We start from the raw sequence: 70,540 nt of genomic DNA on the forward strand, positions 1-70,540 counted from the left end.
ACAACCCCTCGCAGTGAGGGGCCCAGAGCCGGACACAGCACTCGAGGCAGAGGCCCTGGCGGCACAAATCCACTCCGTCACCGCATCGCCCCCTGGGCCCGGCTCTCTGTGCCTCGCTGCGGGTCCCGGGAGGGCTGTCCCGGGCTAGGAAGGCCGAGGCAGCGGCGGCAGCCCCGCCGTTCCCGGGGCCGATGGAGCAGCGCCGCCGCCTCTGCCCCGCCGCCCTCAGCGCTGCCGCGCTCAGCGCCGCCCCCGGCCGCGTCACCGCCGCCTTCCTCGCGCGATCCTTCCGCGCCTCCTCCTCCCCTTCTCCTCACCCGGCGCCTTCCCCGCCATCCCCCCCCGCCACCCGCCCCGCTGCCTTTCGTGTATATTCCCCGCGGCCACACGCCTTCGCCGCCGTTCCCTCGGCGCGCCCAAAGCGCCCGGTACTGCGGGAACTATTTTACGCCGCCCCCCCGCAGGCGCTCCCGGCGGAGGTGGCGACGGCGGCTCCGTGGCGGGTGGTGCGGCGGAGATGGCGGCGGCGCCGCCGAGGCTGCGCTGAGGGGGGAGAGGGAGGGAGGGAGCGCTGAGGGGAGCGGGGGGGCGGCCGTGAGGGGAGGGAGGGAGGAGGGGAGGCGCTGACAGCGCCGTGCCGAGCCGGGCCTGCCGCCCTCAGCCCGCCATGGCCGAGCCTGCGGCCTCTTCCAGCTCCGGCGCGTCGCTGCCGCTCATTGAATCAGGTAACACCGCGGGCCGGGGTGCGGAGGTGCCGCCGGGGCCGCCATCTTCCTGCCCCCCCCACCCCGCTCCTCGGGATGGGTCGCGGCCGCCCCCCGGCTCATCCCCCGTGTCTCTTACAGAGCTTTACTTCCTCATCGCCCGGTTCCTGAGCACCGGGCCCTGCAGGAGAGCGCTGAAGGTGAGTGCGGGGCTCAGCGGGGCGCGGGCACCCCGCGCTGCCCGCGGAGGGTCGGGGGGAGGTGGGAGCAGCCGCGCCCCCCGCTCTGGAGGAGCCGAATCCTGCCTTGTCCCTGACTCCTGTGTTTTTCCCCTTCCCTCTGCAGGTGCTGGTGCAGGAGCTGGAGCAGCACCAGGTCTGTGTGGGCTCTGATGAAATCTTGCTCTAGTCAAAAGTTTCCTTTGCAAGTCATTCAAGTTTCTGCCGCTGGCTCAACTTTTCCCCCTCCCCTCAACACACATTGTTTTGGATGTGGTCTGTAGTCCCTCTTTTCCCCTTTAACCGCTCACGGTTTTTCTGTTTGTTTTTCCTTTATTCAGTTGCTTCCCAAAAGGTTGGACTGGCAAGGAAATGAGCATTATAGAAGTTATGAAGAATTGGTGAGACTTTTCTCTTTAAAAAACCCCCTTTTATTTGCGGTGATGACATTGATGTTAGACCCTCTACCTTTAAGAGTAGGCCCAAATCTTCACCTTCCTGTACCATCCTGGCTCTGAACACTGGAGTTACTTTAGAAAGGGCCTTTAATTTCTTTACATCAGACTAACAAAAACACAAGTGGTGGTTTAAATTGAGGATATTGTTTACATAGCAGAGGTGGAGCTTGGCGTTGTGCAGTGGTACATGCCGCTGCCTACATGCAGGCAGGAGCCAATCTGCAGCGAGGTTTCATTTCGGAGTTCCAGGGACCAGGTTGTGAGGCACGTTGTGATTTGTCGGTATTTATTTTCTGGTTGGTTTCTTTCAGCCCCCTCCAACAGATTAGGAAATGAAGTCGCTGTTCAGAAACCGAGGGTTGGCACTTGTGGTGACTGTGAATGTGCTCATGTCGCCGGCTCCTCGCTGGTCATGGCTTTGTTTCTAAAGTGCTGCAAAGAGGGAGGTGATCTCTCCACAAAATGTGCTTTCTGCCCTTCCACGGCTGGTGTGGTGTGTTCTGATTTGTTTTTACAGTAGGCAGAGCTGTGTTTTGGGGCTTAATTTTGCTGTTTCTTAAGTGGCAAAGAGTTTGAATGCCAGTGGGTGATGGCATGGTGGTGCCTGCCCTTCCCAGTGTGATTTTTATCCTGCTTTATTGTATTTGATAGTGTTTCCTTTAGAGAGTTGTTTATTCTTGCTTTTTCACACCTAAGGTTCAGGCATTCAGGGTTAATTGACTGATGGTTGCAGTGAACTCCCTCTTGTGAAGCACTTAAAGATCTCAGGATGATATTTGCATAGAGAAGGAATGAAATGTTGTTTAAAACACTTTCTTAATTATTTAAGTATTGCTTGAAATGATAAGTGTGATTCCATTTCCTCTCTTTGTTCTTGTGGCCAGTTGAGCAAGGAAGGTTTTAGATCAGTTTTTGTAAGTCACTAAGAAGCCTGGCCTTGCTAAACAGGAATATTTTCAAGCTCTGACTTGAATTTAGGCAAGATGAAAGTAGCATTAAGCTTAGAAAGAATTATTGGGAGGGTTTCTTTTTGTTGCTTCATTGTTGGTTTCTTACCCCATTTCTTCTGGCAAAAAGAAGGGTGTTGGGAGATCCCATGTGTGTGTTTTTCTGATTTCAGGGCTGCTTTTTAACTGTGATTAATCTGCATATACAATTGTCAAACTAATTCTTTAACATGTGCTGCTTCTATCTCTTTTTTCCCCGCACAATTTAAAGGCAATCTCTGCACAGAGCAGTAGTGTTTCAGAAGATCTAAATTATTCTCAGGGTTTTAGTTTCTGTTTTTTGAGGGGCTCTGGGAACCTCTTGTCCCACTGGTCTCACTCTGAATTTGCAGAGACCACAGACAAATCAGTCATGTGCTGTAATTGTTTCTATTCCACTTTGCTCAGCATGGAATTGCAAATCTTTAAAATAACTGTTCCTTCCAAAATCTCAGCAAAACTACTTCAAAAAGAAAGGAATTGCAAGGTTTTGTATGCAAGGGTTGCATTTAGAAAATATATTAGAATATATACATATTGCTGATTGCATGCAAACAAAAAGGGTTTTAGTGTTTGGCAGAAAGCAGACTGGCCTTTCTGCCCTGAATTTGTGGCTGGTACTGCTCTATACCAATTCAAGAGTCAAAATTGATAAAGGAATTATGTCAAACTGCATTTTGTAGTCTTTGGGCTACCAGATATGTTTCTCATAATCAACCTTAAGCATCTGATGGGCTGATTTGCTTGGACAGATTTGCCTGTGGGGTAATGGGAGTTATTTTACTGATGTTATCACCTCCCACCCTGCCAGGAATACAACCTATTCCCCACAAGCTTTATACCTGGATTTTATTATAAAAAACAAGTGCAAGGCTGTGACTTAAATTGTACCTTTTGAATGCTCAGTGTGTATTTGGGAAACTTTCTGGCAGCGTGTGGTATTTTTATTTTTATTCCCACTGTTGTGATGAGCAGATCAGCCCTGTTGGGACACTTTGCTCATCCGAGCTCAGCTGTTCAAGGGAACAGCATCAGCAGCACGAGCTTGTTCTGCCTGTGTTCTCAGCCACCTGGGCAGGAGGCCACATACCTGAGCTGGTGTGGCCCTGAGCCTCTCCTGAATGGATTGGCTGGGAATTCTCTGGCTGCTGCAGGAGCAGTGTGGCTGCTGGGCCTGACTCGGTTGGTCATGGCCAGGTCACACTGGAGGAAGTGTGGGGCTGTCAATCCCACCTGCTTCAGACCTCCCCAACAGCTTCAACTTTTGAGTCTGATGGCTTGCTCTACTCAAGGCTGCTTAAACTCCTACTTTGTGTCTTTACCTTCTGCATTATTGTGGTTGCTTTGATAAGAATAAGGAATTTTTTCGATTGAACTCCCAGAAAGAGAAGGGGGAAAAATAATCAAAATCCGCATACATCTGTTCTTGTCTGAGACATCTGACTGTGTGTGGGGGTGTATTTCTTTTTTTTAGGTTGCTTGATGCAGATAGTGTGGGATCATTCCTGAGTGTAGGGATGAATGGTTTGATCCTGGTTTAAGGAAGTAGGGCAGACTTAGGTTATGTGGTACTGGTTCTTCAAGGAAACTGTTTCCAGAGAGATTGTACTCAAACCTGCTGGTTTGCAGTTCAGTGAGCAAGTACAGGTAATAGCTGCTTAAATTCTTGTGCTTGATTGCAACCCCATTCTCCATGATCTTGAGTTCTGAGGGTTTGTATTTTATTTCTTATTTTTAGTACAAATCATAGGGTGAATTGGGCAAAGACACTCAGTGTAGGGTGTCTGACAAGTGGGTGCCTCAGGGGTGATTCCTGCAAACTTCCAGTAATAAAATACTGATCTGCAGGAGTAACTTTACTCCAGTTATTTTTACTACAGTTCTCCCTAGCTTGCAGAGTACCCACTGAAGTTACTAGATCAGAGCTTAACAGAATTCATTATTCTCTGTAAGTTGAACTTAAAAAAATCAAATATATCTGTGCATATTGATACTTTTAGATCCAACTGTTCTGAGTGTACCAATCTAATTTTTAAACCTTGAATTTCTGTCAGGTGCTGGCCAACAAACATGTGGCTCCAGATCATTTATTACAAATTTGCAAACGCATTGGCCCTATCCTGGATAAGGAGATCCCACCCAGCATTTCCAGAGTGAATTCCTTACTTGGGGCAGGGAGACAGTCCTTGCTACGGACAGCAAAAGGTAGGATCTGTTCTTTGTTTGAAATGGGGATGATTCATTGTTGTGTTCACAGAGTTAGGATTTGGGGAATAGTGTGAGAGAGGCAGAACTAACACTTTGGAAGTGACCTCTTGGAATCCCAGAATGGTTTGGGTTGGAAGGGACCTCAAAGCCCATCCAGTGCCACCCCTGCCATGGCAGGGACACCTCCCACTGTCCCAGGCTGCTCCAGCCCCAGTGTCCAACCTGGCCCTGGGCACTGCCAGGGATCCAGGGGCAGCCACAGCTGCTCTGGGAATTCCATCCCAGCCCCTGCCCACCCTCACAGGGAAAAATATTTTCCTAGCATCCCATCTAAACCTGTCATCCTTCAGCTTGAGGCAATTCCCCCTTGTCCTTTCACTCCCAGACTTGGTTAAAAATTCCTCTCTAGCTTTCTTGTAAATCCCCTGTAGTTACTGAAGGTTCTTGAGATCATCTCGTGACATAACTTTGTATTATTAACTACTCATTACATTCTTGTATAAATATTCAGGAAAATGGTAAAGATCAGTTGGAGTTTTAGTTTCGTGTCATGTGAACTGCAGGGGTACCATCAGTCAGGAGAAATTTCAAAGTTTGCTGTTTGGTTTTTCTCCTTCTGTTACTATTAAATAATTTTTTCTCTTTAAATCTTCATTGTTTGTGAGAAGTTTTGGGGCAGTTGATGCCTGTTTTTTGGTGGGTTCAGTCCTGTGTTTGAGACAAGACTAGATGGGTCTTTGCCGTGTTTTGGAGCTGCAGCTCTCTTGACATTTTTAGAAAGTATTTATGATGAACTTCAACTGTTTCTGCAGATTGCAGGAACACTGTTTGGAAGGGCTCTGCATTTGCTGCTCTGCATCGAGGCAGACCACCAGAAATGCCTGTGAACTATGGCACCCCACCAAATCTTGGTAAGCTCCTCTCACCTCTCCTCACTGCTGCTGAGCCCTTTTAAAATACTGGCTTTACACACAATAAAAATTGCAGGTACCACAAAACCTGACTTTATGAAATCTGAAAGTAACTTCTGGTAGCTTTTTAATATTAATGGCAATTGAATAAACCCAGGTTTTAGAACAGACATATTTGAAACATGATGTGATTCCTCTGTGTTCTAGTGGAGGTGCATCGAGCAAAGCAATTAACTGGATATGCCAAGTTCAGCACTTCATTCCCAGGAAGTATGTACCAGCATGTCAAGATGCACAGGAGGATCCTTGGCCATCTCTCTTCTGTGTATTGTGTTGCATTTGACAGGACTGGACACAGAATATTTACTGTAAGTTGATGAAAATACATCCAACTCTGAATATACTTTTAGATGATGCTTGGAAACGGGTGTTGTGCTAAAACTTCTGGAGATAAATATCAATGCTGGTAAAATGTAGCTCCCTTGCTGTGCTTAAGTGGAACAATTTGCTGTAATTAAAGGTCAGAAGCATGTCAGAAGTTGTCCTTAATGAATATTTCTCTTCAGGGCTCAGATGACTGTCTGGTGAAGATCTGGTCCACTCACAATGGCAGATTGTTTGCCACCTTACGAGGACATTCAGCAGAGATCTCTGACATGGCTGTGAACTATGAGAACACCATGATTGCAGCTGGGAGCTGTGACAAGATGATCCGAGTGTGGTGCCTGAGGACTTGTGCACCAGTTGCTGTCCTCCATGGGCACACAGGGTCCATTACCTCATTGCAGGTATGGGGCTTTTGAAGTGTTTCTGCATATTAAAAACTGAAATTATTTATCTATGCCTGCCTATGGGAGTAGTGAAATCTGAATGTGTAAATATTTATGGCAAAAGTAAGTCAAATCACAGGATAAACCTGCTTAAAAACAAGTCAATTCCTCGTCTCTCTGGGAGTTAAGTATTTAACTGAAGATAATGCCAGGAATTCTTTTTCTCTTAAAGATCACTGCATATAATACTTGAGTTGTTGGAACAAAAGGGAGTTTCTGGGAATACCCTGTCCTGTTGTCTCTTACTGGATTCATAATTTGCTATTCGGTGTGAATGTGTTCTGATCCAGTATATTATTCCTACAACTTTTGGGATGTGGGTATTTGTTTTAATCTCAAAAATAGGAGTAATTTCAGAAGGACAAAGGTGTAACGTGAATATTTAAATTTAGAGGTGATTTGATACATGATGTGCTCTTGGTGGTCCTTTGAATTCAGTCTGGTTTTGGCCTTTAATACCTTAATTAACACAGAAATTAGTAGCTCATTATCCAGGTTTCGGGTGTCTTCCAGTGAGACCAGCAGCTTGTCTTGAGGGGTGAAAAATGGCTTGTGGAGCTTAGTACAAACAAATAATTTTGATTTTTTCTCAAAAATGCTGCCTCAGAGAGTAGTCTTCATACCTGTGACATTCACTACATTTTTTAGTTTGGTTGGTTTTTAGTGTCTAAATACTTCTGGTGCTTCTTGTATTGCATTGTGCAAATTCTTTAATTTAGGTTTTCTTAATAATACCATAATTGCACTATGTACAATTTATATGACTTTCCAACGTTAGTAATTGATGAACAGTTTAAACAATCTGTGTCTGTAAAGTTTTCTGAAGGGTAGCTCTGTGCATAGCAATAAATCCTTGTCTTAAAGAACTATTTCTAAGGAATTCCCATACAATTTCTATAAAATTACATATGATAATTTGCATAAATTACACATTCAAACTATCTCATATCTTGTGCTCTGCTTAATTATTTTTGGACTGCACCTGTCTATTCAAACTTCCCTTTTTTCAGTCTGCTGTGCTCATTGTTTTATTCATTGACAGGCTTTTCAATGAATGATTGTGGTCAGTGGAAACATCAAACCCAAACCACTGACGGAATTGGGTTTTTTTAATACAGTAATTGAAACACAGACCACAAACTTACCTTAAAGTAGGGGAGGTATTACCTTGTAAACACTAAAAATGAGTTTCCAACAACTGCTCCAGCAGTTTGAGGTGAAAAATCCAAAATAAATCAAGCTTTTACATTAACCTTTTGAAGTTAACATCCTGAACAATTCTTAAATCTCTATTCCTGTGTGTGATTTTGCTTTCCTCCCTGCAGTTCAGTCCCATGGTGAAAGGCTCCCTGCGATACATGGTCTCCACTGGGGCAGATGGAACTGTTTGCTTTTGGCAGTGGGACACAGATTCCATGAAATTCAAGTATGTGAATGGTTTGCTGGTTAACCTTTATGCCATTCTGGGCTTGAGTAAAAAAAAATCAGGTGGTTTTCACTCCACTGGGTTTTTGTGGTTATAAAAATACTGTGCAAATCATGTATTCAGTAGTTATTTTAAAGCACCATCACCAACTATATCCTTTACAAATTAATGTTCTTCCATTGACTTGGGAGATTAGTTGGGATGTATATTAATTTATTCACTAAAAATTCAAATGTAGGACAGCAGGACTGACTGGAAATGTAAATATTTTGGAAAAGAGAATAAAACTTGGTGGTGGTGTTGGTTTTCCAACAGTTCTGTAGTTTTAGGATGTTTCTTACAGAACTTGCATGCAGGATATATATTTTCAGGATAGTTTGAAATGTTCAATATGTGATTACTCCTTGTTTGTACCCAAAAAATTAATTACTACCAAAAAGAGCTCTAGAATGATCAGTGTATGTCTGATGGTATGCCACATCATGCATAGTAGTTCCCTGTTTAAAGAAACATCCCTTTATGCTTTGAAATGTTGCTAAAAGCCAAGTTTAGGGTGGTGTGGCCTATTTCTAACATCTTTTCTTTTTAAGCACCAAGCCAGTGAAGTTCACAGAGAAGCCCAGGCCAGGGGTTCAGATGCTTTGTTCTTCCTTCAGTGTGGGTAAGTCAGGTGGAGTTCAGCCTTGTGATTTCTTCTTTCCTCTCTTGTAACACTTGATTGTGACAGCTTTAAAATGCACAAAACCTGCAGTTGTGAGTAAATAATTGCACAGATGTGCACTGTTAGCTGTGACATAATGAATTGCTGGGGCTTCCCTTAGCTAACAGTTAAAGACTGTTAACAGTTAAAGACATTGTGATTTCACAGAGGTAAAAGCCACCTAATGTCCGTTTGCTTCTATCCATCTTTAGTGGAGGTTTTATTTTTGTTTAATCCCCTTGTACAATGTCAAGGGTGGGCAAAATGGCTTCTCTGACATCCCACAGTCACCAGCAGTGGAAGTGGGTCCTGCCAGCAGGAGCTCCTGACCCAGCGCCAGGGGTGCTCATAAAGATTTTCCTCTTAAGGATCCAGAAATGGATCTTTAACGTGCTTCACTCCTGCCTTGTTTTCTTTCACTCAGTTCATGTGAATTTCAGAACTAAAAAGCAAATAAAAATCAAAGTGTAGCTTGTTAACATTGTCAGGATAGAACCCTGGCTTGTGTTGAGAGGGTGTTTTTGACATTTTGTTTTGTTTTGGTTTTTCTTGACAGCACTTAGAGGCAGCTCTTGGAATTTCTGCCACCTCAGCTAAATACTGATGTGCTTACACTGGGGTACTTCACTTGACTGGTTTACTCACATTTCAGCCTAATTTTGATGCAGTTCACTGGCACAAATGAGGCACAGACTACAGCGAGAGTCATCTACATAATTCTGATTATCCAGAGCCATATTCCCTACCAGCGAAGGCTTCTCTGTGCAATTTAATGTTAAAAGTTCCACTACTGCCCTAAAGATATATTTTAAAATCTTTCTAACACCAATTTATTTTTACTATGGCTGAGAACACTTTCTGGGGCAAGAAAGGGATTTCCTTCCACATGTGTGTCAGTGGAAGAGCATAAAAAATGTGCCATTCTCCAAATAGGTGTGGAGTTTTTTTATTTAAACCAGGCCTCTGATAAATGGTGGTGACCTGTTTTAATTTCTTCCACAGCAGGTTAATTATTGCTTGATTTTTACAGGTGGGATGTTTTTAGCAACTGGCAGCACTGACCACGTCATCAGGATGTATTTTTTTGGCTCTGAAACACCTGAGAAAATAGCTGAATTGGAAAGTCATGCTGTAAGTAATTAGTTAATTAGTTCATTTGAAGCAGCACTGAAGTCACAAGATGATTTTATGAGTGGATTTTTAGCAAGGCTCTTAATTAATTTTCTTTGCATTAATGTTTCCTCTACTACAAAATCTGACTATTTTTGTTGCATTGATAAGGCTTGATCAGTACTTAGTTTTTTTATGTAGAGAAGACTTTTCTGCTGTAAGACAAAGTGTTGTATTTAGTTTTCCTGCAGTTTTTATTGTGATAAAAATGAATCATTTATTTTTTTAAGGAAAGAGTAAGTAGGAGTAGGAACAAAAGATTCCTCACTATTGTAGTTGACTTACGGTATTGGAAATATATTTAAATATTATTCAGTTGTCAGCCAGGTTATTTAATTTGTTAATCCTTTGTGTTGTTAAATTCAAGCTGTTTTTAAAAGATACATTTTAGATACATTAATGGTTAGTGAGCTCTGGAAGTGTTTGGACTTGGTTTGCCATGTAGTTGAAACTCTTAGAATTACACAGCATTTTATTTTTTCATTATTTCAGCTTTTACTAAACTCAGAATTTTCAAATAATGTATTTCCTGTTTAAAAAAGAAAACTTGAACAAACTCTACTTTTTTCTTACAGGATAAAGTTGACAGCATTCAGTTTTCTAATGGTGGGGACAGGTATGTTGAAAAATGCTGAAATATGGCCAAAAAATACAGAATTTTTGAATTAAGAATCATCCATTCCTGGATGTTCCCAGTAAATAAAAATCTGTGTATTTAGACCTCAGAAGGGAAATTTTTGACTGATGCAGGAGCACAATTAAGCTTCAGCTGTTCCAGCTTTCTGTTGATCTGTGTTAGGTGATATTTTTTGCCTGGCTGAGGTTTTATTTACCTGGAGGAATTTTAACCACTTTTTAATGTACCCAGTGTGTTTGTAGCTTCATGAATCTCCTTTTCCTCCTCCTTTCCTTTCAGTTTCACCGAGTATTTTATAGGAAATAGGAGAAATGCAGTGAAAGCGGTCAAAAATAAATTAGAACCTTTTCATCTGATTTGTTCTTGCCTCTTCTTCAGTATCTGAAACTTAGCAATTACTTAAAATATATTGAAATCCTGTACTGAGGAGGAGATGAGGATGAATTTGTGAATTGAATTAAACTTTGGAACTTGCTTCTCTTTTCTTCGTATTTTGACAACTTTACTCAGTTTTCCAGTTCAGAAAAACTCTTTTCTGCTTTTCTGGAAAGAAAGTTATTGGAAAGAATTTTCTTGAACACAAATTGAAGATTTCATTTCTGTCAGTCTTCCACTGCAAAATCTATGTTGTGGTGGTGTCTAACTCTAAAGATACTTTAAAGCAAATGTTTGGGAAGATAAATAAATGAATTTTTACTACTTGTTCAGGTTCATAAGTGGCAGCAGAGATGGAACAGCTCGGATCTGGCGTTTCGAGCAAGCAGAGTGGAGGAACATTTTGTTGGATATGTCTGATCGACTGCTGGGGTAGGTGGAGTGCTCATTTCATGGTTTGTGTAAATTCAGAAAGATTGAAAAACTCAATTACTCAAATTTGAGTGAGAGCAGCATTCTGGTCAAGTTCTGTGGTCTTGGGAGGGGGTGAATTGAGTGTTCTGGTGATGCAATAATTGCTGAGTTTGAGTCTGTGCTTTCATAAATTCCTAAGTGTTGAGAAAGCTCTCAAATGTGCTCTGTACCAAGTTAATTTTACTGCCTCTTTTCAGGAAAAAAAGTGAACAGAAAGAATCTACCTTCTTTATCTGGGTTTTAGTCTGACACCTGGTGTGTCACGGGAGAAATATTTTTAGATTAGTAAAAATAAAGTAGGTGGTGACCTATTTGCAGGAGAGGTTATGACATGGAATAGGTGGCTTTCCTCAAGGACTGATCTTGCTGACTGTTCCCATTTTCTGCTTTTAAAAAAAGTGAATTAATGAAATGCTGGTGGCAGCCAGTCTGAATAATGTTATTAGAGATAAAAATCAGGGTATTACGTGGTGTTGGGTAAACGTGAAGGGGGAGTGACGTACAGAAGCTCAGTAAGCTTCCACAGACACTGAACTGAAACTCATTTGTAGGTGATTAAATGAGAGTTTGATTAAATAATTTGTAGGTGATTAAATAAAAAAACAAACCTTGGGTACACTATTTGATTGGAGGGTGATTTCAGGCTTTTCCTGTGATGAAAAAGACCGTGAAAGAAATCTGATTTTAGAGAGGAGGAGTTAATAATATTTGAGATTTGACTGTGGCTGTGTAGTTGAGCTTCTTTAGGCCTCTACTTGAAGTGGAATGAAGATAATCCCATGTGAAGGTGTTTCAAGGAAAACTTACTCCTTGCCTTGTCTGGAAAATGACTGAGAGGCAGTGTTACTGTACCTATAAATTTATTTTGGGGAGAGAATAGGGAAATAGATTGAGGTTAAAACAGAATGTTATCTTTACTGTATTTCTGTTGGGGCTCATTAAAAAATGCTTAGCTAATGTAGAGATTGGCTTGGGAATCAGTTGGAAAAGCTGACTGTAAAAAGTCCAAAATTTTGCAGGATTTATCTTAGAACTCTAATTGTAGAGGAGCCAAGATTCCATGAAAAAGGGAAGCCTTTTTGCTTTGCATGTCAAATGAGAAAGAGATTATGAAGTCCTTTTAAAATGTAAAAATCCAGATTTGCTTTAAATGAAGAATTTTGTGAACAAAAGTTTCAACCCAGATTTAATTCTTCACTTCCTTTCTGTTGTCTGATTATTAACACAGGAAAAGAGATTACTGTGTTTTGATATAGAACTATTAATTAAAATATCAAAAGTTAACTAAAATATCAAATACATCTCTGACCTGTTTGACTTTTTTCAAATAGTGACACTTGTGCAGAAGAAGACAAATTCATGAAGCCTAAAGTAACCATGATAGCTTGGAACCAAAATGACAACTATGTTGTTACAGCTGTGAATAATCACCTGCTCAAAGTTTGGAATTCCAGTACAGGGCAGTTGCTCCATGACTTGGTGGTATGGAATTTTCCTTGCTTTTCAAAGATTTTACTGAAATTGCAGTGGCATATGTATGCTGAATTTATAATTAGAGCTGATTAGTCTTGAAAGCTCTGTGTGGATGGTACAGCAAGGTTGGTGTTCCTTGGAATTCTTCTAACCAAAATTTGCTGGTTCCTCCAGCTGTGGACTTTCCCTGTAAATAGAAGAACAAATCAATGTGGAATAAATAAAATTCTTGTGCAGTAATATATCCATTGAATATTTCACCATCCTTTGGCAAAAGCGTCATATTTCTACAGCTCTTGCTTGAATCTAGAAAAATTTTTACCTTTGGAATGTTCAAGTCTTTGGGGTTTAATTTTCCAGAGAGGACAGCGCAGGCTTTGGGCTCTGTTGTGACTATCCTGCTGCTGTGGATTTCCCTGGTTTCCCTGTGATGTGCAATTTTCAATTGCAGGGCCATGCAGATGAAGTGTTTGTCTTGGAGACCCATCCCTTTGATTGCAGGATAATGCTGTCTGCAGGCCACGATGGCAACATCTTCATCTGGGACATCACCAAAGGCACCAAAACAAAGCATTATTTTAACATGGTGAGAGCTTCTTTAAACACCATTTGTTCTCAGCACACAGCAGCGTGTTCACTACCAGCCTAAGGAATGCCATCAACACTCACACCCTTGCATCTTAGGGGAAAAAAACCCCAACCCAACAGGAAAATCTTAACCAGCAAAATTTGTTAATTAATTTTATTTCCTTAGAGCTTTTTACTGTAGAATTTGCTGATTATTGTGGATTTTGCACTCTTTTTTACTGAAGATCATTGTGCACTTCATTCATATTGTTTTCCTCAGCTGAGGGGAGATGCCATCTAAAAGGCTCTGTTTTGTGTCATTGTTTGAAGATAATAATGGACAGATACTTGTATTTTCCACAGGCTTACAAATTATTTTCTTAATATTGATTGCCACAGTGCTTGAGGGCTCCATTTGACAGCTCATTATTAATACTTTAAATTAGGTTATTTTCTGTGAGACTTAGGTTTTGATCTAATGTACATATAAATTTTTAATCCTTTTTCCCTGGTCAGTCAACAGCAAAGAGCTTTTTTTATTTTTAAGTTCTTAAATTCTTTGGGTTTGTCTAGAAAGTTGTTTAACAAAAGCAATCTGTATTAGCTTCTGTTTATTTCAAGCAGTATGCTGACAGCTGTAAAAGCTCAGAAAAGCATGTTTATTTGTTTATTTTGGGCACTGAACAGTAACTTTTTATACCTTTTAGTGCAGCTTTTAGAATTGGCTCAGGACTTTAATTCAAGTGTAAAAGAAATATATGAAGTAACTAAATTATGTGTGCTTTAATGGAGGTATTTAGGGAAATGATGGCTTTTGATAGAGTAATTTTGGATGCTTATGGTTTGCTCTGAAAAAATGGTGAAGTCTTGAAATTTTTTTCCTTCAATCCAGATTGAAGGCCAGGGACACGGAGCTGTTTTTGACTGTAAATTTTCACCAGATGGGCAGCATTTTGCATGCACAGATTCCCATGGACATCTGCTGATATTTGGCTTTGGCTGTAGCAGACCTTATGAAAAGGTAAGTTCAGCTTTTTATCATATCTCTGTATGAAGTTTCTAACTGAAATTGCATTATTACATTAATTAATTTAAAAGTTCATATGTAAAAAATAATTTGTGTGGTTAGAAGATCTAAATATAATGGATTCCTTGATGTCTGTAAATTGTCTTGCTTATATGATCCTGGCACAGCAGGAAAAAAACAATGTCTTAACATTCCCATGGGAGTAGCTCCCAAGAATGTTCCTGGAATACATTTTCACCTTGCAGACAGCTAATTCACCTCAATTGTTCAACCTCAAAAATGCTTCTGTTTGTAATTTCTGCTGCTTTATCTTGCAGTTCTTTAGGCCTTTTCTCACTCAAGCCTAAATTCACTGTAGTTGATTAAATTAAGCAAAAATAAATTACTGATCCAACAATTTATCCTATCCTAAATTTTTGAATTTATCAATCTGCTTCCTTTTTTTTTTTTTTTTTTTGATAAACACATTTCTTTTTCACTTCCCCTCATTTTTTTTTTCAGGTTGCATTGCTAGTTCCATGTATGTCATTTTAAAGAATTACTTCTCCTTGCTCTACATTCTCAGCTGAAATTGAAACTTGTTTCCTTCATCTTTGCTATCACTGCTGGAAGCAAACATTCTGACTGTGGTCTAATAGTTATGTAACCATTTCCCTTCAGCCTCGTGGACTTTCAGTTGTAGAAAAAAAAACCACTTCAAGTGGATACAGATTAAGAAAGAAATCATGATTAAGAAAACTTTAGTTGAGCTGATGTTGAGCTTTAGCCAAAGATTTCCTTGCAAGGAAACTTCGGGGCCACTCACTCACAAGTTGGACTTGGTGACCCTTTTGGGTCCCTTCCAACTCTGAATATTCTGTGATTCTGATAATTGTAGGGGGAAAATGCAGAATGAGAGGCAAATATTTTTGAGTGTAAACCAGTACTTTTGCATGAAGTTACTTCAGCTTTTTGTTTTCTCAAAGAACTCTGTTGCTGCAAAAGCACTATTGGAAGTTGCAGTACTGCAAAACCCATCCAGGTTAACTGAAGTTACACATAAATCTTTCCGGTTGGGAACTTGCCCTTTCTTTTACCTTTAAGTAGATTTTAGGGACTTTAGTGCTTGTTCTTTGTTCTTCAGCGTATTCTTTCTTCCAAATTGCTGACATAAAATTTAAATTTCCTTTTAGATTCCTGATCAGATGTTCTTCCACACTGACTATCGGCCGCTGATCCGAGACTCCAATAACTATGTGTTGGATGAGCAGACTCAGCAGGCCCCTCACCTCATGCCCCCTCCCTTCTTAGTGGATGTGGATGGAAACCCTCATCCAACAAAATATCAAAGATTGGTGCCAGGAAGAGAGAACTGTGCAGATGAGCATTTGATTCCTCAGCTTGGATATGTGGCAACAAGTAAGAATATCATTAAAACTCGACATTTGGAAGTAGGTTACTCATTAGATTTTAAGGGGATCAGCAATTTGAAAATACCTTTTTTTCTCTTGATATTTTGTACTTATGTTCAATAAAAATGCTGGAAGGTCCTACAGTGAATACAATTTAAGCAAGCAAAAAACAGTTTTTCAAATGGATGTTGCAGTTCTTTTCTGTCAGCAGAATCCATTTGATTGTACATTCCATAAATGTCTTACTTGGAAAAAATAATTGGAATAACTTCTTTCATTTGATCTGTTTGACACTTGCAAGGTGATGGAGAAGTTGTTGAGCAGGTGATTGGCCAGCAGACGGTTGATCAGGATGAGCCAGGCTTGGAGCCCAGCATTCTGGATGGGATGATCAGACAGCTACAGCTGGAACAGGATCAGAGAACTGGAGCTGATCAAGAATCTGCTCCAAGTGGCCCCCAAAATGGGGAGGGAACACCCAGGAGAGGTTAGGACTGCTGATAAATTCTTCAGTAATTGTTCTGTCTCTGTCTTTCATGTGCTGTGTGAAATACTGAAACAGGTTTTGATTTCAGTGTAATTCTGGGGACTGAGATTGCTTTAGCATTGTGATACTTGGTTACTTTTATTCATTAAAACACTGCTGCTCCTGTGATTAAATTACAAAGCCTTTCACTTTAAAAGGAGAAGGTCATTAATAATATGCAAAATATATACAATAGAATTTTTTGCAAATGTTTCCCAATATAAGTTATTTTTGCATTCCTTACTTTTTGGAAAGTAGATATTGTGCCATAATTCAAACTGGTTTCCCCTGTCCCTTCTTTACAGATTTAAACAAGACATTTTCCTAAGCTGTGTCTTTGTAGTTTTAATTATGTAGTTATATAATATAGATGAAAAAATATTTATTTTCTTATATAATTATATATTTAATTACATGCACTCAGCTATATGAAAAGTGCTTTTTAGAGCCTTAGTGGCCTCACAGCTGTCTGAAATAGTTCAGAATTGCCCTTCTGTCACATCACAATTCCTTCCACTGGGAAGTGTTTAGGAAACCACTGGAATGTGGCACACAGTGCTCTGGTCTGGTTGACAAGGTCACTGGTCAAATGCTTGGAGGTCTTTTGATCTTGGAGGTCTTTTTCAGCCTAAATGACTCTGTGATTCTGATTCTATGAAAACAGCAGCAGAAATAACCATTTTAAAAGTCCTTCGTATAATCTCTCTGTGTTTTCTGCAAGACACATAATCCTCCAAAACTGATGCCTTGTGAAGGCATCTAGAGCAGAGCTGGACAGAGCTAAAGGATAAAGCAGGGATTTATTCAAGGATCTCCTCATGGATCCACCTTGGGCAGCACCAGAGCCCAGCCAGGGCTGCACCCAAATGACCCAAAATGGTCCCAAAATGCACGAGCGCTCCCGGGGCTCTCCCTGGGATCAGTTCTGCTCCATTGGCACCTTGGAGTTCATTGTCCCATTCCAGCTCCAGCCCATCAGTCCCACCCTGCTTGTTTTTCTCTCTCCAGCCCACGCTGTTTGTGGTCCTGGGCTGAAATATTTGGATTGTTTGTTCTTGGTGCCCAGCTGGAGCAGGAATTGTTTTGTCTCTGCTCTGTGCACAGAGCTCAGCATCCCCTCATATGAAGCTCAGAAGTACACATTAAAGCAGCACAGAATCTGAAAAATAGAAAATCTAAAACCTAAGGCATCACTGAAGGCTCCAAGTCACATTCTTAGAGATAAAAATCCAGCCTTTTTTTGTTTGTTTGTTTTATTTAATCTTTCAGCAAGAATCTTCCAGTTCCCTGCAGCACTGCAAAACCGTTTTGATTTGTGTGTTTCAGCTTTCAGAAGGCCGAGCTTGGACATCCAGTCCCCGCCCAACATCGGGCTGCGGCGCAGCGGGCAGGTGGAGGGCGTGCGGCAGATGCACCAGAACGCCCCGCGCAGCCAGATGGCCACCGAGAGGGACCTGCAGGCCTGGAGGCGCAGGGTGGTGGTGCCAGAGATCCCCCCCAGCTTGCTCAGGTCTGTCTGCAGCTGCAGGTGATGGCTGGGGAGGCTGCCTGGAGCAGAGGCTAGGCAGAGTGCAAGAGCCTGGCAGAGTCTATGTCCATCCACTGTGGATGACGGTCATGAGTTTTTTGGGCAGATAAATGTTTGGTCTGTGTGCGTATCAGAGGTTAATTGTCCAATTACAGCTTCTGGTAATGAAGTCATGCCCCCTGGTTTGCTTCTCCCCACAATTCACTCTTGTTTATACTTTTGTTCCACCCCCAACTGCTCTTGGGCAGTGCAAGAGCCTGGCAGAGGCTATGTCCACTATGGACAATGATCACAAGTTTTTTGGGCAGATAAAAGTTTTTTTACATATCAGAGGTTAATTGTTCAATTACAGCTTCAGGTAACGAAGCCGTATCCCCCTGGTTTGCTTTTTCCCCCAGTTCACTTTTATTATACTTTTCAGGGCCTGAGGCAGGTGGTGTGACCTTGGTTTCCAGGCGCAGAAGGATTGTTTAGTCTGACCAAAATGTGAAGAGGAATAACTAGCATTCTGTATAGAGTTCAGCACTAATGCAGTACACAATCTGAAAAATATAAAAGCTACAACTTAACAGTACTAGGGACACCGCAGCAGCTTGCTTTGTCTAAATTAAGGGCTCTTTACACCAAATGTAGAATGAATGCTGTTGGAATAGTTCAGCGTTGTGGGCAGATGTGCTAAAAACTTGTTTGTAAGGTCCATTCAATGAGAAGAAAGGGGAGTTGTCCAGTTGAATGATTCTCCCCTATTTCAATATTTTAAGTCATTTCCAGGCTAGCTAGGTCCCTTAGATTCTTGCTTTCTCCAAAATACAAGATACAGATTGAATTAATTTCCATGGAGGTGCTGGGTGAGATTGTGCTCTCTGTGAGACTTCTGGAGGTGATGAGTTATAACCTCTTGAAATGCTAAACCAGTTGCTTTCAAAAGTGCTACCAGTATTGGTCTGTGAAAAGGAGAATTAGTAGCTAAACATCTGTGTTTAAAGCCACACCCATGGGTGCTACCACGTCTCTGAGGGTTTTGAGAAGCATTCCCAGTGTTGGGAGGTAGAGTGATTGCAAATGGAAAAATGTGAATTAAAAATGAGGTTGAAAACATAGATGGTATTTTGATGTTTAGAAGGAAGACTTTCTTAGCATCCATATTTTTTACTCTTACCTGGAAATGATAGGATGGTTTAGAATTAATTGAGCAACAAAAACATCTGAAATTAAAAATGGAATGGAATTGGGTGTGAGAGAGATCCCTTAAAGAGAACAGCATTGTCAAAACAGGTGTGGAATTAGATTTTCATGGCTTTCTTGTAGGAAGCAGGAAGAATATCGGATTGCAAAAGGGGAAGAAGAGAGAGATCTTTATGCAACAGAGAATAAAAAGTCACTTGAGTCACTGGAAAAGGTACGTGGTAGCTTCTGGAAAAGTGAGCATTCTGTGCCCAAAGACAAGTGGTGGTGTAAAAAATGAAAGCAGAGGTTTCTAGTATGATCTTCCAAGGACTCTGCTGATTCAGCTCCCAATTACTGCAGAACAAAGCTTGATTTATTTTTATGGATACCTGGAATTCTTTTTGCTTCAGTCTTGCCTCCCTCTATGTGAGGTATTTGGGAGTAATTTTTCAAAGCAGGATGGCTTTCAGGCCATTCTGGTTTGACTGCAGTTACACAGCTATTGCAAGTCCTGCTATAGCACTGAGAGCATTCAAGGTCCTGTACTTGAGGAATCACAGGTTATGTTGCTGTTCCTTGTCAATTCACTTCAGACGAAAATGTTTTGTGTGTGGGTGAACTTCTTCAGACTTCTCTCAGGTGCTTTTCTCATCACCTGTTTGGTGGGAGAGATTGGCAAGAAGGAAACATTGGTTATTGTGCTGTTTTTACAAGCTTGTTGCCTGATTTGCTTTGTCTTATAGTACAAAATAATTTGACACAAGAATTTTACTGCATGATCCCCTTTACTGAAGGGAGCTGGGGGTTGAAACAAGGTGGTCTTTAAGGTCCCTTCCAACCCAAAGCATTCTCTGATTCTGTGATGGAACACTTTAGGCAGTTAATGTCTTGATTCTGTAAATACATTTATCAGGTGATGTGAATAGAGCTGTCACAGCAGTTTATAAAGAACAATTTCTTAGAACCACTAATAAATCTTAAATTTGGAACAGTTTATACTTTGGGCTTACATGAAAATTATTTCTTGTGAAAGGGAGTTTTAACTTAATCGTGCTGTTTCAGTTTTTGCATTCAGCAGTGCTTTTAGCCACCCTTTCCCCCTCATAAAAATTTGCCAGATAAATATTTTTATTTAACTCCTCGTTTTTCCCTTTATAAATTAGAGTGATTCTGAGTCTTCATTAATTCAATCAAAGCGTCGACTGCACAGACGGAAATATTCCAACTACAGAACACGGAATAACATTGAGCAGCTGGAGTCTTCTGAGGAGGAGAGGGACAATTGCTTTGTGATAGAGCAGGTGAGTTCTCCTCTGAGTTTAGATTTTCAACTTGAAATTTCATGTAGATGTGCCTTTTCTGTTGAGCAAGCAAACAGAAAAACCCCACCCCTCCTTTTTCCAGGGAAAGTATTCCCGTAAGCATCATCATTGTTGGCACTTGTCAAACCCGTTGTGTTGCTTTAATAAGGACAGTATTTCCTGTCAGTTTAGAAATGGCTCAACTGGTTTTGCTGAGAATCTTCTAAAGCAAATCCACATCCCATGTCGAAAATATGATGGACAATTGGTTGGCTTCACGTGACATATGGAGTTTAGATGTGTTTTAATGTTTTTTTATGGAAATTTTGAAGGTTCTTGCTAATATGAGTCATCCACAGACTCTGTCCCTCTGGCCTGGGGTGACACAGGACTTTGTGTGTAGCAGGAGCTTTTTGTTTGTGTCTGATGTATTATCAGACTGTAAATAGGTGATAGGGCTGCCCTTGTCTTGCCTTGCCACAGGGAAATAGTTTTAAAGTGGGAAAAGGAGAAGTGGAAGGAGCAGAGAAACTCAGACTTGTTGGAGCAGTCACTTTGTTAAGAAAGAACGGTGAACAAAAGGGAACATGCTCAGGAGATTAGGAAATCTTGGAAGTAAGTTGAGGACTGGGATTCGTTGGAAATGGACTCTCCTTACCTCTTAATAAATCATTTCAGTGTGGCTAAAAACAATAAATCACTTAAATTGAATGTAAAATTCAGTGGGTGTTGAACTTTGATGTTTTATTGTATCATCTACACAGTGTATGAGCAGGTTTTAGTGAGAAGACTCTCACCTTTGTTACTCTGAAAATTACAATTGGGCTAATTCAAGCATTTGAAGCTACAATTGAAATTTCATGGGATTTTCTCCTATTTTTAATGTTTTTGCTTGACAAAATACAGCTTCACGTGTGAGCTATGCATTGTACTGACTCAGTTATGAAAAAGACATTTAAAACATTTTAATCAGTGCAAATAGTTGATGAGCGACAATCGGGAAATTAGCAAAGTCATAATGTATTTTGGTGTATCTCTACTGTTTAGTGTTGCATTTAAATACATGCATGAGTAGTCTAGTACTCAGTCAATCATTTGCTATTAAAAGAGAGGGGCAAAAAAACCCCCTCAACTTGCATAACTAAGGAAAAAAAAAATCACAGCAGTGAGAGAACATCCCCTTGTTGTGTTGAGAGAAAAGATGTGATTGTTTTTCTTGATCTGTTCCTTTTGTAATGTAAATTATTCCCAGACAGATTTTATTATATACTTTACATGGTCTAATTGCTTTTATTTTCATTTTAACAACTTTTTACCAAACTTTTTAAAATGTGATAATATGAACAATATGTTTTTAAGTTTCAGATTCTTAAAACATGGGTTTGGCTTGAGTTTGTATTTTTAAATTTAGGAAGCTGAAGAAAGTGAGGGCTCTGGTTCGTCTGATGAAGAGGAAGAGTGGAGAAGTGACAAGAAAAGCAACAGCAATAGTTCTAGGTAAAGTGAAGAAAAACATCCCATAATGAGTTTTACTTGAATTTTGACAAATTAAGAGTTGTATGAAAGCTCTGTTGTGCTTCAGATGTGTTCATATGACAATAATAATGTAAATAATCATATAAGGTATAATCCGTATACTCCACTGACACATTGTATTGTTATTTACTGTTCCACTTCACCAAAACATTTCTATATTTTAATTTAACTCCAAGTCTCTTTGTCAGATGGCCAAGAGATAAAAGTCTGTAATATTTCTATAGTATGTTTTGGTCTGGTTTTGGAGGGATGAAAGATTTAGTTTGGGAATTTTTTTTCCCAGTTTCGTTTGGGGAATTTTTTTTTTCTTTGCTCTTAAGAAAAAATTCAGATTTTTCAATCTGAATTTTTAAAAGTTTCTGGTTTTACATAAATAAGTTTTTAATCACTTCTTCGTGGCTATTTTAGATACTCTTTTAGAATTCTTTAGTACTAGAGATAAAAAATATTCAGAGAATGATGGTACTCAGAGATCCACTCAGAGTGAATGTGTAGCTGAGATTTGGACAAGTGTAACAAATTTAAGCAGCATTTGATTTGTGTATTCCTTAGGGAGGGCTCCTAATAAGTCCAGAATTCCATTGCACACATTTCTTGAATAAAATTACTGATTTTAGAATTCACCAGACTATTTGTTTAAAGAGATGTGCTTTGAAATCCTGGATTCTCACAGAAATTCATGTTAAGCTGTGAGTGAATAATAGTTACAACAAGAGGACAGAGCTGTTTTCAGCAGCACTTGCAGTGTGGTGTTTTTCTGGGGGAGTTGAGTGTTCTGAAGCAGTGAGAGCTGTGTTTGTGTTTCCTGGCCGGTGTGGGCAGTGACTCCTCGAGCAGATATTCCGACTGGATCGCCGACACCGGGATCAACCTGCAGCCGCCGCTGCGCACCTCGCGCAGGAAAGCGCTGCGCTACTGCAGCACCTCCGAGGACGAGGTGTCGGCTGAGAAATCCTCTCCTCCCAAGAGGAGAAGGAGGAAAAGGAGGAAAAAACCCAAACCAAAAAAGCAGGAGGAGGTACAATTTTCATTTTTTTTCTACACAATCTTCATTTCTCTCTTATGGCCTTCATTAGAAACTACTAAAATAACTGTTACTGCCATCAGGCAAGGATCTTTTTGTCAGCACACACAGGGAACATGGGATTGATTTGGGATCATTCCCAGTGTGAGGGATCTGCTGATTGGTAGGGAAGAATCTGCATTCCAAGTGAAGGGGCTTTCATTTTCCAAATGAAAAGGGTTCTCGAGGTTGATGGTTTTAAAGGGGAAATGTGTTCAATAAATATCAGTACAGAATATCAGTCCTTTCCCAAGGGATAGAACAAGGGGGAAGGCTTTAAACTGAAGGAGAGCAGGGTTAGATTAGATTAGGGAGGAATTCTTGACTCCGAGGGTGGTGAGGCATTGGGGCATGTTGTCCACAGAAACTGTGGCTGCCCTGTCCCTGGAAATGTCCAAAGGCAGCTTAGTCAGGGCTTGGAGGAGCCTGGATAGTGAAAGGTGTCCATTTTTTTTTGTGAGTTACAATAATTCCTCTGTTTTAAGCTACTGATTTTTTAAGTTAATTTAAATAATTACCTTAAGTTACAATAACTACTATTAGTTGTTTTCTCACATAAAGGAGCAAACAAATTCTCTTTTTTGAGCCTGGGATAATTTTGATTTGTTTGGTCCGTTTTTCTCGGTATCCTTTCATTTCCTTCTAAGTAGAATCAGTTGAATAATTTTTAATTGGGTACTGGGACTGTCATCTAAATTATAAAACCTTCTGCTAAGGCCTACATGATAATGATCTGCTCACTGAAATCCCCAGACAGGAAAGGAATGTTTAGTATTAGAATCACAAAAACAGTTAAACTCAAGCAAAGTCTTGGAGGAATTCTGCTGATACTGTTTGGAAATGCTGTGGATTAGTCCTTTATAAGATAAGGTGTTGTCTGCCAAACCAAAATGGAATGATCTGTTTAGAATTCATGTCCATTATGTCTGTTTTTTGTGAAGACTGATGCTGCAGCACAACCACTGAACGTGGAGCTGTCCTATGACTGGCACCCTCCAGTGTGGATCACAGACACGGCTCTCCGAAGGTCCCCGTTTGTCCCTCAGATGGGGGATGAGGTAGGAACAAGGATTAAAACCTTCCAATGCTTGTGATTATTGTAATTGCTAAATACAGGAAAACATTCACTGTTTGGGCTTGTTGGGGTGTTTTTTAGGTGATATATTTCCGACAAGGGCACGAAGCTTACATTGAAGCAGTGAGAAGAAATAACATTTATGAATTGAATCCACACAAGGAGCCTTGGAGAAAAGTGGTGCTTAGGGTAGGTCTGCACTGAAGGTTCTGTGGGTTTCTAACAGAGCCTATGACTGAAGAGTTTTATTATTCTGTTCGCAAAACATGGATTTGTGAGGTTACTAATGTTTCTCTATGGGGAAAGCATGTGCAGTTATCAGATTGTCTTCAGAATTTTCTGTAGGAAGCCAAATGACAGACCTGTGTTAAAATCCTAAGGCTGACAGACTGCCTTCCATTGAAATCTCAAATCTCATTTCAGTGTTTTGCATGTGGGTACAGTTGGTTAATTCATGTTAAACCAACAGTTCTGTGCATGGTCCCTAAGACAAAACTTGCTGAAGCTGTTTGTTGTTACCTGTAGGATCAGGAATTGGTAAAAATTGTTGGAATTAGATACGAAGTTGGTCCTCCCACGTTGTGTTGCCTCAAACTTGCCTTTATAGATCACGCCACTGGGAAACATACAGACAAATCATTTTCCATCAGGTATGTGCAGTTTTAGTTTCCTGAAAAGTGTTTAAGAATATGTTTCTCTTCTTCCTAAAGCCCTGAGGCACATGTGAGTGATGATTTTTTTTATCCAGATACCATGACATGCCAGATGTTATCGACTTCCTTATCTTACGTCAGTTCTATGACGAAGCCCGGCAGAGGAACTGGCAGGCCTGTAAGTGTTTGCTGAGTGTTGGACTGAACAGTTTTGAAATCACAAATGTGTCCTTGGCTAATTGCTGCATGTGCTGTTTGTAGAGGGTTCTCTGGTAGGCAAGAGTCAGAAAATTGAACCTTAGAGGGACTGCAGTAGATGTAAATACAGTCACCAAAACACATATCCAGACTCTACTGTTCCCTTTTTTATTTTAAAGCTTAATAACAGACTTACATGCCAGTGAGTCTAGAACTTGAATTATGGGGAGAAAGCAGAACAGTTACCAAAAGTTTTTCTGATTGCCTGTGGCAGCCACAGAGTGAAATCCTTCTCTCAGCAGAATGTCTGTGTTTGCTGCAGCTGACAGGTTCCGCTCCATTATTGACGATGCCTGGTGGTTTGGGACAGTGCTGGGTCAGGAACCTTATCAGCCTCAGTATCCAGACAGTCACTTCCAGTGTTACAGTGTCAAGTGAGTACACAAAGATTTGATTCCAATGCTATTAGAGTGCCCTTGCTCTCACACAACTGCCTCATTGCTATGAGAATGTATAAATTGTTCACTTAAATTATTTTACTTCTGGTATTGTCACTTTTTAATGGTTTTAAATTGTTGCTGTAGCGCAGTGTGGATATGTAATAACTTGTGGCAACTTGTTAAAGAGTAGTAATATGGTAAAAACAGTATTTAACCTCTTCACATTTCCTTTACTGTGTAATTCTGGGTCCCTTCCACAAAGCAAGCAATGCAGTTTTCTGTGAACATTAATTATTGGTCTGCACTGATAGTTGGTTTGGGGATGCTGAATCTCCTCTGATTGCTGACATCAAGGCCCTTATACCTCAAGTCCTCACACTTTGTCTTTCACATTGTGCACCCTTTTTCATACCAACAAAAAGGCCTTCACACAAAGGAGGGGAATGGTAAACAAAGATATCTCTAGACTTCAGTGTTCAGACTCAGGATATTGACCTTATTATGCCCTGACCAAACTGTCTGGAATAGAATCACAGCACGGTTTGGGTTGGAAGGGACCTTAAAGATTGTCTTGTTCCACCCCCTTGCCATGAGCAGGGACACCTTCTGCTATCCCACATTACTCAGAGCCCCAGACAGCCTGGCCTTGGACACTTCAGGGATGAGGTAGCCACAACTTCTTTGGGCAACTTGTGTCAGGGCCTCACCACCCTCAGAGTCAAGAATTCCTTATTAGTATCTAATCTAACGCCTCCTACAGCTTAAGGCCATTCCCCCTTGTCCTTCATTCCATGCCCTGTGAAGGTCCCTCTCCAGCCTTCTTGTCACCTCCATTAAGCATTGAAGGGATAATTCTGGGAGTTTGCTTGGTTTGGTTTCCCCCAGCAAGGGAGGACTGTAAGGAGAATAAACAGTGAATGTTGAATATTCCTATTTCCATCAAGCCCAGAGATACTTCCCATGTCTTGTACAGTGCATTTAATAGTCACAGTTTCACTGTTGGAGGACTTAATTGCTTTTTCACTCAATGGCTTTTTAACCTGTTGTTTACCACAAAGAAGGGAAATTTAATGGCTAATAGACAATCCAGTGACACTGCCAAGGCTGTGTTACATGTTTTGGTTCCTTGTCTCATCTACTTGTCTTCTCTTCTTGATTTTCCTTGGAGGGAAGGTGAAAGTAACTCCCAGACTGAAATTTTTGCCTCTTAACTTCCCTTCCATATTCCATCCATTCCATGTGTTTTGTTGTGTGCCACAGATGTCCCTTAGGAGCAAGTTCAGATGGACTTTGGATTTTTCTTGGCCAGTTCCAAATCAGGTTTCCAAAAGCCTGGAGCCAATTTCCTGGACTCCTTTCTTCTGTGAGACCTAAAGGCTATTTCAATATTTTAATGCATCAGCCTTTAACAGAAAAGTCTAGAGCTGCTTTGAAGGAAGGAATGCTGTGTTCCTTAAGATCCTTTTCCAAAAGGACTTTATTCTTCCTGGCCTCACAAACAGCTTTTCTAGAGCTGGATCCTAAGATAGGTGTGTGAAAATATCTGGAGTGTTTGGTAGCTCTGTTTAGATCTTGTGACTTGGATGGGTTGGTTGCTCTTTTTGTCACATTTACTTCAGTTTATCACTGTTCTATTTTATGGAAAATAAATTAAGATAATTTTCAATTATTTTGTAATTTTATTGGCAATACAATAATAGGTGTTTGTGTAGAAGCAGCTTTATTCCTGATAAAGTCTTACATGCAAAATTATGAATTAATATATCCATTTGTGAATATAATTGTACAATAACTGGGGAGGAGAGCTGAACAGATCAACTTTTAGGACTCTTAATTCATAAAAATCAAACAGACTGAGTGATCCAAGTTTTCCAAGGCATTGGGAAATCGAAAACAGTGGAGAGCTGCTCTTGCCAGAGCAGGGGTTCAGTTATAAAATACTCTGAGCATGATCACTGCAGTTTCCAGTTGGTTTGAAATAAATACACAGGAGGCATTAGACCAAATATCTGAATTTATTAAGGCATCAGAAGTAGACCTAGGAATTTGGAGAACTCTGGCAGGAAACTGCTGGCAAAGCTCTGGGGGGAAATGGGTGAACGGCAGTTTGATCTATTTGTTTCTGGTATGTTCTTGTAGGAAAAAATAAAAATGGGAGCATAAGGATTAACCCAGCTGTAGAAAAGATCCAGCACTCCATCTGTTCAGGGTGCTCCTGCCTGTCTGCATCAGTGAGGTGTGAAGCTGATCCAGTCAGACATTTCTTACCATGGAAATAGCAAAATTCTTTGGTATTTTATGTATTTTTAAAAACATGTAAAGATCTACCCAAATGTGTGGGATTTGGAGAGATCTCAGAATGATGTCCACACCTCATAGTTCAGTATCAGAGTGAATATCCAGAGCTATCAAGAGCACTTGTGTTGCTTTTCCTTTGTCTTGGACCTTAATTAACTTCCGTTTCTTCATGTTATATTTATTCTTTTCTTTGTCTTAATGCCCTCTGCCTCATAAATTGAAGTGCTAATGCATGAAATGTCTTACTTCCTGTTCTTCCTTATCCATGGACTTGCACAACTCCTGTTGTGATCAGCAAAAAAAAATCTCCTGTGTTTTTTCTCAGATCTTCCCCTTGATCTTATCTCACTTTTCCATATGTTCAGCTTATTTTTCTTCATCTTCTTGATACAGGCTTTTTAAAATTGATTTATGTATTGGGTAAGTTGCATGCAGCCAAAATCAGGAGCACAATTTTAATCTGAAATTGATCAGGAGGAATGTTTCCTTTTTGCTGACTGCAGACCAAAGCCTTTGTTTCTGTACATGTTTGTACAGTGTATTTTGTCAATACCTACAAATAGCTGTCATTTAAATGTGCTTATAGCTGAAATTTAAATGTGCTTGGAGGGAACACTTCTTAGTCAAGGTGACTTTAAATTATTAATTATTTTTTTTTTTTTTTTTACTTGGTGAATCAGATGGGACAATGGTGAAATTGAAAAGCTGAGCCCGTGGGACATGGAACCAGTCCCTGATAATGGTAGGTAGAAACCCTATAATAAAACAGCTTAATGTGCTTCTCCCTTTGTCCAGTTCCTTTGTGTCATGCAGGAAATGTGTGGACCTGAGGTGATTCCTGTCTTAAAGACAGTCTTTGTCTTTATCTGATTCAGATTTAGTGAAGTAATTTGAATATACCCTTTTTTTTTCCTTTTTCATCTTCCAGAGCAATTTTGAAAAGAAAATACTTTAAATGTGTAGCTCTGACTTAAGGAATAAAACCTGCTACTTCCAAATGGCAGGTTTCAAAAAACAGCTCAGGTTTCAAACTATGAATTTGTTGTAGTATACTATAATACAAGGGGGTGTAAGAAGAATATAAATAAAATATTTCTGATCAGCAAACATTTGCTGCACATAATTTAAACCCAACAATTTATAAAGTCTGCTGAACAAATCCAGATTATCTGTAAATAAAAGAGTGGAATTTGTGGTTTGTCTTAATATTTCACTTTTCCAGTACTTGTCAGTACCAGCTGGGAGGGGGGAGGAACATTTGGAAGAAACTGAGGAAGTAGTTACTGAATAAGCTGTCAAAAAGGTAATAAACTTAACTCAAAACTGCAGAAAAACAGAATTTTAAACGTTTTGCTGTTAGTATTCATTTTGTATAATTTTTTTCCCCACAGCCTTAGCATTAAACTTTACTGCAAGGCAAGAATTTTTTTGTCAGTCACAAGCATACAATTATTTCATAACTGTGAGTGCTCAACAATTTATCTTGTTCTCACTCCTTCTGCAATTTGCTCTTTTTAGTTGATCAGCCTGAAGAATTAGGAGCAAGTGTGTCTGTGACTCTGGAAGAGGTGGAGAAGCTCCTGTACAAACCCCAGGAGGGGGAGTGGGGGATGAAGTCCCGTGATGAGGCCTGTGAACGGATCATCCGTGGGATTGATCAGCTCATGACTCTTGGTGAGTGTGAGCTGAGCTTCAGCTGCTTTTCTCCTGGTGGTGCATTTAGAAACACCCTGGAATATCCATGGCATCCTTTTAAAATTCCATGTGATAAATTCCTTCAATGAGCAAATGTTCTTCTGTGCAGTTCTTCGTATTGAGATCTCAATGTATACACCATAGGTTTTATAATACCCGATTCAGTTGTTATGGACCTGCAGGCTTTGAAATAGTTCCTGCCAACTCAAACCATTCTGGCATTCTATCCCAGGCTGCTCCACACTCCTAGCCTTGGGCACTGCCAGGCACCCAGGGGCACCCACAGCTGCTCTGGGCACCCTGTGCCAGGGTCTGCCCACCCTGCCAGGGAACAATTCCTAATTCCCAATCTCCCATCTAGCCCAGCCCTCTGGCAGTTTGAAGCCATTCCCTGTGTCCTGTCCCTCCAGCCCTTGGAAATTGTCCTTCTCTGTCTTTCCTTTCACCTCCTTCAGGCACTGGAAGGCCAAAATGAGGTGAAACTATTAAATTTTGCTATTATTGCTGTTTTTTAACCAGACATCTCAGCAGCTTTTGCTGGCCCAGTGGACCTGTGCACGTACCCCAAGTACTGCACGGTGATCGCCTACCCCACGGACCTCAACACCATCCGCACCCGCCTGGCCAACAGGTTCTACAGGTCAGTGCTGCAGGGGAGCTCACCTGGGGACTCTTCAGAGCTAAAATAATCCCTGACATCCTTTCCTTGAGAAATCCACTACTGGAAACAACCAAGTATTAGAAAACTCGCCAAAGTTACCTCAGTGCTGATGACAATTCAGATTTTGAAGTGCTGTCCTTGAGTTACTTTGACCTTCAAGAAAGTTAAGCTCTTGCTATTTTCAGAAATGAGCTTAAACACAAGAGTTGAAATGGTAAACATTAACAGCAGCATTTTAAATGATAAAAACTTATAGAAGAGATAGAAGGAAAAGTGTAATGATGACAGAGCTCTAGTTTGATGGATGTGCTGGTCAGCCATAGCTTGAAAATAAATTCAGGTGTATTCTTCATCTGAAGCTGTATTCACTGTGTCTGTAAATTCAATGAAGAGACATTAACAGTGATTTTCCTCCTGTACAAGATGGAAAAAATATTTTGGGAAATACTTGGAAATTCTGTAGGTGAAGAACTGCAGACTTGGAGTATCTGCTTCACGGGTATAAGGTATTGGGAAAATGAGTTGTAAAAATGAAATTACAGGTTTGTGGCAGCTCATTTCTATCAAGTTAGAATTTCAATTTGTAGCAGTTGCTTAAATCTGTCATTTTACAGGGGGCACAGTTTTCAGTGGACGGTTGACCACAAAGCAAGGTCTTTAAGGGAAAACAGGATATCATAGCTGGCATTCTTCAAAAATGTAATTGAACAAAGCTCTTGTCACTCCTTTTTAACTACTTGTGCTTTGTATTTATTAATTAAAAGTTCTTCAGATATGACTCCAATTGTGTTGCATTTTTCAGGGCTTTGTAACAAGCAGCTTCTGATATTTCCAGAAGAAATGTGATAATTTAGAGTAGTGATTAAATTATACTCTTTCCCCTCCTTTTGAATAAGTCAGATGTAAGCTTTTTAAAAATGCTTTTGTTTTTAAAGATTGCAGGAAATCCACAGTCCTTGGAATGATTTCAGTGATATTTTATGATATATGGATAACAAATGCTAGTGCTTACTTGGCCAGCTGAATTAACTGAGTTTATATCACAAACTGTCTAAGGATGAACTGGCAATAATGAGTTGGGAAATGAGTGGTGAAAGATGTGCAATGCTGGTTTTGCTTCCTTGGGTTTTAAATGTGAAGGAAAAGTTTGAGACTGCCCTAAGGGGGGCATAAAACAGAGGACATTTAAATCTAATATGGAGAGAATATTACAGAGATACAATTTTTGCTGGTTTTAAGCTTTTCTTTAGTATTTAAGATGCAATATTTTCTAATTTGAAGGAGAATTTCAGCATTGGTTTGGGAAGTCAGATACATTGAAAGCAATGCCAGAACCTTCAATGAGCCTGGGAGTGCTATTGCCAGAGCTGCAAAAAAAATCACCACCCAGCTCCTAAAGTTCATCAAGTAAGTGGCATTTTAATCTAAATAAGGCTTGAATCCTGGTGCTTTGGGACAGTGGAATGTAAAAACAGCTCAGTATTCCTTTGTGGTGAGCCCTGCTTTGACTCTTTCAGTTCACTCTGGAAGGCCAGGTGTCTTAATTCTGAGTGTTACCTTAAATACTGAAATGTTTAGCTTAGAAGCATTTTACCTTTTTTCCTGGTGTCACAGTCTCAGAATGTCACTTGAGATTGAGTATGTTAAGTAGCTCAGCCTGTAAAATGTGCCTTCTTTGCTGTCCTGCGTAGAAGTTCCTCTTGCAGCTTGTCTGACTTAATTGAAAGGTTAAAATAAACTGAGAGGTTTATTTTGAAATGAGTGTGGGCAGCATTCCTGCAGCTGAGCAGGCCTCTTTCAAATCCCTTATCCTGATTTTTGTATTCCATTTAATACTCAGTTACTGTCTTCCCTTTTATATGGAGCACTTGGTTGTGGCTGAGTTTAATTTAGGAAACAACAGCTCTGTTTTTGCTATTCCAGTAACAGATTTAATTGCATTGCAGTGACCAGGACTGTACAAATATTTTTGAATTATGTAGTACAACAGATGATGAACAAGATTGTCATGATGCTGATCTGGTAAGTTGGGTTTTTTTGTGGAAAATTCCAGTAATTTATGGTGAGAAGAAAATGCCAGCAGCCACCAAGTATTGTTGGTAAAATTGCTGAGTTATTTACATAGCTAATACAAACATGGACTATACTAAGAATTTTTATTAATGTTTTATGTCATTTATTGTCAGTGAATTGCATTACTGGTAATATTTAGTCACTGAAGTTCAAAGCTGTGAGTAACTTCTAATTGCAATTTCTGATGGTGGTTTTTCCTTTTCTCAAACCACTGAAGATTCCAGACTCCAGCTCTTGTCCTTATCTAGGATATTGATTTCCAAGTCTCCCAGATGCTGTGCTGTTTTTTATGCTCATCCTTTGTTTTACTGAAAGAATTAAGAAGAAAATTTAATTTTACCACAGTCTCAAATCTAATGACACTTTTAGCCTCCATCACCTATTTTTTTCCTACATCACTTTTAAGATAATTCATTTTATTTTGTGCAGGATGATGAAAAATGTGTTCCTAGAACATCATACAGAAGAAGAAAAGTGAGTTGGCCAATCTTTACCTTATAACCCAAATCAGGTTGAATTTTTTCTTGCTGTATTCCAGAATGCTTTTCCTAACTTTTTTTTTTCCCTCAAGGGACGAGGCTTAAAAAAAGGGAAAAACCTGAAAAGTGGCTATGATGAAAACTGTTGGAAGAAGCAGTGCATGGAACTGGTGAATTTAATTTTCCAGTGTGAGGATTCTGAACCTTTCAGGCAGCCAGTTGATTTGGATCAATATCCTGTAAGTTGTACTTGATAACCTTGATAATTACTTGATAATTTAATTGATTGTTTTTTTCTTGCTGCCTTGTACTGTGTAAGGGAATTATTGTAAAAAAAATCTGTATTTTCTTAATTAAAACGAGTTTCTTGAAAGTCTAAAATGTGTTTACTGAGCCTGAGCTATGAATTTGATTTTTCCCCTCTCTTTTAGTTGTTCATGGTAATCTTACTACCATCTTAGTCTCTTTTTTTCTCTAAAAACCCAATGAACTTAATCTAAAGGAAAAATTCTTCTTTACAGCAAATAACAACTTCTGGTGACTCCACATTTTGAGTTTGAGTCTCAGTCCAGGGTTTAAAAACACCTTGAGGTTCTCTAAAAAACCAAGAACAGGAGAGAAAGAAATATGGAGACGTTTTGATGGGGTTTGATTTGGGGTTTTTTTTGTTGTGTTATGGGGCTTTTTTTGGCTGTTTTTTTATACCAGATTTGTTGTTTCTCACAGTAAAATTCGTAGGATAATCAAAAAGATTTAAAATCAAACTGTCACAGCAAAAGTGTTGCTTTCTGCTGTGGTGCTTCTCTTTCCACTGCTGCTGAAGATAATTTGTGTTATTTTAGCTACTCCTAAATGGGAGAAATAAAATGGAAAATGTTGGGTTTTTTTCCTTTATACTTTTCACATAAATCTTTTTTTCATATGTTTTTTATAGGATTACAGACATATTATAGACACTCCAATGGATTTTGGTACAGTGAAGGAAACTCTGGAAGCTGGGAATTATGACACTCCAATGGAGCTGTGCAAAGATATCAGACTGATATTCAGTAATGCAAAATCTTATACTCCAAATAAAAAATCAAAGGTAGCTGTTATTTTCTGGGGGTTTGTGAACATCTTAATGAAATAAATCTTATTTTGCAGTTTGTTTATCAGTACTTTTGCTAAAGCTGCTGGGTTGGGTAGCTAGTGGGGAGAAATAAGCCAAAAATACTTAAAATGTTAATTTCCTGTTTATTTGGTGTTACACAGGACTGCCTGTGCTTTTCCTATTGCTTTTCTGTGCAGTTTTTGATATTACAAATACTAGTTTTGGAACAAAGGCTCTGTTTTTAATAGAAACCACTCCCTTACCTAGATTTACAGTATGACCTTGAGATTATCAGCACTGTTTGAAGAGAAAATCCGAAGAATTGTTTCAGATTTCAAAAATGGGCAGAAACAGAATGAAAAGCTACGGAGAAACCAGAGGTACACAAGAAGATTTAATAATCAAAGCTCAGTGCAGCAGCCCACCAAAATGCTCAGGTAATCAAATTATAAAAGGTATAAAGATCTGTCTCACCTGACTGTTACTCATATTCTCTCTCACGTTTAGTCTGTGAAGAGGGAAACAACTGGGATTTTAAATGATTTGTAACCCCAGTGAGATTTTTAGTCATTTTCACGCAGTAGCAAAAATATGTTGAAAAAATAGGGGCTTTTTTTTATAGTATAAAACTGAGAAATACAAGGAGACAAAAGAGTAGAAAAGGTTGGGTTTTTCTTTAATATTTGAATCAGAAAAATCAATATTTAACTAAAACAATGAGGAATGAAACAAAGATTTACTTGCTGGCTATGTTACAAACATGAAAATTGACATAAATTATGTATTTTCTTACATACAGAATACAGTCAGTCCTGTGGAATTTCTAGAAATTGTCACTTGCTGTAGCATTCAGTTGGGAGCCAGATTTGCCTTCTCTTTTTTGAGGGCAGGGAGGCTTTTAATACAATTGCTGTTTGACATGATTAACTCCTGTTCTTAATTAGTATATGGGACAAAATGTGGTAAATCGCTGAAACTGAGCTTTTCCCTTCTGCTGCTGTCCAGTCTTCATTCTCTGGCAGGGAAAGGGTAGGAGTAAGAATTTTAATTTAAAAAAAAATAATTTAAGGGGATTACTTTTATACTTTAAAATAACCACCCACCAGGATAGGCAGAAATTGTCTTTTGAATCTCATTTGTGCTCATATCTGGAGAATTGTGTGTGACTGTTCAGTGGGGCACAGCAGAAGTGAGGTTTGGGATAGCAGAAATTACACATCTTGTGCACCTGGATGAATGTCTGAAAACCTGCACTGTAAGGAAAAAACTGACAAAACAGTTTTGTAGGTGAAAATAAAGGACTGAGCAAGATGGCATGTAGCACTCAGGCGTGTGAAAGTAAGGAAGGATCAAATTAGTGATGTTTTCTTTATTTTAAACTGTGAACTGTAAGGTTCACACCTTCTGTGTGTGTTGGGAACTCAGTTTATTGTGGAATAATGTTTGCCAGGATAGCATTTAATTGGAGGCTCATGTGCATCTAACCAGAGGCTGGGAATCCAACAGAAATTGAGGCTGCAGTGAAAATACGAGAACATGAAATGTCTGGAGGACATCATCATTAAATTCTGTTTCTCAGGGCTGAGAAAGATTCTCTCCTCTTGTATGACTGCCCTAGGACTACAGACTGTTATTTAATGAAAGTAAATATTTTTAATGTTTAGTAAATGTTTATGTTTATCCTTGCCAGAGTTAAAATTGTCTCACACCACATTAGCTCATAAAACCCTCCCAGAAATACAAAATCATATTAAATGTTGTTAAAATACATCATTGCCTTCTCTCTCTTAGTTTTACAAACTCTGTTGCTTTTACTACTTTGACTCTCACTAGAAATCTGAAGCAGAAACCACTAAAGTCTCAGGCCAAACTTGAATCTGAGCAGGAAGATGCTTTTCCTCAGCCTACCTCAAGCAGAGCCGCCTGTGTCACAAGCCATAAACCCAACACTGGCTCCTACAACCAGAGTTCCTCGGGAGAATCCTCAGATTCTGCCTGCCTGGCATCCTTTGAGAGGAATGGGAAGGCCAGATCCACACCACTGACCAATTGTTCTGCTTTATCATCAGGTCAGAATTTAGAATTGCTGCAGTTTGCATTCTGAGTTGTTAAACGAGCTTTGTGTTTTTAACACTTTTTTTTTTTTTTTTTTTTTACACATAATGTTTAGGGTTTTTGTGTGATACACAGGTTTGTGTTTTACTGGATTTTGGACACATTATTTATAGTGAATGTTATAAAAAGATTTGTGTACTGTATATAATTTTTTGGCTTTGAAATACAGTAAGTTTGCTTTCATAAATATGAAGAAATCTGTCAACAGGAAAGCATAGAGTATTTGATAATTGATACTATATAAAATACAGGTTGTATGCCCTTATATATATATGTTATATAAAACTTCTTATCTGCAATTAGCAAATGACAGAAGTTCCTTAAGACTTTAGACTTTAGAGCTTTCCTGTCTTTTCCTCTACACCTCACCTTAACAAAAATTCAGTTTACTTCAAGGAATAAGAATGCAAGTTCTGGTAAAATCTGTTTGAAAATATTCTATGTTTTGGGGTTTTTTTTTAAACATGCTTTTCACTTAAATCTGGTGTTTGAAAAGAGCTGTTTTAATTGAAACTTAAATACAAGTTAAAGAAGCTTCCTGTCACTGAACACTGTATGAATATGGATTTTGTTGAGGTATCAGTTTGATTCCTGTAAGACATTCAGGCATGAGAATGCATTTTATTTTAAGATCATGTGAGAAAATTCTGAAGATTCCAGGGTCAGCAAAATGTAACTCTTAACTGGAAGCTGTTTAGAATTGTCAGTTGCCAATTGCTTTTTTTTCTTTTTTTAACAGAGAGTGAAATAGAAGGTTCTGGGGTTTCTTCATCTACTTCCTCTTCATCTTCATCCTCCTCAAGCAGCTCAGAAGACAGCAAAGGCTGTTCTGGGGCTCCTGTGTCCTCCTCTCCCCTGCACAACGGGGTGTGCAGGAGGAAAAGCAGTCGTAGGCTGACTCGGAACCGAGCTGCTCAGAGGAAACAGACAGGTGGGGTGCCACGAGTCTCTTGTGAGCAGCAAGAAAAGTCCAAATTTTTATATTTATAAGAAATAACTGTGTGGAGTTAGTATTTTTTTAAATGGTTGTATGTGTAAGATACTAATATTTTTATTGGTGCTAATTTTGAAGCCCTCAAATACTACATTCAACTTTTTAAAAGTTTTTTTCACGACTAGGGGAAGAGGGCAGCAGCCAAGAGCCTGGTGAGAGGGAATGACTTGCAACATATCTGAAGAAAAACAGCAGTAGTCCATATAAAGAAGTTCTAATTGTCACAAAACCAGAATGAATCTGAACTTTATGACAGCAAAAGCACCTGACTCTCACTAGGAATCTATTTTGTGCATGTCTGTGGGTTGAACCTGTTCCAGTTTGGACTTCACAGCTGCTATTTAACTTTTAAGATGCTAATCCCTGCTTTCCTTTACAGGAACTCTTCTTCAGGAGAACGGCAATACAAGGAAAACGGTCAGGAAGAAGTTATATGGAAGCGACTCTGAAAATACTTCAGCAGTGACATCCGAGTCCCTCAGCAACAGCAAGGGCAGGCACAGGAAAACCCCACGCAGGAGTGCTGCTGTGGCTGCCAACAAGCTGAGGCTGATGAGCGACGTGGAGGAAGAGGTGTCGAGCTCGGAGAGCATCGGGATCTGCAGGAACAGGAAGCTGCCGCACCGCAACGCCTCGGCCGCCGCCAGGAGAATGCTGCTGGAGGGGTCCGAGGATGAGGCTGGCCTGAAGTCTGAGAGTGACAAGGAAATAGAAGAGCAGCTCACCAAGAGGAAAACTCTTTCTCAAACTGGCTGCTCTGCTCCACGAAGGAAGTTTGTCAGCGAATCTGAGAATGGAAGCTCGGATTCTGAGCCCGACACGCAGGGCAAGCAGAAGAGCTGGCAGAGCAACGGGCACAAACAGTTCCGGGGCCCTGCCTGCTCTGTGTCTCCCAAAGGGAAAAGTCCCACCTTAGACTTATCAGAAGAGGACTCCAAAAGCCATAATTCTGAGGATGGGAGCAGCCAAAAGGTTTCTGACCAGTCAACACCTGCACATCACAAGCCTGCAGTGAGCAACTCTGAGGATGAGGCGGACTCTGGGTCAGACAGGTGGAATGGCAGGAAAGCCTCTGGGCTGCAGCTGTCTCCTCCTTTAAAAAAAGCAAAAGTCTTGAGTGATTTAGAGGACACAGCAGAATCTGAAGCAGAAGCCACAGAGGAGAAGAAGAATTTTGTATGGGAGAGCTTGGTGCCCACTAGGATTGTGAGGAGTCCCAAATCTGGAGCTGCCTCCAGCTTCCATCGCTCTTCTGATTCGGACTCGGAGAGCGATTCCAATAACAGCAATTACTGTGAAACTTCTGCAAAAGCAAAGATGAGGAAGAGGAAAGGAAAAACAAAAATAGTTAGAAAAGGTAACATTTTTTAAGTTAATTTCTCTATTTCTCAATACTGAGTAGATGACAGAGGAAATCTCCAAGAGACATCTCCAGTCTCTCTCTTTGTCCAGCTCCTTGTTTGGGGATTTATGTAACCCAAACCCAAACCTCAGTTCTTTTACCTTGCCTTAATTTCCTCATGAGATTTTCTGTGCTACAGCAGATTTACAACTGTTACTTTCAGTTTGAAGTAACTTTATGATAGTTTCCCAAAATTATTTGATGGAAAGGTCTTTAAATTATTCTCGCATCCATGGTGTTCACCAGAACCTGAAACTTGATTTCACTTTGAGATTTTATTTTGTCAATGATGTGTAGAGTCCTTAACACAGACAGGCACTTGTCAGAACTAAAATTTATATTCCACTTGTTTCAGAAAGTGAACTTCTCTCATTTTTAGGTTTTATTCTGTAATTTTATCATCACTCAGATCTTCGTGTAGTGGCTGATCATGATTTAGAGAATTGGTTTGGTTTGTTTTTTTTTTTTTTAAGCTTATGAGAATGATGCTGATGTTTATTAAACCAGGTCATGTACATTGTGCCTTCATAAAATCAGGGAATTGGTCCTGATTTGGAATTTGAAAGACTATTCAGAGGTTGGTGTTTGGTGCAATCTGTCCAATCCTGTCAATATACTTTAAGAATCATAAGAAAATTACTGTTTTTTAATTAATTGCTGTGTCTGTTAAGATGACTCTGTCTTGACAGTTTTCCACAAGGAATATTTATTTGTTTTGTCCCAAGATCTTCTATTTAATACATATATAGGGGCATACTTGTAGAGTTCCTATTTTTTCAAATAAATATGTATTTTTATATATATATATATATACACACACACACTCAACCAGCTAAACAATTTATGTGGAAGCTTTGCTTTGCTTCTTTTTAATGTATATATAATATAAATATCACATAATCTATTTTGATATGTAAAACAGTCCGTATATAGTTCTGTAATGTAGATTATGTTATATATAATATATATTATAGGTGTGTAGTGTTTAGCATGGGATTTTATATATCAGAAAACATTTAAAGAAACAGAATTTATTTCAGATAAATTGTGCCAATACCTTGTGGGCTGCAGTGCCCCCTGCAGCTGAGCTGGTTGGAGCTCAGGCTGGATTTTCCAGTCCAGTATTCCAGGTTTGGAGTTTGGCCTGAACTCCAGGACACCTGATGAACTAAAATTTCACATCTTTGAGGCTTTTAAAAGCTCTTCCAGTTTCTGGGGGTGCTTGGTTTAATGCTCCCTCTTTCTGCCTCTGCCACCTGGTTGTAGCTCTGCAGCTTTTATCTGTGGATGTTCAGTGGGGAATTTCAATACATTTTATTATAGATTTGTTCCAAATTTAAAATTTTGTATATAATTTTAATCTTTTGGCAGTGTTGCAGGCTGGATTTCTTTATTCTTTACTCTTGTATTCCAACTACTTAATAATATTGGAGGACAATAATATTTGTATGCAACAATAATTCTATAATATCTTATACAATAATATTGTATAAGATCTAACTCTTCATTTTAGCCTGTGGATTAATTCACATTTCATACAGCATTTTGCAGTGTGCAGCAGAAATATGCTGTGCTTTGGCCATAAAAATCAGACAATACAACTGCTACAAGTAGTAATATTCATGTATCATGTCTGGAAGCTCATAACAAAGAAAAGAAATTAATTTTCCTTCGAAAACTTAAAAATAGGGATATACTGAAGTAGTACATAGAAGGATCTACATTTAAATAAGGACCAGATTTTTTATGTGAAGAGATTGTTAATATTGGTACTCAAGCTGGACATTTGAATTTATGCCTGAGAACTTTTCCCTCTGCTTGCATTTTTAAATTTACTTCAAGAACTTTTGATTTTTTTTTATTCATATGTATGAATTGTCTTACTTAGAAGGGAAACATTGATCTTCATAGTATATGATTTACACATGGAATATTTGTTTTAAAACACAACAAAAGCAAGTTCTATATTAATTTTTAAAACAGTGACTGGAAGATTCACTGTTAGCAGCAATCTGAGTGTTAAAGTCACTAAGGAGCTGAAGGGTTTCAGTGTTCTCCACCTGAAACCATGCAAAATTGAAATTTGAAATCCACATGAAATTGGCATCCACATGAAATATTATAGTTACTTTTTTAGGATAAAAGGGCTAAAATATGTAATTAACACTGCAAGTTTTATTCTAGTAAGGAAAATACAACTTTTAATGATACAAGTATTACTAATATGACAGCATTTGCTTGGTGAGGGAATTTGTAATTTTTCAGCTAATTAACAGAGTAATGCTAAAGAAAGCCTTTCTGAGACTGTGAAAAGGTTTGAAAGTGACAATCTCAAGAGTTAAAAGTATTCCTGGGATACTGCTTGTATTTTTAGTAAAGACTTGAGATAAATTGCACTTAACAGTTGAATTCAAAATAAAATTCAATATTTGTGTATTTCATTAAAGGTGATAGGGTCTGGGCATAATAAACTAATAATTTCAGGAATGTAAGACATGAAAAAGAACTTTTTCATCTTTCTTTTGTAGAGCAAACATCAGAGGAGCCCAGCCAAAGTGGCAAAGTGCTGCGGAGCAGGACGTGCATCATCAACTACAAGAAACACATCAGGGTGTCCAGCGTGGGGGAGAAGAAGAACCCCCGCAGGTGTGCCACGCTGGCAGCCAGCAAAATCAAGATCATGAGCAAAGCCAAGGAGGAATTATCCAGCTCAGAAAGTGTTTACCCAGTCAGGAAAAACCGCAAGCAGCTCCAGGGCAGCGTGTCCTCAGCCTGCAGGAAGAAGCTGTTTAACAGCTCGGAGGTGGAGGCTTGTTCCAAGTCTGAAAATGAGAGTGAGCAGGTCTCTGGCAGGAAAAAACCTTCCTGCCCTGAGCCTTCTGTTTCTAAAAGGAAATATATTATTGAGTCTGAGAATGAGAGGACTGACTCGGAGACAGAAACTCGGAAGCAGAGTGATGACCACACGCAGCCACACAAACCCCTCTGTGCTGCAGCTCTGAATAATTTTGACTATAACTCCTCAGAGGAGAATTCCACAAACCACAGGGTAGAAAATGGGGGAAACTGGGGAATTTCTAGGCAGGCAGCTTCAGCCCACAACCATTGTACGAGTAACTCTGAAGAGGAGGTTGATTCTGACTTAGCTAAACTTGAAACTAAAAATACCAGAGTAGCAGCAAATAAAAAACCCAGAGCTTCTTTCAAGAGATTAAAACGGGTGGATGACTTAAAGGAAACAACAGAATCTGAAAAGGGGGGGAAACAAGAGGAGAAAAGCTCTGTCTCCGAGGATGTGGAGGCACCTGGGACTGCAGGAAGATCCAAAGCCAACTTCACCTGTTTCTCCTCGGACTCTGGAACCGACACCACCGTCTGCAGCGACGCCACAGAAAGCAGGAAGCGCAAGAGGAAATCCAAACCCGGCAGGAAAGAAAGCCTCAGCCAGGACTCCCTGAGGCCTTGCAGGAGGCCGCAGCGCAGGAAACGGCGGAAAGGCAGCCAGGAGCAGGACTCGGAGGAGGTGGAGTTCGGCGCGTGCCGGCGGGCGCCGCGGCGCTCCAAGATCCGCACGCGCAACGGCGGCCGGCGCACCGTGCGCTACAACGACGGCGACGACGACGACAGAGCCCTCGAGGATGCGGCCTGCGAAACGTAACCTTAACAAAAGGATAGCCAGCCCATCTCTGGTTTTTTATTTTGCTTTTTTTTTTTTTTCCTTTTTTTTTTTTAATGGTAATAGCACTAGAACTCCTGATGGGCGCTGGCTGTTCTTTGTCCTACATTTCAGGGAATATATTTATATTTTTCTATGAAAAAGTTATGAATGTGATTAGATGATGACTTTCTCCTTTTTCATATTTTGACTTGCACTTGCCTGCCCATGTAGCAGCATTTAGCACAGATGCCAAAATGTGCCTCATTATAGGGGCAATTTTTTGTCTTTACTGGTATTTTATTACATATAAACAAGAGTTAAAAAAATGTTAAAACACTGCAAACAGGTTAATAGCAGTATGTCGAGTATTATTGTTATGGGTGCTGCAATGAAATACTACCTAGGTCATGCAACATTCAAGAACAGATTTCAAACATCTCTAATGCTGTATGAAATCATCTACAATAGTAACAGGCTTCTAAATCATAGTACACACTCTAAAAACCTGGTGGATGCAAGCATTGCTTCCAAAGAGGAATGAAAAGGCTGATAAGTTCACAGCTTGATTCAGTGCAGGTGTTCAGTGTTCTGTGCTTGCATTGCTGAGAAGCAGTTACCAGTGAAGGAGTTGATTTGCCAGTTCCAGAGGCTTTGGTGAACAGAGGGTTCTGCTGACAGGTAGTACATCATTAATGTGACTTCTATACTGTAAACTTTTAAGATTATGAAATGCAGGTGAACTCTTGGGCCTAAAGGGTTTTTGTGTGTTTTCTTTATAAAATAGAAAAACAAACAAAACACTTGTTCTGTTTTCTTTATGCGTGGAAAGCTTGAGGTGCAGGATTCCGACATTCCAGACCTTTTTTTGCTACGTTTCTGTTGTTCCTCCATATTTAAAGTGTTTGAATGTTGGATTTCCCATTGATTAAACCTTACCAGTTTCTGACCATTGTAGTTTATCTCCTGTTTCCACAATGTTTGAGTTGGCTCTTGTTGACAAGAAAGAAAATTTTGCCAGGAAAATATGTGCAAGTCTCTGATTGAAGACATATCAACAACAAAAACACACAGCAGCTCTGAATTCTTAGTTTTCCCTGGAACTGTGCTGGTGGGAGCCCCACGATGGCTCCCCCAGCCCAACACCAGGGAATCTCTGCTCCTTCCCCACTCCAGGGTTCCTCCTCTGTGCTGCAGTTTCCCTTCCTGATTTTGTCATTCAATAGAAGATGTGACAGAGTATCAGATTGATCCAAACCTAGCTCATGTGAACTGAAATAGCAGGTTCGGGAATTGGGTTGGTCTGATTGGTAGTGGGATCCAGAAGGATTTGGGGGGGTGAAAAAATTACTGCAGCTGCACAATCCTGGTGAATAATGACAGAAATCCTTGTACAAATGGAAAGGCATCATGGAAAAAGGAGCTGCCATCAGTGAGAACAATTTCAACACCCTCACTGATAACTCTGATTTTACCATCACTTTTGCTATGTCAGATGTTAGCACAGAGAAATACTCCTTTTTTTCTTCTTCTTCCTTAAAATTTCCATGTGAAGTCCAAAAATAATTTAAATGGTTCTTGCCCCAGGAAGTTTTATTTAGAGCATAGTCTTTAATAGGATGCAGCAGAATTTTGTAAATTCAAGATAAATGTTTATCTGGATTCTATATTTGGTTTCTGAAATACAAACACATTTGTGTTTAGTGATAAAACTTGAAGGTGGCTTTGTGTTTTCTTTGAGGAGCAAAATTTGTTATAAGGTAATAAGTCCACTATTTTTTTTCTATTAGCAGCTGCATATTCTCAATGTTCTCTGGAGTACAACTACTCAAATTTGGGAATAACCAAACTGAACATCAGAGTTTTTATTAATTTTCACTTCAAACAGCTAAAATTGGGCCGGTAGGTTTGAATTTCTAATCTAGGTTTAGATTTACAAAGCTGGTTTTCTTTCAGGTGCTGTATTCTGTCACTGCACACAGAGGTTCATGATCCCTGAAAGCTGGAGATGGTGCTGGTTTTTGGAGCTGCAGATCCAAGAGGGATCCTTAGGGACCCTGACACTTTTATTTTCTAGGCAAAGCATGTGATGGTCTGTATTTCCTAATTTTATACAGTTACTGGGAAGAGAAATTATTAAACTGGAAAGGTATTTTGAGTCTTCCACTCTTTAAGAGTATTTATTTTTAATTTATTAAAGGAGCATGGTGGCTCTTGTAGAATTGGCAGTCCTTTCACCTTCCTTTACGTGAGCATTTTTGGTTTGGTCTAGCTGTACTCAGGGACACGAAGTAGTAGACCTTTTAAAAGTAGGATCTTTATTTAATGTGACTTTTGGGGGGTGTTTTGGTTTGTTTTAGAGCAGGACCTGAGTCTGTGATGGTGATCAGGCAGCATGAACAGAGGCAAATGTTCAAGTGCAGGACAGAATCATAAAGGAATCAGATTCTTTCATGTTACAGGCTTTGATGATGTACATATGTTAGTGGACCAAAGTAAAGCTGTACACACACGTGGATGTCACTGTGCTCTTCTTTGGTTCAACCAGGCCAAGGGACAACAACCCCGGTGGGGCTGGAGAGCTGGAAAAGGCCCTGGGGGTGCTGTGCCAGGGGCTGGACACGAGCCCAGGGGTGCCCAGGGGGGCAAGAGGCCGCTGGCAGCTGGGCTGGATGAGGAATTGTGTGTCCAGCAGGAGCAGGGCAGGGATTGTCCCTCTGGGCTGGCTCGGAGAGGCCCCTCCAGGGCTGTGCCCAGTTCTGGTCCTGCAGGAGAGACCTGGAGGGGCTGGAGCGTGTCCAGGGCAGGGAACGGAGCTGGGAAGGGGCTGGAGGATTCCTGAGGGAGCTGGGAAGGGGCTGGAGAGTTCCTGAGGGAGCTGGGAAGGGGCTGGAGAGTTCCTGAGGGAGCTGGGAAGGGGCTGGAAAACTCCTGAGGGAGCTGGGAAGGGGCTGGAGAGTTCCTGAGGAGCTGGGAAGGGGCTGGAGAGTCCCTGAGGGAGCTGGGAAGGGGCTGGAGAGTTCCTGAGGGAGCTGGGAAGGGGCTGGAGAGTTCCTGAGGGAGCTGGGAAGGGAATGGAGAGTTCCTGAGGGAGCTGGGAAGGGAATGGAGAGTTCCTGAGGGAGCTGGGAAGGGAATGGAGAGTTCCTGAGGGAGCTGGGAAGGGGCTGGAGAGTTCCTGAGGGAGCTGGGAAGAGGCTGAGCTGGAGCAAAGGAGGCTCAGGGGGACCTTGTGGCTCTGCACAGCTCCTGCCAGGAGGGGACAGCCGGGGGGTCGGGCTCTGCTCCAGGAACAGGGACAGGACAAAACAGCATCGAGGTCAGGCAGGGGAGGTTTAAATGGGCCATCTGGATGATTTTCTTCACTGAAAGGATGGTTAATCCTCGGAAGAAGCTGCCCAGGGACGGGGTGCGGAGCCCCGTCTCTGCGAGCGGCGTGAGGGGCCGCGCCGGCGCCTCCCGCGCCTGCTCCGGGCTGAGGGCGGCGCGGCGCAGGCGCGGGCGGCCATGGCGACCTTCTTCGGGGAGGTGGTGGTGGCTCCGTCCCGGGCCGGCCTGGACGAGGAGGAGGAGGCGCGGGAGGAGACGCCCGAGGACCGGGAGATCCGCAGGGAGATCGAGAAGAAAAGGTACCGGCGGCGCAGCTGGAGATCAGGGAAAGGCTCTTCCCCAGAGGTGCTGGCACTGCCCAGGGAATGGGCACGGCCCCGAGGCTGCCAGAGCTGCAGGAGCCTTTGGGCAGCGCTGCCAGGGATGCCCAGGGTGGGATTTTGGGGTCTGGGCAGGGACAGGAGTGGGACTCAATTCCTTGTGGGTCCCTGCCAGCTCGGGCTGTTCTGTGGTTCTTTCCCCAGGGAGATCCAGCTCCTGTGGAGCTGTGCCGAGCAGCCCTTGGTGTGCTCCAGGTTCATCGTGGCCATCGGCAGGAACGCTGCGGGTGCGTGAGAACCAGAACTGCTGGGGTGTGCGGAATAAATTGAGGAGGAGGGAGGTGTAAATGTGCCAGGACATTCCCTGCTCCAAGCCCCAGTGTCCAGCCTGGCCTTGGGCACTGCCAGGGATCCAGGCTCTGGGCACCCTGTGCCACCCTCACATGGAACAATCCCTCCCAAAATCCCATTTAACCCTCCCCTCTTTACGTTGAGCTCATTCCCTTTGACCTGTCATCCCATTAGATTTTGAAATATCCCTCTCCAGCCTTTATTAATCCCCTCTATTTACTGAACGTGCAGCTCTTTATTTAGTAGCAGATGTTAAACCTGGAGGCAGCTGAGTGGTCCAGAGAAAGCTGAAGTTGCTCTGTAGATGTAAAACACAGTTATTGTTACAGCTGCTTGCTCCTCGTGAAAGTTGATGTATTTTCAGTTGAAAAGTGAAATGTGTTTTAATTTGGTATTTTAGTTAGGACAATCCCCCTTTTCCTTTAACTGGCTTTTGTTTGGTAAACTCTGGGATTGTTTATTAATTGGCAAAAGTTTTGATCTAATAGTACCCAGAAGTCTTGTTTGCATTGAAGTGATATTTACATCACATTTAGATTTTATCAAAGTTAACTTTGCTCATTTGTTCGGGTTTTGTTCAGGTTTTCCCTTGAAAAACAGTAATAGCTATTTTGGATCTGTCTTCTGTAGCTTTTGATAGGAATCTGATTTCTGAACGTTTTTGCCACACTCTTGCCTCTGTTTTCTAGAATCAATGTAATAGTTGTGCCTTGCTGCTTCACTGATTTTTGGTTTTAATCTGCTATGTCAGATTAAGGATATTTCACATCCTTAATTAGTACTAAAGAAATTGAAGTTGATTGTAATGCTATAATTCCTAAGAACAAGTGATTTTTATGTTAGGGATCTGTATATGTTGAACAGCTATTTATCTTTTTAAATTTGAATAAGTGGGGCTAATCACATTGTTGATGTTTCTTAGATTTGGTTAGTAAATCTAAGTTGATATAAATGAGTTATTCTTCCTTCAGGTTGCAAAGGAATATTCTAGTTTAGTCCAGCTATTTATTTGTAAAGCAGAGGTTTTATTCTTTATAAATTAACAGTATATTTTATGGCTTTTGCAGCTTTCCTGTCATCTTTTATCCTGGATTCTGTGTGCTGGGAAGTGGTTGGAGTTGTGAAGCTGTGGAATGAGTGGTGCAGAACATCCAGCACCACAAATGTCCTTCCCACAGACTCTTTCTGTTTGTTCTACAGATTGATTTCAGATCCCACAGTAAGTGACTTGAGCATTAATTCCTCTGTGGTTTGGCTCTCTGAAGAAGAGAGCTTTCATCCAGCCCCAAACTAGATACTGCAGGATCATGGATAAATCTCATAAGTGATCTGAAGGGTTAATTCTCACTAAAACTGTGTGAAGTTCTGTGTGGAGCTCAGCACAGAGATGTCACAGCCTCGTGGCTTCACTGCATTTGTGAGCAAAAAATCCTCATTGAAACAGAGTTAAAGAAACCCAAAATAACTGAACAAGTTATTGTCTGCAGCCACATCATCCTTACAGGTGCTGATGAGCTGCTGTTGTGCCCTTTAAACCACTTACTTACACAAGTTTTTACTTTTTTTTAGGTTGTATTGTGCCAATGTAGTTGCTACGTGGCTGAGGATCAACAGTTCCAGTGGCTTGAGAAGGTAAAACTGGCAAGAAAATAAATGGAGTAACAAAATCCTAAGGGTGGGGATCTTCCTCTCTGATACTTTAGACATGACAGTGTTAAATAAGTTTCCCCTGTGGTTTTATTTTATTAAATATTCAAAAATAGATAAATTTACTCTCTGCAGGACCTGTAAAAACCCTTTCTAGATGCTGCCAGCTGTACCTGCTGTAACCTCCCAGCCAAGTGCAGTCAATCCTTTTGGACAGTTTCAGTTTTGTTGGCCCTTAACCACCTCCCAAACCTTTTTCCTGCTTGCTTTTCATTTCCCATGGCTTATTTCAGCTGCATTTCACCTCTGGGAGAATTTTTCCTTGAAAAAACCAACAGCAATTCGTACAGCTGCCAAAAGATCACCAGTTGAGGAGCTCCTGGTGGATGGTGTCAGCTGCTGGGGGTGTTCTGTGCCTTTCCCAAGGGGGAGCTGGAGGGGAAAGCGTCTCCCAAGCAGCATTTGTCCCATTTGTTCCCAGATTTAACATTCCCAGCTTCACGCAGGTACAGGAGCACTGCTGGTTCACTGAAGTCTCTCCAAATATCATCATTTTTATTTTAATAAGATAAAGCCAGGGGCAAATGTTCCTCCTCTTGTTTTTGCTGATGGATTTGGGTCACTGCTTTGCCTGGAGGAAGTGTGGTTTACAATTTTGTCTTGTTGTCTGTCTGCTCCTTCCCTGCCTGCCTTTAAATCTCTGCTGAGCTGATGGACCAGCAGGGATTCTAAAGCTGGGCTTAGAGATAAGTACAGCTTTGCTGGGGAATCACAGCTCATTTGGAAGTTTAAAAGCCCCGAGACCTCAAATGTTTTGCTTTTGCTGTATTCCACATGTTCCTGCACTTGATTTAAAGTGGGATTGCAAAAGTAGGATGGCTGGGGGGTTGTTGTCTTCCCCAGCTGTTTGTGGATATGTGTGATTTCCATTGTGGGTGTCCCTGAACTGTAGGAGTGTGCTTGTACCAAGTCAATGTTCCTGAGTATTTTTAAATTTTGTGGTTATTGGTATTTTTAAATGTGCAGCAGAAACAACGTGCTGGCAGTCTTTTTGCTTTTAATGTGAGTTGCAGCCCCGTTCTGTGTGTAAATCCTGATTTACTGAGCATCTCCCATCTCCACAAGTCATATCTTCACATCTGGGCGTGTTTTCTCTGTAAGGATCACTGACAAACCAGAACACACAGGTTGGAGTTTTGCAGACATTAATTCCAGACAGTGTTCCCAACAAAGCAAGTGGAAAATATGCGAGCTTCTGAATATTTCTGTCAGATTTCTGGCACAGTGGTGACACAGTGATGGCACAGGCAGCTTCCCTCCTGGGATTGGTACGCAGACAGAAACAGGCAAGTTTCTGTCACAGTTTCCAAATTCTCTGTTTTCTTTTCTCCTATTGGTATTTTGTGATAGCCAGAAGGTTTGTGTGAAACTCGGTTCTTTGAATCCGAGAAAGAGAATCCTAAATTTTCTTTCTCAACTGGACTTGAATAGAATTAAATAAAACCTGTGCATTTAAAAGAAAGTCTTTTACAATATTGTGGGACATGGGGCACAATTTTTATTTCAAATGTTACGCAGCTCAGTGAACTGCTTGTTTTTATTTGGAATCCTTCTTTCAATCACCATTAATTAAAGCAGTAAATCTTAATATATTGACTAGAAAGTGCTGAAAACTTCTCCAGCAGATCACTAGACTTGGTAAATATGTCAGCTGTTATTTTGGGGGTTTTTATCTCCATCCCAGGAGCAATGCCTGACAAATCTGTACCTGAAGGCTGTGATTCAGACTGGTTTTGGTCCTGCAAACCTGAGTCCAAGTGCCCTTTGCACTGAAATTGAAATGAATCCTTGAGGTTCCTCTGCTTTTATTGTGAGAAGAGAACTTTTGTTGATGTATTTTTTTTAATTTCAGGTTTTTGGCTCCATGCAGAAGAAAGACTTGCAAGTAACCATCCTTTCCACATGTCCTGTAGCTGATTATAAAACTCAGGAATCCACTCTGACACTTGTATCTCCATTCCTGAAAGCCTTGAAGACCAAAGAATTCCAGGAGCAGGTCTGCTGCCCGCTGCTGGAGCAGCCCAACATTGTGAGGGACCTCCCTGCTGCTGGTACTTTGCAATTTCAATTTTTTACAGGGCTGCTGGTGGCAACACAAAATTGCCCCTGAGGAGCATCCCACTGCAATTAGAATTTTTGCTTAGTTGTGGGAATTGGCTGACAAGTCAGCTATTTAAAAATTAATTACTGACAGATTCACATCTTACACATTGCCCTGGAAAATAGGGACAGTTTTCCAAACCAGCCACAGATCATTTTATCAGCTATGTGTGGGACAGAAGTACTGGAAAATTCTTCAGTAGAGCCTTACAAAGTATATTGTACAGTGGGATTTTTTGGGAATTTTACTTAGTAATTAAGTAAGTTTTATTAGGAATTATTTTCATCTGAGCATCCAAAGTAAAAGTTCATAAAGAACTTTCTGTGTGCAACAGGTAAGGAAGCTTGCACAGGTCTACTGATCAGCCTCGTGGAAAAGTTAGGGTCAGTTTTATGGTGTAATTTAATAAAAACCTAGAGTTTTTCATTCTAGAACCCTTAATGATAGCAGCATGAGGAAAAGCTTGAGGAAGAGGAGCTAAAAGTGGATGATTTTCTCTTGTTCATTCACATTCCTTTTTATGTTGTTGTTTTTTTTGGGGGGGCAGGAGAAGCGGGTTGTTTGGGTTTTTTTGCAGATGTTGCTATTATTTTATTTTTTTTTTATTTTCCATTAAATATTTTATAAAATATTTATTAAATATTTATTAAATAAATATCTCTTAAAATATTTATTAAATATTTGATAAAATATTTTATTATTTTTGTTTATTTATTTTCATTTCAGTTTTTTATTTTCATTTCAGTTTTTTATTTTTATGTACAGTTTCCAGGTAAGGTATGTGCCAGGAAGAAATACCTGCATTTAACTAATTTTTGGTTTTAACTAATTTTCCTTGTGTAGCTGGGGGATAAGGAATGGCTGCTCCAGCAGTCAGGATCCTGAGCTGGTAACTAAACTCCCATGGGTATAAAATTCTGATTTTATAGAGCAGAGGTTCCTTTTCTGCTGAGTTTATCAGAGCTTTTCTTTTGACCTGTGCTCAGTTCTGAGTTACTGCCAGGTGTGGCAGATCCCTGCAGTGCTGTACCAGTGTTACACTGATGTCATCAAGCTGGACACGGTGACCATTGAAGCCTTCAAGCCTCTGCTCTCTTCTCAACTCCTGAAAAGTTTAGCCAAGGTAAAAATTCCATATTTTAAATTAATGGGAGCTTTTGTCTGTTTTCATCTCTTGCATTCTGCTGGTTTTGTTCCCCTGTGAGGATTTCATCTGAAAAGGCAGAAAAATACAGATTTTAATGACAGTGCTTTGAAACCTCCTCTAACATCTGTGTGGCTTAGAAATAATGAATCTACCAAAAAAATCTTCCTTCAAAACTTCATTTTGAATTTTCAGGCTGTTCTAATGGTATGAATATATCAGGGAGGGATTTCTTGTGCAGCTTTCCTTTGGAGCTGCCTCATTTAAAACTTTTAAGCTTTTTGTTGTGTGGGTTTTTTTTTTTATTTTTACATTTTATATTTGTATACCAGATGGCTCTGTTGAAGCTCTGTATCTGCCTCTCTTCTGGCATACAGGAAAGCTTCTTAAAATACCCATTTTGACCTATAACTTTGTTTTGGAGCTAAAAGACCAAATTGCTGAAGAAATTTTTACACTAATCCAGCCTGGCCTTGAACACTTCCAGGGATGGGGCAGCCACAATTTCTCTGTGCCAGGGCCTGCCACCCTCACAGTAAATCCCACTGCTCCCATAAATTCCCCTTGCAGCTCCTAAAATGTATGCTTTACTCTTTCTGAAATGTTTTGAATTGAATTTTAGTTGGTTGAGAACACTTTGAACCCAGATTTAAATGCCAGAGAAGTCTGTGTGTACTGTGGTGTTTATTTCACTTCTAAAATCAGTTTTCAGTGCAGCTCATTCTGTTCTGCTGAATAAGTCTGAGTAAGACATAAATATTTAAACTCTGAAGGAGTACAATGACAAACACAGAGACTCTTCCCCTCATGTCCAAGCAAGGAGGAATGCAGAATAATAAATCCCATTTTCTTGCTGCAGTGCAGATTCCTGTGCATAACTTCATTCAGAAGATCTGAGTTTTGCTCCCAGTTAATATTTTAATAAAAGTGATGCTCAGAGTAATGAAAATGGGACCAGAGGCCAGTGGGGCTCTTGCTTTGTTCCCAGCACTGTGGGTGATGCTGATCCTCTCTTCCTCTCCCCAGGATGCCTCTGAAAGCACAAAGATTTTGAAGAAGTTCCTGACAACCAGTGAAAGTCACAATAATATCTACATCTGACAAGGACAGTTATGCTGCAATTTTGTAAACTCTAGTTTCTTCTCTAGAGGACTTCTGGGATTTTTTTTTCCCCCTGAAAAGTAGAATAAATTCCAGTAAATTTTTACTTTCCCGCTCATTTTTCTTGTTTTTTACTTCATCACTGCAAACACCCTTCTGCATGGCTTGGAAGACTTTCTTCTGGAGTGATTTTAGGAAAGATATCTTGGATATGAGAAGCAACTCCTTTTTCTCCTCCTGAAGGGATTGCCCTACCTAAAAGTATTCCTTTTATATTTCAAAGAGGGAAATGCAGATAAGGAATTCAGTCTGTACCTAACGAGACCTCTCCCTTTTTCTTAGTTTATTTTGAGATCTGAAGGTTTTTCTAATATTTTATGTTCCTCAAATATTTGTCTGTAATCGCATGCACTCTCTGTCCTTTTCCATCCACAGAGAATTTTGCTTATGTTAATGGCTCCACATGCCCTTTTTAATGTATGTGTTGATACAAAATGCAGTAATTAAAGTATGGTAAATGCTTTTAAAACTTGCTAGTGAAAAATAACTTCTGGTCAAAGGGACTGGCAGGATGACAGGCTGCTTCAGCTGGATTTGCCAGGGCAAACTGATTTAATTCACTTTAAAACACCAAAATTTGGGCAATGGTAGGAATAGTAAAAGATCTCTTAGGCAGAGCATGTGATTTTTAGAGGAAGTTAAAATGTTTTAAACTGTCTCAGAAAATTCTCTGGAAGTTGGTAACAATTTCAGCAGTTTATTTCACTTATTAACTTGGATTGAGGTGCAGTTCTCAGTTGTACTCTGTTTAATTTACATTTTGTGTAAGAAAATGGTGTTAAAAATATTAATTTGCTCCCAGGTAATTATGTTCTCTGCTGGGTGCAACTTTGACTCACTCTGGATGCTCAGTAGATATTTTTGAACAGTTTTCCTTCAGAGAACTGTCACTGATTTAAATTTTCACTTCAGGTAATTACAGATGAGCAGATCTTGCCTAAAGTGGTGCTGGATTTTGGATCAAATTCTGAAGCTTTGTTTGGGTTAGTTTTTTTTGGGTTTTTTTTTCCTGTTTCTGTCCATCCTTTTAATTCAGAAATTGGTTTTATGTGTGATCTGAGCTGAGAATTCTGTTGTTTTGAAAGCTGGCAGCACCATTTTCTTACTTTTACGTGTTTGGTTCATAATAAATAAAGCAGATAACAGGAAATATCTTTAATAGTAAATTATGCAGACCCTTAGAAGAATTGTGAATGGATTTCTGGTGTTTGTGTGCTCACCCAGGCAGTTTGCAATGTTTCAGAACAGTTACTGTATTATATTTAATTCAGTTTTTACTACCTGACTTTATGCTGAGGTGTGAGAATGCTCCTAACATCTTGAATAAAAGTGGCAAACAAAACCAGGGCAGCCTGGGAGAAGAAATCAGACTGAAACCTGGTGTTCTGGTAGAATTCCTCAAGAATTCACTATTCTTGCTTGAAATCTCCATAGCAGGAAATGTTTAGGTAGGATGTAGTGGGGAAGTACTGTAGGGCAGTAAAATAAGAGATTTTAATTCCAAATTCTGCTTTTTCCCATATTTTCATGTAAGAAGCAACTCATATTCACCCCTTAAATATTTGGAAGCCTCAGAACTAATGATGAACTGTGTCTGTCATAAGATGTGAGTGTTGACTGAAGATTTTTTTAATATTTGAATGTTGCTGCCTTTTTTATTTTCCCTTCTGTGCTCTCCAGTATCTACCAAGAGCCTGCAGTGAGGCTTTCTTGTTTCCTAACAGCTGCTGGGTTTAATCCTGGTAGGAGTTGACAAACTTCAGACTTGTCAAATGTGGCAGATGGCTTCAAAGCTTTGGGGGGAGAAGTTTGAAATGAGATTGTGTAAGACTTGGTTTCCTGAGGTATTTCCTAAATGCAAATTGTGGAACCAGAGTAAATTGTGAGAATGGAAGAGGGTTTTTTCCCCACTTTTTAAAGACATTTAAGCTATTTATTACCTTTTTTTTTTTGACAAAACTGATCTATCTTCTGCTGAGTGTCTTCCAAATCAAGGGCTATGCTCAAGTCCACTCTGCTTTGTCACACTGCAGAATTTATTTAGTGGGCAGAGGTGTTTCCTCATTCCTGAAGGCTCTGACTCCCAAGGTGATGTGCCTGACCTAAAAGTCCTGGATCCAAGGTGCATTTTATGGAGGCTCCTTTGCTTTTGCCTTGGGAGCTGTTGGAGTCTGTGCAGTGCAGGCCACAGGTGTGAGAGCAGGGCTGTACAAAGGGGAAGTCCAAGACAGGTTTGAGCTGGAAGGGACCTTAAAAATCATTCATCCCACCCCTGCCATGGCAGGGACACCTCCCACTGTCCCAGGCTGCTCCAGCCCCAGTGTCCAACCTGGCCTTGGGCACTGCCAGGGATCCAGGGGCAGCCCCAGCTGCTCTGGGCACCTGTGCCAGCCCCTGCCCATGCTCACAGTGAAGAATTTCTTCCTAATATTTAATCTAACCCTACTCTCTTTCCCTTTTTCTCCTCCCCTGTTGTCCTGTCACTCCAGGTCCTTGTAAATATTCTGTTTCCATCTTCTCAGCTCCGCCAGGCCACCCTGAGCTCAGCCCAAAGCTTCTCCTGTGCAGGTGAACAATCCCAGCTGTGCCAGCCTTTCCTGCCAGCAGAGCTGCTCCATCCCTCTGCTCATCCTGGAGCCTCCTCTGGGCTCTCTGCAGCAGCTCCAGCTCCTCCTGGGCTGGGACAGGGCTGGGGCAGCTCTGCAGGTGGGATCTCACCTGTGGGACACAGGGACAATCCCAGCCCCTGCTGCCCACCTGCTGTGGATGCAGACAGGACTCTCATCATTCCCATTCCTGGGTAAGGTCTCATCAGCTCCAGGAAACAATTTAATTCTTCCTACATTCCGTGCTCACATTGGCTCTGCCCTGCCAAGTGCTTTGTTGCCAAAGCTGCAGAGGAAGAACATCACTCCTGACATGTAATTCTACAATTTTTGTGCCAAAAAAAAAAAAAATGAAAAAGGCAAGTATTTTGTTTTAGATCATTCCTCCTGATTTGTTTAACATTCTGGTTTGTGTCTAAAACAATGACAGATCTAAATGAGCTAAAAATAAAATGAAAATCAAAGAGATTAATGTTTTACTTTTTTTCTTCTTTTTTGGTGCCATCAGATCTGCATATTTTTTTTCCCTATAAATATTTTGGACTGAAAGTTTTGAGAGCTGCTGCACATAGCAACAACCAGCACCTCCAGGCACCTCCTTGAGCCAAGTGAGATCACAGCTCTGAGGTCAGGCTTTTTCACTTCGGAGAAAACACTGAGCTCCTGGTGAGAGCTCTCCCAGAATAGCTGATGAGCAGAGGTACCTGAGAGTTCCATGCAGAAAATACTGCAGGAAAGCACTAACTCACAGGGATAGAAATGCAAAGCACTCCTTTCACTTTGCTATCAAGGCATCCTGAGGTGAGGGAGGCCCACAGACCCCAAACTGTGTGTGTGTGGAAGAAGGTTAAACTCAAGTTTTTTTTTCCCTGTCAAACAATTGTATAACTAAATGTTTAAAAGTTCTTTGGATGGGAAATTTTGGCCGTTGAAAAAAGTAGGAAATATTCCATGAGAATAGTGATGTACCTTCAAAGGACAATTGCATAAAGCATTTATTGAGAAGGGCACAGGTTCTTCCCCTGTGTTTGAATCAGAAAATTCCAACGTGCTTTCTTACACTGAAAACTCCATATTTCATGTTCAGCATTGATATTTTAATTCTTTTAGGTTTGACTTGGATCCCTTTTCATGGAATAAAAGCAGCCTTTTATTCTGTCGGTTCCAGAGACTTTAAAGCTGCTTCATGGGGAATTAACAAAAGGGAAGATGAAAAATAATAATGAAAATAATAAAGTCACAATCACTGAAGGCAGGAGTCTTATTACTGAACAGATGAACAGAGAATGTACAGCCTCATTTAATTTAAAGAAAAAAACCCAACTTGTGGGAGGAAAGGTTGGATGAGAACAGCCACTGTGGAAAGGTGAGAGCACAGCAGAGAAAACCTCAGCATCCATCATCCTGTAAAATTAGGGTTTGAAAGGGTTGTGGTGGAGCCAAAGCAGGTTGTGAGGTGGGTTTGCTATTCCCTTTGTGCTGCCCCACTGAGTTCCCTTCCAAAGTGGGATTATAAAGATATTTTTGTGCAGAATAAGCTCAGTGAGAAGTACAGAATGCTGTGCCTGGCTGTTTCCACCCTTAAACCCTGGAGGACACTTGCAGGAACCCCTGTGGATGCTGTCAGAAACAAGGCAGTCTTTGTTCATTCCTTAGAAGGTGCTGGTGCAGAACCTGAATCTGGAATGAAGACAGCCCAATGTAGCTCCATCAGGTTGCTGTGGGCTTTTTCCAAGTGGCAGGAAATAATTTGGGATAACCTGGTAATGCCATGTGTGAAGAAATGCTCTGCAACAGTGGGTTCAGTACCTGCCCTTAGAATTTCCACTTTTTTATGTTCTTCCATCTTCCCTATCAGATTGTGTGTATAGAGGAATATTTACTTTTAACAACTATTAAAATCTAGTAGTTTTTGGTTTTGTTTTTTTTTAGCAAAAAACAGCCTGTGGGAGTTTTATAAATAACCTTATTCCCAGGTATTGTGAGAGGCACATTTTCTATCATTATGGACAGGAATTTCTCCTCCTGCAAGGCTTGTGGTAGAGATCTTGTGGTTTAAACCCAAATAAAAATCCCCACAGTCCCCAGCTGCCACCTTGTCTGGCAAGGAAAGGAATTCCGGAGGTGCAGGTTTGTCTGGGCATAAAGTTCAGTGAAGATTTTGTTGTTTCAAGCAATTGTTTCAAGAGTTTCTTCACAGAAAAGGTTAAATATTGGCAGGGGCTGCCCAGGGAGGTTTGGAGTCTCCATCCCTGGAGGTGCCCAAGTAAAGCCTGGAGGTGGCACTCAGAGCTCTGGGCTAGGGACAAGGTGGACATCAGGTGGGACTCGATGATCTTGGAGGTCTTTTCCAACCTAAATCATTCTGTGAATGCTCTTTTTTGTGTCCTACTGGGCAGTAATCTTATATTTCCTTTCCTGAGCATCCCAGTATGGAGCTGACTGAGGTCAGGCACTCAGAGCTGCAGGTTGGTTTGCCCTGTGGTGCCCATTTGTGGCCATGAGGCTTTCCAAGGCTCATGGGAATTTTGGGTTTTTTCACTAACTTTTTCAGTTTAATAATTGTTTGAGAAAAATCTGGGCAAAAAATATTTCTTCCAGTCAGTGCTGGAGGTCAAATTTAGTATCAGCTCAGTTTTGAGGTGGTTTTTGAATCTATTTTGGTTCAGGCTCAGCTGTTTCTGGATGTTACTCAAATTAAAGCAGTAAATCTTGTGCTTCATAGAATCACAGAATAGTTTGGGTTGGAAGGGACCTTATGGCTCATCCCATTCCACCCCTGCCATGGCAGGGACACCTCCCACTGTCCCAGGCTGCTCCAGCCCCAGTGTCCAACCTGGCCTTGGGCACTGCCAGGGATCCAGGGGAATCTGGGAATTCCATCCCAGCCCTGCCCACCCTGCCAGGGAGCAATTCCAAATTCCCAATCTTCCACCCAGCCCTGCCCTCTGGCAGTGGGAGCCATTCCCTGTGTGCTGTCCCTCCATGCCCTGGAAATTGTCTCTCTCCAGCTTTCCTGGGGCTCCTCCAGGCCCTGCCAGGCCACCCTGAGCTCAGCCCAAAGCTTCTCCTGTGCAGGTGAACAATCCCAGCTGTGCCAGCCTTTCCTGCCAGCAGAGCTGCTCCATCCCTCTGCTCATCCTGGAGCCTCTCAGCCCTGAGGAGCTCAGGTGGTGCTTTAGGTGCTTCCTGAGGTCGTGACATCCCCCTCTACTCCATGGGACAGAGGGAATTGCTACAGGAACTTCTGCCTTGCAGCAATCCAGCGAGTGCTTCCCTTAAATAAGTTTCTGCACTAAATCCCCCTTTCTGTGCAGCAGAATACAGCGTGCAGAAATGAGTTTTTATCCTGCCTGTCCATGTCCTTCCTTGCAGCTGGGACCCAAATTCCCAGAGCTCTGCACCACTGAGCACTGCAGGCAAGGGGCTCCCCTGCATTCCTGACAAAGCACCTCAAAACAGGAATAAATACTGAGTGCTACCAGGGAAGAGCAAGCAGGGCTTTCTAATATCATTTTTATTTAGTTCTCCCTCATTTTATTTGCACTCTTTGAACAAAGACACAGCACCAGCTGTTTGGCTCCATGTGCCTCGGCCTTCACTCTGCACTGCAGCTCTGAGTCAGATGTTAAAATTCAGCTCACTTGGAGGGGGTCTTGACTTAATCAGCGTGGGGTAGAGAAAGTAATGCTGTAATGCTGATAGAAAAGGTCACTTGTCTGTGAGGAGGGCAGCCTGCCCTGCTTTTCCATCCCCTCCAGCCCGGGGGTGCCGTGGCCGCAGCTGGCTGGGCTGTAATGTTTGGGAAGTGGCTTTGATTTTGGGACTTCCAGGGAGCCAGCCTGGTGTTCTCTGGTGCTGACATGTGGCTTCCAGACCCTCAAACCCAATGCACGTTATGAAAATGCGTAAGTGTTGGATTTAAACCATATTTTAATAATTTGGCCACCTGTACAATATCCTAATAACCTTAGGAGAACTTGAGATCCACTGTAAAGTTATTCATAGCAGATGTTAAATCTTTGGTGTATTCTACACATTTACACACTGGGGGACAGACACTAAACATTGCCCTTAGCAAAATAACCCAAAACATATTTATTTCAAAGAATTAGAGTGGGTCATAGCAGGAAGTGGATGCAGGAAGCTCCATCCATTGTTGTGGTTTGTTTTAAAGGTGTGCTCCAAGTGAGAGGATTAAAAAAACTTTTGGTATTTACTACAGTTGGACAAAATTATTTGAGTGTTTAAAAGATAAAAAGCCTTTTATTATATACATTTTGTTCCAGTAAGTTTCTCAGCTGTTATTTTTCTGGCCCAGCTTTCTTATTATATATTTTTTTTCTTTAGTACACTATAACTCTCCAGCTTTAAAGATGTCATTACAGGGCACTAAATCTTAAGTGCCAAACCTGTTCTCTAATGATTGAAAAATTACCCTTTCGGTAAGAACTTGAGAGCCAGAAATGCAAAACCTGCTGGAAAGAGGCAAAAGTCCTCCTCTGATGTGACTGGGCAACAAATCTCTTTAAGCAGCCAAGTGAATCAGCTTTTAAAGAGCTTTTAAAGATGAAAACATTCATGGCAAGCACATGCATATACATATATATATATATATATATATATATATATGTTTGTATAGATATAAAAATACAGTCTCCATTGGTGTAGGTAGCTCTAAGTATAGGTAGCTGTGAGTTGATTTTAGAATCAATTTTTAAAAACTGAGTATGATTTTGGGGTGTTTCTAGCTACCTCCTGAGGTTTTTATTTACCCTATAGCTATGAGGGCTGGATTTTCTTTGTGATGGAAAGTTCTGGCAAAGTCATAGAGTCGGTCCCACAATGGTTTGGGTTGGAAAGGACCTTAAAAATCATTTCTTGCCATTCCCTGCCATGGCAAGGACACCTTCCACTGTCCCAGGCTGCTCCAGCCCCAGTGTCCAACCTGGCCTTGGGCACTGCTAGGGATCCAGGGGCAGCCCCAGCTGCTCTGGGAATTCCATCCCAGCCCTTGTCCACCCTGCCAGGGGGGAATTTCTTCTTAAATTCACCAAATTTTCAAGAAACCACTGGTTGTGGGGCCTTCAATTTTATTTCTCCAAAGACAGTTTGGTCATAACTTTTGGCCAACCTGGGTCTGACTGTGTTGTCTCACCTGCCTCAGCCTGAAGGAGCTGCATTTGATGACTGTAGTAGATTGTAAAATATTCCAACTCTGAATATTCTGTGAGTCTGTCAACAAAACCAGCAGTGGCAAGTGAAAAGGCAGGTGTTCAGCCTTGGCCCAGAGCTGTGTTTTCCTTAAAGAACAGGCTGGAATATTCTAGAGACTGTGGGCTAATTAAAATGAGGAGTTTTGTTACATTTGCTGAAACAAATGAGGAGCCTTACTTAGGGAACTCCTTACTGGAGTGTTCTGGGGTTGCCATTGAAAAATTGGTTTAGGGAGTGAAAAGTCTGAGTTCCCCTGCTGCTGGAGCTCATAAAGATACACCTGGTTGGCTTTTCCAGCTGCAGGTGTAGTGTCAGCCTGGATGCGACCTCTTTTTTTTCTGCAGGAGAACAGATCATGGGTGTTCCACAGGGAAAAAAAATCCTCTTTTATCATAAATCAGTGCAAAACTTTTGTGATGATTAGAATAAAATTGCATCATCCTATAGCTTTGTGGTGCATGAGGTGCTGTTGAAATAAGTAATACGCTCTGCTTTATCCTGAAATAAGCTAAAACTCATCCCAGTGGCTTTTTATTTTTGTTCCAAATTATGGTTGTATGTGTATATATGGACTTATATAACCTCTCAGAGATTTTTGACATGCAAATATTGATTTCCTGAGTTGCTGAAACCGTATCAACAGTCAGCTTCTGATATTTTGATGAAATGAGGGTTATTTTTCATTTGAAGGCTGGTGGATCACCAGCAATGACTGAGGTGTCTATTTTGATTTTCTGGCTATATACCTCAGCATTAAAGTTGTTTCTTAGGACTTGGCATTAAAGATTCCTGAAGAAGAAAAGGCTTTGGGAACACCCAACTTTGACCTTCCAGTACCTGAAGGAGGTGACGAGAAGATGGAGAGGAACTTTTTACAAGAGCCTGGAGGGACAGGACACAGGGAATGGCTTCATAGGGACAGAGGGCAGGGCTGGATTAAATGTTAGGAAGGAATTCTTCCCTGGGAGGATGGGCAGGCCCTGGCACAGGGTGCCCAGAGCAGCTGGGGCTGCCCCTGGATCCCTGGCAGTGCCCAAGGCCAGGCTGGACACTGGGTTTGGAGCAACCTGGGACAGTGGGAGGTGTCCCTGCCTGTGGGTAGAGCTGGATAATCTTTAAAACTCCTTCCAATCCAAATCATTCCATGACTCCAAAGATCATTCCATGACCCAAGAGCCCCTTGGCTTCTGCCAGCATTCAGGAGTTACTTCATCTCTGATGGGTGTGTGGCTAGTTTGGGTTTTTCTGCCCATCTCTCTTCTCTCTTCTACTCTGTTTTCTCTTAAATATTCTGCATTTGTTACTCAAACTCTGCAAGCAGGGCACTCACAGACATTTGTGTCCAGACAATCATGGGTCCAAAAAGACAGGCCATGAAATTCTCCAAGAGTCAGCTCTGGGTGTTTTTAGGAACTTTGTATTTCTAGGAGCATCAGCTCCTAGAATGTGGGGAGGGAGCACCCTGGAGTCTTCCAGGGAGACTGACCCAAGTCTCAGTTTGGGGCTGCTCAAATCTGTCATTAAATATATTTCTGTCTCAAGAGGGTTTTTCTCAGAGTGTCTGTAAATGCTGTTGGTTTCTGTGGGCTTTGGAACAGCCCTCCCTGTGCATCAGTCATGAATTTAATAAACACAAAATCACTGCTTTGGTCTCACGATGACTGAGGACATGCAGTGAACAGGGAGAACTGCAACGAACCAGTGAAACATTTCCTGCACTGTCGCCCACAAATGGGAAAGCTGTAAATCCTGAGCAGTTTATGTGGAAAAGCTGATGCCTTTTCCACGGACAACGGCTTAAAAACCCTTGTTCCCTCTTTCTTTCAAGTCATAAAATCAAGAAATGAAAAGTTAGTAGCTCCTGAGGTGAGAAAACAGACCGTAGCAGCATAACATTTGTTTGGTCATGGGCTCTGATTCTCTGGATGCTTCTTTTCCACAAAATGCTCCTGTCCTGGAAGTATTTCAGCAGGTAATGAGCAGTGGGGAATGTGGCTGTGGTCATTGTCAGCTTGCTGGATGGACCATGCTTTGACATGGTCAATTATTTCCTTCTTTTTCTGCCCTTGGAGTTGAAACAGTGTGGATAGTTCTTATTTCCCCCTTCACTCAGAAAAAATGGCTATTCTGGGTCTGGGAAAACATGACAAAAAATCTCAACAAAATAGAAAGGAAAAATGGAACTTTGAGGGTTTGTGTTGTTTTTTTTTTAATTGACTGAGAAGTTTAATTTGTATTCAGACAAAGAGTTCATTTTCAAAATTGGCTGAGTTTGGTTTTCCTTTTAATTCTGTTTTTTAAATCCAGACAAATTTAGCCTAATTTTTTGTATGCCATCATCAAAACACTGCTGTTTAAAAAAAAATATAAAGGTGTGAGAGAGCATTCCAGTATAAAACATCCAAAAAGTGGGTGGAGAAGGTTGGTATCTCCTTGTTCCTCCATCAAGACGATGGATAAATTTGTGCTAAATCTGGGGATTCAGGGAATTCTGTTGACTATTATGTACCACAACCTCCCTTGGCTGGTGTTGCTTATGGGCGGGGCTGAACCACCTGGGTGGGGCAGGGTGGGCGGAGCTCTGAGGGGCGTGGCACTGGGGGGGATTTGTTTTTCCTTTTCCAGGGTTTTTTAGTCCCTCAAATCCATGGGATCAGCTGCCAGGCTGAGCTGGGCGAGCTCTGCCCATGACAGTGATGACGATGGCAGTGATGGCAATGATGGCAATGATGGCAATGATGGCAATGATGACAGTGATGGCAATGATGGCAATGATGACAATGATGGCATTGATGACAATGATGACAATGTTGACAATGATGACAATGATAACAATGATGGCAGTGATGGCAGTGATGGCAGTGATGGCAGTGATGGCAGTGATGGCAATGATGGCATTGATGACAATGATGGCAATGATGGCAATGATGACAATGATGACCATCACTTCCCTGCCTCCAGAGGTGTTTTCCCTCCCTGCCTCCCACATCATCCCCACCCACCCCTCTGGAATGTTCTCCGTGGCAGTCATTTATCAGCAATTTGCTGTTGTGGTTGGCCCAGCTTTCACAGGGCTCTGCTTTCCCCGCGGCCGCGATAACGCCGCTCGTGCCGCGCTCCCGCATCCCGATCCCGCCATCTGGTTTCCATATGGGAACATGCTGCTCTCGTTAGCCACCTTCGGAGCCGCCCGGCAGCCAGGTCCCTGCTCAGAAACAAATAAATTGTCTGGTGTCTACTGTATTTCCTTTCAGGCCGCACTCCCCACTTTAAACTTGGCAGCGTTTCAGAGCAATCAAAATCCAATCAGCGGCCGTGCTAACTCCATATGTTTTATTTCCAGCAGGGCGGAGGAAGCTGGGACTATTTTGGGCGTGTGGTGATGCTGAGGGGGACACGCCACAGACCGTGTGCACGTTTCCCTCTGCCTGGTACCCAGAGCTGCTCGGGTTTCCTGCAGAAAATCCCGGCTGCCCGAGCGCTGTGGATCCAATTAGCTTTCCTGGAAAGTGGAGCAGCTCTAATGGAGAGTGAAGCGAATGTAAACTGCAATTAGCCCGACGTGTTGGAAATTCGCCGGAGTCCTCCAGGGCTGAGCCTCAAAATATAAGCAGACTTGACAGGTTGCCTTTCTTGAAATGGTGTTTGGGATGTGGTGATTGCCCCTGTCACGGGGCTGCTGGCGTGTTCTGCAGGGCTGTGTGCTGGAGCCCGTCAGTCAGGCTCCTTGTGCCTCTGAGAATGCTGCAGCCTGTGTCTGAATGTACAACACCAGTCAGGAGGAATGTGTACGGAGGAGGATCTCCAGCAGAGCTGCCTGGCATCCTCTGGGATCAGGTTTCTCCCCTTTCATACAATCACAGAACCACAGAATGGTTTAGGTTGGAAAGGACCTTAAAGATCATCTCATTCCACCCCCTGCTTTAGGCAAGGAACATTCCAGGATCCCAGGTTGCTCAGAGCTCTATCCAACCCGTCCTTGAACACCTCCAGAGAAGGAGCAGCCCCTTTGAGCTGGGTCTATTTATTTTGCCTTAACAGGTGAGAACTGCAGAGCCTGAGGTGTCTGGGCAGGATTGTCACGTTCATGGCATTTCTCTGTCTGTGTCCTGCAGAGGTGAAGCTGTAACAGGGTCTTGGTGCCCGTGGTCTTGCAGCTCCTCTCCCCAGGGATGGCTTTGGTCCTACACGAGGCTCCTGACCCTGCAAGGAGGGATGCAGAGCTGAGGAAATTCTTTGATGAAAAGCTGGCAGGAGGTGCAAGGCAGTGTTAGGACTTGAGCTTGAATCTCTGGAACACAGAAACCCAGAGCCACCTCTCAGAGGAAATTATTCCTCCTCAGAGAAGCATTAATGTAATGAGAGAAAAGGTCAAGTAAACCCTGTAAGGAAAGGCAAAATCATCTTGCACACAGGAAAACCAGTCCTGTTCCCAAAGAGATCACAGCTCTCACTTAGGGGAGTGCAGGGAGGAGAGGAAACCAAAACTCATGAGAGAGTAGGATTGGTGTTGGTAGCAGCATGTTTTTCCCTGGGCCAGCCATGAAAGTCAAGAGTTACAAACTAATTTCACAGAGGTTGAAAAGCGGCAGCAACCTCATCTCCCAGCCTGTAATCCTGTTGTGCTGCTCCATTTCCCTCTGGCTGCGTGCTGAGAGTAAAACAAAGACTTCCATTTTCAGATGTTTTAGTGAGAGTTGTAGCCCATTCCACGAGCATTCCATGGTGGGGAGAGCTCTCTGCCAAAGTGCAGGAAGCACCAGCAGAGCTGCTGAAGGTTAATCCAATATTTAACGTCCAGTGGGCTGCCAGGAGTTATAAAACCCTTCATATGGTTTGATGGCTGTGTACAGCTTTCCATGGTTACTTTAGTTTGGCTTTGGAGGGTGATGGATTTGAAAGCACCACGAGGATGTCTTAGGGAACACTGTGAGGCTTTAGGATGGGCAATAAACCGAGATTTGTCATTGTCAGGGAGCTGACTTGAAGGATGCTTTGAAAAAAGCTCTCTGTGTGACCTCGGGGTGCAGAACAAAGCCAAGCTCCAGGCATCAAAGCAATGCCACATGTCAGGAAAAGCCAACAGGTTTTGTTGGAAGCCTGGAAGGTGACAACCAGCATGGGGCAAACGTGCAGATCAGTGCTGGTGAAGTGAGCAGGAATGTGGTGGTAGTTTTTCACAAACAGGACGGGACCACTGGGATATGTTCCTTGAGCTTTATTGCAGCATCAGCCTCATTGATGGCTGAGACAATTGGAAGATGGCAAGGCTCACGTACAGCCAGCAGCAGCCAAAGATTTCTTTGTTGAAGAGCATTTTAAAAACCTTCTAGCCAATAGCACATTGCCAAAGCTCACAGACAGTTGTTCTAGCCACTCACTAAAAGCACAGGTACACCTGCTGCACACAATGCTTGTCTGCTCTCTATTAACAATGCACAATACTCCATTATTAAGCTTAAAACCTTCTACTATCTTGCTAAGCATATTTTTCTGCAGTCTTAAGGTGTATCTTAGCCAAGCCTATAATTCAAGCTATTGTTCCTTGCTTGCTGTACTATTGCAATTTTTCTGCTTTCAGTCTTTGCAGCTGCAGCTAGCTCTAAGTTTTCTGTTCTTTCTGTTTCTAAGGCCAGATTCTACAGCTTTCTGGAAATCTTCTTACCTTTACTATTTCCCACACAGGAATATTCCAGTGAAAAGAGATGTGGGACCGTTCTGCTGTGGATTGACGCAAAACTCAGCGTGGGGGAAGCACCACACCAGCAAAACTCCCAAATCTCCCAGACCCTGCTCCAATTCCTGGTGCCTCTGGAAGGGAAGCACGGTGCTGCACACACAGCTTTCCTGCTGGGAGATGGGAGATGGACAGGGGGTGGTGTTGGAGCTGTCAGTGGTGCCATGTCGGAGTCCAGCACATCCCTCTGGCTGCTCTGGCTGTCTCCAGACCCTGGCTGGGGTCTCAGAGACCTTGGAAAGAAGTCAAAAATATCTGTGGCTTCAATTTTAGCCTGTGGAAAAAACTGCCAACTCTGTATGAGGAATTACAAGCCACAAGGTTTTAGTAGTGTGATAGTTGAACTAACACAGGGTGGAAAAGTAGAATTTTGGGGTTTTTAGAATGGGATTCAAGGGGGTACAAGATGGAGGAATTTGGGTGTGTCCTGACCTTCTCCTTCTTTTCCTCCATGTCCTGGTGTGATGGTGACACTTTTCTATTGGTTTAAGGTAGAGATTCACTGTCTAACATAGATGATGGGAATTGGTAAATAAATTGTAAACATACACACATAGTTTTGAGTATATAATGTGGGAGCCACCCAGGGTTCACGGCAGATGGCCACGGCCTCCTTGCTAGCCAGAGCTCAGCAGGTCAGAGAAAGAATGTTTAGATAAGAAGAAATGAACAACCTTGAAAACACAATCTGAAGCATTCCAGGCTCCTTCTTTGGCTGCATTCGGGCTGGGGAAGCAAAAACTCTTTTCAATCTCTCCTGGAGTCACCCTGACCTATAGGAACCCCAAGAGAAATCACAGTGACATACCTGGAAGGTGTGTGAGGAGGAGCCCATGGGATCTGTGTTGATCCCTGAGTGTGTTGTCCACCAAAAAAACAGCTTTGGGTCAGGCCAGAGATGAGGGAGAGTGAAGGAGACATAAGGTGGGGTTGGCAGTTTGGGGATCCACAAATTTGCGATGATTTGGGTTCAAATCAGAAAGCCATAAGGGCTCCAGCAGGGTTAGTGCCTATAGCTGCTTTTTCTAATTATTTTTCTTCCTTTGGAAGAGGAAACTTCCTTCCTAAGGGATCAGTACACAGCCAGTTTTTTGCCAGGGAAATCTTCACCTTTGAAGTGTGAAGGTGTATGGGACCACTTTCAAAGGAGGACAGAAGTCCAGGGAAGTTTGGGACACACAAGCACCTGGGACTTGGGTTTGTCAACAGCAATACCCAGAGCCTGCTTTATGGGAACTTGGAAACAAAGGGATTTATTTACTTATAAACCTCTTTTTCCTCCTCATTTTGTTACTCAGTCTTTTTCACCTCCTGGGTTCAATAAGCCTTTTCAAGATTTTTTTTTTTTCACCTGCACCTTTTGAGTCTTTCCAATGTTTTCTAAACCCTGACCCACATCCTCTCTTTGTGGAGATTTTTCTGTCCCTTCCTCATGACTGCTGTTATTTGTTTTTCACAATTGCCTTGCAAGCTGCTCCTTCCTTCCCTCCAGTTTTCCTGGTTTATTTGCACATCTCAGATTGTTTTTCTTTCTGGAAGGAGAAAACCACAGAGGCTGACGTAAAGTGTTACACAGCATAAAAGGCTTCTATCATCATCTTACTTTGCAGCACCATAAATCACAGAATCACAGAATGGTTTGGGTTGGAAGGGACCTTACAGGTCATCTCATTCCACCCCCAGCCATGGGCAGGGACACATCCCATTAGACCAGGTAAATCAGTAATTAACTTCTTCATCAGATGCTTAAATTAACCCTCTGAGTTATCCTGTGCTCAGGCTGCACCTGGACTGTGCAGGGAGTAAGAGGTGTCCTCTCTTCTCTTCCTCACTTTCCTCAGTAGCTTTGTTGGCCCAGGACAAGTATTTCAATAGGAGCAGGTAGGAACAGGTCATAGGGTTTAATATTTTAATTTAATTCTGATTTATTTTTAAATTGACATTATTTTAATTTAGATTTTATTCTGGCCCGGGGTTAGAGTATTGTGTCTTTCCCTCCCTGCCATCCCCAAAAACAGAATGCAGAAAGAACAAGATTAGTCTAATCCAAAAAATCCATTTCCCCTATTTTTTAATATTTTCCATTATGTTTCACCTAATGAAAATAACAGATAGAACCCACTTTTATTTGTGGGAGAGGAGAGGTGTCAATCTCTTGATTGTCTTGAGTGGAAGCATGAGAGGAAATGGCCTCAAATTGCACCAGAAAAGGTCCAGATTGAATATTAAAAAAAAAAAAAAAATCACTGAGAGAGTGGTCAGGCCTTGGGATGAGCTGCCCAGGGAGGTTTGGAGTCACTGGAATTGTCCCAGAGGAGTCTGGATGTGGCCCTGGGGACAGGGTTTGGGGTGATGCTGGTGGGGCTGGATGATCCTGAAGGGCTCTTCCCACCTTGATGATTCTGTGCCCTTGTGCTTAATTATAATTATTTATTATTTTATTTTTAGTTACTTTTTGTTGTTAATTCACTTACAAAGTGCTAAGCTCAGTTATAAAGCCTGAAGCTGAACCCAGAAATCAAACAGTGGATTTGGAGGTGATTTTTACAGCTGTTGTGTTTTCCCCCTGAGAAAACCACAAAATTAAGGGTTTGAGCTTTTATCACCCTCTTTTCCCTGAGGAGCTGTGTCTTTACAAGTTGATTTTAATAGATTGAAGGAAACACAGAGCAAACCCCTGGAACTTTTGTGGTGGGGAAGCTGCTGTGATGAGCAGAGCAGAGGGCAGGGATCTCTCAGAAGCAGGAGGGCAGTGTTGCCACGCTGAACGAGTTTCAGTGCTCTGAATTGGAGTTTCAGTGCTCTGGTTTGGAATTTCAGTGTTCTGAATTGGAGTTTCAGTGCTCTGAATTGGAGTTGCAGTGCTCTGGTTTGGAATTTCAGTGTTCTGATTTGGAGTTTCAGTGCTCTGAATTGGAGTTTCAGTGTTCAATGGAGTTTCAGTGCTCTGAATTTGAGTTTCAGTGCTCTGGTTTGGAATTTCAGTGTTCTGAATTGGAGTTTCAGTGCTCTGGTTTGGAGTTTCCCTTCTCTGATTTTGCTGCTCCACTTTAAACCCCTCAGAGCCCTGCGATGGGGAAACCACGGAGCAAAGCCCCAGTGCTCCCAGTTCAGCCTCAGATCCCTGCTGGGATCTTTGTGAAATAAAATCGTGGTTTGTAACTCACGTCCACAGCTCAAAGCTTTTCTTTCTGGCAGCATTTGAAAACAGAGCTGTGTTTTGGTTTTTTCTCTAGTACAAAATGACATTTTTAACCAACAATTTTGTTCACATCGTATTCTTCATTTTACAAATTATGCTTTTGAGCAACACAGTTGTTACCATGAGTGTGCTCTTTCCTATTGTTCCCAAAATGAATTCCATAGAATCCCAGAATGGTTTAGGTTGGAATAGACCTTAAAAATAATCTCATTCCAACCCCCTGCCATGGACAGGGACACTTTCCACTAGACCATGTTGCTCCAAACCCCATCCAACCTGGTCTTGGACAGTTCCAGGGATGATTTCATGCAGAAAATACATGTGAAATAGAATAGGATCTACTTCGTTTATATGCTTTTGCCAGAGGTTTCATTTGGGGAGAAAAAATAAATAACCTGCTGTTCAGTGACAGCATTTTAGCTCACTTTAAAAATAATATATGAATTCAACTAGCAGATCTCCAGACCTCCGTGTGCAGACACATACCTAAGCACATACCTGCTATGCCAAGGCATATTAAGCTGATTTATTGAATTATTTTGTTACTTTTTTGTTGGCTGCAAAGTGTCAATTTTAAAATGATTCACTTCCTAGAGAAACAGAGAGCCAATATTTGAAATTTTTGTTGCTGTCTTCCTGCTTCAATTCCCCTCAGTGCTGGTGAAGTCAGAAGAATTTATGTTTGCCCAAATGTTCTGGGGTTGGACAGTCAGAGATCCCATGGACTGGCTATAATTTCCTCATACCACAGGCAGACCAGTCCTGCACCTGGTGAGCGAGTTTTGTGGTGGGCATGAAGAATGAACTCTGAATTAAAGTGGCAAAAGGTAATTTTCAGCACCAGGATTTGTCCTTCTGGGCTTGGACAGGGTGTTGGCACCTCCAGACTCTGCCTGAGTTCAGGACTTCTGGTTGTTGTTGCTTTTGCAGGTGTGGTGAGAAGTTTGGAGTGATGGCCTGGCAGCCAGGGGCTGTGAGCAGCGACCACTGGAGGCTGTGGCAGAATAAAACTGTCTGAGGAACTGGGAAATTTATACACAGGATACAGAGAGAGACCAGAAATCCATTAAAATCCCAGGGAGCAGACAGAGCAGGAGAGAGAGGGGGAGAGGCAGCACAGCAGATTTCACAGAATCACCAGGTTGGGAGAGACCTTTTGGGAGGAGATTTTCTGGGCAGGATAATTTCAAGCCAGAAGAAGGTCCAGTGGGAAGGGCAGGGGTGCTGGAATGTGTCCAGAGAAGGGAATGGAGCTGGGGAAGGGTCTGGGATATGTGAGTTATGAGGAATGGCTGAGGGAGTTGGGAAGGGGCTGGAGAGTTCCTGAGGGAGCTGGGAAGGGGCTGGAGAGTTCCTGAGGGAGCTGGGAAGGGGCTGGAGGGTTCCTGAGGGAGCTGGGAAGGGGCTGAGCCTGGAGCAAAGGAGGCTCAGGGGGACCTTGTGGCTCTCACAGCTCCTGCCAGGAGGGGACAGCCGGGGGGTCGGGCTCTGCTGTCGTATCCCAAGGGAAAGGAGGAGAGGAAACGGCCTCAAATGGCACCAGGGGAGGCTCAGGTTGGAGACTGGGACAGAAAATTTCCCTGGCAGAGTGGTCAGGCCTTGGGATGAGCTGCGCAGGGAGGTTTGGAGTCACTGGAATTGTCCCAGAGGAGTCTGGATGTGGCCTTGGGGACAGGGTTGGGGTGATGCTAGTGGGGCTGGGGTGGGACCAGATGAACTTGAAGATCTTTTCCAACTTAGATGATTCTTGGTTCTGTAATTCACTGTTGGTGCTGTGGGCACTGCCTTTCCCCACAGTCCCTCAGACAAGATTGTTCATTCTGCTCTGCTTGTGTCCCACAGATTTTAAGGTCACAGTGTCTGTGATAACCCCACCATTCCTCGTTCCACAAGGTTCCCCTTCCCCCTTGGCTGCTGTTTGTGTAAACACAGCCTGAACACTTCCCTGAGCTGGGACCTTGCCGTGCTGGAGATGATGGGTGGCTCCAGAAAGTGTCCCTGCATGGCTGAGAAAATTCCATCATCCATGGGGAGCTGCTCTGCCCAGGGGAGGAGCCAAACATTCCTACCTGGATACAATCTGACCTGGGAGCAGCACAGCAGCCTTTGCCCCCTGCATTCCCAGGGGAGCAGCTTTCTCCCCCCTGCATTCCCAAA

The 70,540-nt window shown here is 41.7% G+C and overlaps 2 protein-coding genes across 2 annotated transcripts; both read left to right on the top strand.

Annotated features, from left to right (window-relative positions):
- The first annotated feature begins 575 nt into the window (after window positions 1–575).
- BRWD1 (bromodomain and WD repeat domain containing 1) lies at window positions 576–44,019 on the top strand. Its single transcript, XM_021527472.4, has 41 exons — window positions 576–725; window positions 846–904; window positions 1,050–1,079; window positions 1,264–1,323; window positions 4,421–4,571; window positions 5,387–5,485; window positions 5,693–5,853; window positions 6,052–6,273; window positions 7,641–7,741; window positions 8,332–8,402; window positions 9,472–9,572; window positions 10,187–10,227; window positions 10,957–11,055; window positions 12,429–12,579; window positions 13,022–13,156; window positions 14,030–14,158; window positions 15,337–15,562; window positions 15,857–16,042; window positions 17,408–17,591; window positions 18,918–19,008; window positions 19,940–20,077; window positions 21,489–21,574; window positions 22,436–22,631; window positions 23,618–23,734; window positions 23,833–23,940; window positions 24,277–24,401; window positions 24,500–24,582; window positions 24,925–25,036; window positions 28,021–28,082; window positions 28,859–29,014; window positions 29,555–29,675; window positions 30,978–31,103; window positions 31,643–31,718; window positions 32,199–32,243; window positions 32,341–32,487; window positions 33,183–33,335; window positions 33,609–33,778; window positions 35,175–35,410; window positions 36,196–36,387; window positions 36,830–37,807; window positions 40,381–44,019. Exons 1-41 carry the CDS (start codon window positions 668–670, stop codon window positions 41,508–41,510), a joined length of 6,912 nt encoding a protein of 2,303 aa, XP_021383147.3. The 5' UTR covers window positions 576–667; the 3' UTR covers window positions 41,511–44,019.
- A 981-nt stretch (window positions 44,020–45,000) lies between these two features.
- Window positions 45,001–52,986, top strand: PSMG1 (proteasome assembly chaperone 1). Its single transcript, XM_021527476.3, has 7 exons — window positions 45,001–45,136; window positions 45,362–45,444; window positions 46,576–46,727; window positions 47,078–47,140; window positions 49,068–49,266; window positions 50,303–50,439; window positions 51,487–52,986. The coding sequence occupies exons 1-7, from the start codon at window positions 45,015–45,017 to the stop codon at window positions 51,559–51,561; spliced, it is 831 nt and encodes a 276-aa protein (XP_021383151.1). The 5' UTR covers window positions 45,001–45,014; the 3' UTR covers window positions 51,562–52,986.
- The last annotated feature ends 17,554 nt before the right edge of the window (window positions 52,987–70,540 follow it).

This window comes from Lonchura striata, chromosome 1 (genome assembly GCF_050655825.1).
Source record: "Lonchura striata isolate lonStrDom1 chromosome 1, ASM5065582v1, whole genome shotgun sequence".
Classification (NCBI taxonomy): Eukaryota; Metazoa; Chordata; class Aves; order Passeriformes; family Estrildidae; genus Lonchura; species Lonchura striata.

Excerpts from the sequence above, each read along its gene's own strand:
- BRWD1 (XM_021527472.4), top strand. The coding sequence starts at position 668 with ATGGCCGAGCCTGCGGCCTCTTCCAGCTCCGGCGCGTCGCTGCCGCTC. Across the intron at positions 8,403-9,471 it reads TTGTTCTTCCTTCAGTGTGG|GTGGGATGTTTTTAGCAACT; the intron begins GTAAGTCAGGTG and ends TGATTTTTACAG. Across the intron at positions 23,941-24,276 it reads GGAGAAAAGTGGTGCTTAGG|GATCAGGAATTGGTAAAAAT; the intron begins GTAGGTCTGCAC and ends TGTTACCTGTAG.
- PSMG1 (XM_021527476.3), top strand. The coding sequence starts at position 45,015 with ATGGCGACCTTCTTCGGGGAGGTGGTGGTGGCTCCGTCCCGGGCCGGC. Across the intron at positions 45,137-45,361 it reads AGGGAGATCGAGAAGAAAAG|GGAGATCCAGCTCCTGTGGA; the intron begins GTACCGGCGGCG and ends TTCTTTCCCCAG. Across the intron at positions 47,141-49,067 it reads AGTTCCAGTGGCTTGAGAAG|GTTTTTGGCTCCATGCAGAA; the intron begins GTAAAACTGGCA and ends TTTTAATTTCAG.